Source organism: Eucalyptus grandis, chromosome 2, assembly GCF_016545825.1.
Source record: "Eucalyptus grandis isolate ANBG69807.140 chromosome 2, ASM1654582v1, whole genome shotgun sequence".
Classification (NCBI taxonomy): Eukaryota; Viridiplantae; Streptophyta; class Magnoliopsida; order Myrtales; family Myrtaceae; genus Eucalyptus; species Eucalyptus grandis.
Window position 1 is genome coordinate 34200972 of NC_052613.1, and position 72089 is coordinate 34273060.

Genomic DNA, 72089 nt, shown 5'->3' on the forward strand with positions numbered 1-72089 from the left:
GCGGCAGCGGCGACGACGACGAGGAAGCGAACGAAGACCCGAGCCTGAAAATCGTCGAGAAGGCGCTCTCGATGCGCGCCGCGGCTTCGCCTCCACGCCGCCGGGCGTCAACGTGTCGGAGGAGGACGACGATAGGCCTCGGTTCCGTAAGACCTCGAGGACCGAATCCGGCCACCTCCTCGCGCCGAGCTGGCGAGGCTCGCCCTCGCCGGATCCGGCGGGCGAGCCTCGCCACCCAGCCTCGAGGGCGGCCTCGCGCCGGGCGAGCGAGGCTCTCTCCCCTCGCCGCCCTCGCCGGCCGTCGCCTCTGGCCGGTCGCCGAGGTCCGGCGACCGGCTGGAGGAAGAAGATGAGAAGACAAAGAGAATTTTTTAAAAAAAAAAAAAATAAAAAAAATAAAAAATAAAAAAATTGAAAAATATTTAAATATTATTAAAAATAGTCTACGTCGGCGGCTGATCGGGCCACGTCAGCCGGCTGACGTCTAGTCAGCAAATTCCGGCCAATTTTGGCCGGAAAGGACTGAATTAGCACAACGTAAAAAGGTTTAGGACTAAATCGGCACAAAGACAAAATGTTTAGGATTTTTTTGGCACTTTTCCCCGCAACATGGTGATAGCAGACCGTCCATGTTTTGAATGAGGGAGATTCAAGAGGATCGATTTTCTCATTGCTGGACTTGCAAAGAGATTGTACCAAGTGAAAATTGAACTTGAACCTCCCAGATTCAAGATTATGATATGATTTATTTTCCCTTGGTCTAGGATTCCAGATTTTTCGGGTAAATTATCTTAGAGATTCAAGAAATTTTATTTCCTTTCATTGGTTCTGTATGGGCTAAGAGATTTTGTTCACTTTATTGAATAGTTATCTAATTATCTTTTATTAGGATATCAACATAATTATTATCGGGCTATTTATATCCTCATTAGTCTCTTCACTAACCAACTTTCTGAATTAAAAATAATATCGGGACCTTTTATTTGTTGTGCTTCGTGCGTGCACAGCTTTCGTGCTCCGCAATTGTTCATTCGTGTTTGCAAATTACGGTTCGAGTTATCCTCGTTTCCATTGCGTTGCTCGAGCAACCTCCAGAAGTTCGAGAGGAGATGCTGTGCTAGGCAATGTTCCTCCAATGTGAACTCCAGGTCTATTATCTTTAAACTCATATTGCGAAAGTCATTTGGTAAAAAGTAATCTCATGAAACTTAGAGGGTTATTAATTAATTGAGTAGATTACTTAGTTGCCATTACGTTCAATATGTTAACCTAATTCTTTGCTTGGCGGTGACATTATTACTTGCTACTTGTGTAGTCATCTCATGAAATCTCATATTATTGAGATATAAGTGCGTAACTTGCGGTTTGAATGTGAATTTCAGGTAAAAGTGATTGAATGTAAGTAGGTAATATGCGGGAGAAGTGCCAAAAAAGTCCTAAACTTTTTGGCTTTGTACCGATTTAGTCCTAAACCTTTTTTGGTGCCGATTTAGTCCTAAACCTTTTTACGTTGTGCCAATTCAGTCCTTTCCGGCCACTTTTGGCCGGAGTTTTGCTACTGGGACGCCGGCCGGGCTGACGTGGCATGATCGGCGGCGCGTGTACAATTTTTAATAATATTTTTAATATTTTTTAATATTTTTTTAATATTTTAAATATTTTTCTCTTTTAATTTTTATTCTTTTCTTTTTTTCTAGCTCATCTTCTTCCTCCGGCCGGTCGCCGGAGCTCGGCGACCGGCGAGGCGGCTTGGTGGCGAGGTCGAGGTCGACCTCGCCGGCCACCTCGCCGTGGCCGCTAGGGTGGCATCGCGCCGGGCGGGCGGGGCTCGCCCTCGCGCGAGGCCGCCCTCGAGGCTGGGCGGCGAGGGCGAGCCCCGCCAGCTCCTCCTCGCGCCGGATCCGGCGAGGTCGAGCCTCGCCGGCTCGACCCTCGCCCAATCCGGCGAGGGCGAGCCTCGCCCGCCCTGGTGCGAGCCTCGCCCGCACTGGTGCGAGGCCGCCCTCGAGACTTGGCGGCGAGGCTCGCCCTCGCCGGATCCGGCGAGGGTCAAGCCTCGCCCACGGCCGGCGGGCGACCCCGCCGGCTCCTCCTCGCGCCGGATGCAGGCGGGTCGAGCCTCGCCCGCCCGGCACGAGGCCGCCCTCGAGGCTCGGGCGGCGAGGCTCGCCCTCGCCGGCCGTCGCCTCGGCCGGTTGCCAAGCTCGGCGACCGGGCTGGAGGAAGAGGATGAGCAGAAAAAATTAAAAAAAAAAAGAATAAAGAAAAGAATAAAAATAAAAAGAGAAAAAATAAAAATAAAAATAAAAAAAAAAAAAATATTAAAATATTATTAAAAATTGTACACGTCAACGCCGATCGGCCACGTCAGCCCGGCCGGGCGTCCGATCAGCAAAATCCAGTCAAAATTGGCCGGAAAGGACTGAATTGGCACAACATAAAAAGGTTTAGGACTAAATCGGCACCAAAAAAATGTTTAGGACTTTTTCGGGCACTTTTCCTATATATATATATATATATATATATATATATTTTTTTTGGTTGTTTGGATTGATTAGGAAAATGATTTATTAAAAAGATATTTCTTTGATTAAAGAAGAAGATTCTTTATTTATCAAAACCTAAATTTAGAAAAATGATTTTTTTGAAATCAAAGATTATTTTCCAAAAATGAATGAATAGACAAAAAACAAATCCTAATGCTTGTCTCAAATTCTCGACATAGTGGGGCGAGGTCCCTTGTGCTTAAGCCCAGGCCAAGCTAGGCTAGGTCCATCTAGGCCATACCTTGATTCTTGGCGCCCCTGCAAGGGTCCATCAAGGCCGAGCTGTGGACCTTGATGCTAATGCTTGGGTCCTCGACTTTTGAGCTTGGGTTCATTAAGTATGGCCCAACACTCCTATGCGCAAGCCTAAGTCCCCTACACCAGCACCATGGTCCATTGATGTTAGGGTTGGGCCCAGGCGGTAGGGATTGGGACCTAGCCTCAATGGACTTAGGTATGGGCACTAAGGTCCCCAACCCAACCTCCATAGACCTAGATTTGAGCACAGAGGACCGGATCGTGGGCGCTAGGTTCGGGGCCTAGCTTGATGGACTAGGGCGCAGACACCAATATAGAAGTCCCGAGCCCAACTTCGATTGACCTAGGCTTGGGCGTCGAGGTCCCCATCCTGGGCACTGGGGTTCGAGGCTTGGCTTTGATGGCCCAGGCCTAGGTGTGGGGAACCTAGCCTAGACCTTGTAGACCTTGGTCGAGGTGTGAAGGAGTTAGGCATGGGCACCGAGTTCTCAAGTTTGGTTTTGATGACCCAAGATTAGTGCCCGTGCCAATGCTTGAGAGTCAATATCCGGGCTTAAGACTCTCATACTCATGTCGGGTTCCTTATCTATCCACGTGCAAACCATTGGCGCTCGAATAATGTATGTCTACATGGAAAAATCAAATAAGATTTTCCTCCAAACAATGGGAATATTTTCCATTTTATTTTTTTAGGTATTAGTCATCGAAAATTATTATAATTATTCTAAATAATGATTTCCCAAAAAATATTTTCCGAAAAAATCACATTTTTACTTCCCTATGAAATATATAGGAGTTGATGTTATACTAAAAGATTGTTAACTATAAATAAATAAAAAAATTAGATCACTGTTTCGTGTCATGTCATCCACAATCTCTAATACGTAAGAGTAAAGTGTTTTTCTTGATGCTTTACTTGGATTTCTAATTAACCCACCGTAAACTGATTAGTGAAGACTTCAAATGAAAATGATTTGCATGCTAGCTCGAAACTAAGTTGTAAATTGGCATGAGTTTGGGAGATCCTGAATTAAGTTTAGGCTTAATAATCCATTTGCTGAACCATAGGTGAATCACTATCAAAGGTAGGTTGTGACAAAGATGGCTCATGCATATAAACAGAAACAAAAGTCTCGATAATGCTTATCTGTGAAGATTGTGAGCAATTGATGCAACCACTGTCCCCATCTCCATAAAAAAAAAAAAATAATAATCCTTTAAGATTACTTGGAAAATTTGAATGTTGATGAAATAGAGCAATAATTTATAGATCTTTGATGATTATTGTCCTTAATATATTATTTGCCCCTCACTATCATTGTAGTCGAGTTTAGAACAAATATACCTTCAATATATACACCAAACCAGTAGAGAAAAATTACTCAATTTTTTTTTTTTTGGAATTTCACCTTGAATATGTTTTCAAAGTTGTGTGTGTGAAAAGAGAAGAAGAGAGTTCTGAAGAAGAAATTGTTGTTTTAAAGAGTTGTAATGAATAACTATGTTTTGGTTTAATTTATATACAACCAATCAATACATCTCTTGGTAATAATTACTTTATCCCCACCATCATCATTTTTCATGATAAACTATCACCATTTTTTGTGTTAACAATTAACTCTTTTTCATAATTAAGAGTCATATTCTTTTGATTACCGAGAGTCACTCTTTTCATGATCAAAAGTTAATTTTTTTCATGATAACAAACTATTTTAACAATTGAGAAATTTGTCCAAAAAGTTATAACTTCTTGTACTTTTGTCAATTCAGTTCTAAATTTTTTAATTGTGTCAATTAAGTCATAAATGTTTTCGTGTTTTTCCAATTGATTTGGCCAATTTTGATCGAAAATCGCTAATATATATATTTTAATTATTTTATTAATTATTTTTCTTTTCTTTTCCTTCTTTACATTTTCTTCCTGCGGTAGGCAAGGGTCCCTAAAAAAGAAGGAAAAGAGAAGAAAAGAAAAAAGAAAAAAAGAAAAAAAGAAAAAAAAGAAAAAAATTGAAATAAATATTGAAGAATTAAACTTGTCCATCTCAATGCGCAACGTAAGAAGGCCGGTGTCCATATAAGCAATTTCCAGCCAAAATTGATCGAATAGACTCAATTGACAAAATGTAAAAATGGTTTATGACTTAGTTGGTATAATTAAAAAAATTAGGACTGAATTAACAAAACTACAATAAATTTAAGATTTTTTGGACATTTTCCTTACAAAGAATCTGGACATGATAACCTCGTGTACGAAGTATAGTTAACGTGCAGACGGAGGACTATCAAGCTCTATTGTGGTTGTTTCAAACTCACTACTCTTACCATTTCCCATTCTTTGGCTTCTTCCTTAACTGATCTCCACCGTCAAGGATTCTTTTAGTTTCGACAAAACACGGTTTTTAGTTGTGTTAATTAAGTCATAAACATTTTCATGTTTTTCCAATTGATTTGACCAATTTTGATCGAAAATCGATGATATATATATATATATATATATATATATATATATATATATATTTTATAAGGGTTAATACCCTGAAAAACCCCAAACTGGTACAATTGTGACAAATTTACCCCAAACTATTTTTTGACCACCAAAAACCCCAAACCGGTACACTTGTGACAAATTTACCATATGTTAATTTTTGTTAAATTTTATTGTCAAATTATTAAGTTAAATAACACGTGACAGTTAACTGGTATACCAATTTAGGATTTTACACTCCTTTTGTCACAGTTTACAATTTTTATGATTTTTTTGTGGTATTAATCCAATTTAGCATAGGGTATATTTGTTACAAATTTACCAGTTTATGGTTTTTTGTAGTCGAATAAATTAGTTTGGGGTAAATTTTGTCATAAATGTACAAATTTATGGTTTTTTATAGTCAGTCGGGGTAAATTTGTCACAAGTTTACCAGTTTAGGGTTTTTCATGGTCAAAAAAATAGTTTGGGGTAAATTTGTCACAAGCGTACCAGTTTGGGGTTCTTCAAGATATTAACCCATTTTATAATTATTTTATTAATTATTTTTTCTTTTCTTTTCCTTCTTTACATTTTTCTTTTTGCGGTAGGCGAGGGTCCAAAAAAAAAGAAGGAAAAGAGAAGAAAAGAAAAAAAAAAAAAAAAATTGAAATAAATATCAAAGAATTAAACTTGTCCATCTCAATGCTGGCTGTGCAACGTAGGAAGGCCGGTGTCCACGTTAGCAATTTCTAGTCAAAATTGATCAAATAGACTCAATTGACAAAATGTGAAAATGATTTATGACTTGGTATAATTAAAAAGTTTAGGTGTGAATTAACGAAAATACAATAAATTTAAGATTTTTTTAGACATTTTCCTTGCAAAGAATCTAGACATGATAACCCCATGTACGAAGTATAGTTAACGTGCAGACGGAGGACTATCAAGCTCTATTGCGGTTGTATCAAACTCACTACTCTTACTATTTCCCATTCTTTGGCTTCTTCCTGAACTGATCTCCACCGTCAAGCATTCTTTTAGTTCCGACAAAACACGGTTTATGTCTGCCCTTTGGACCACTTTCGTTGGTACACACGACATGGCTATTTCCACCGCTTTCTGTGCAGAACCGATGTTGAATTGGTCATTTAACCTCGGATCGACAATGCTTTGGATGTCCCCTCTTTCTATGAGTGGAGTTACCCACTGAAGTATGTGCATGCTGCCCTCCGGACTTTTTATAATGGCAGGGTGGCCTGTGATTAACTCAAATAAAACTATGCCGAAGCTGTATATGTCGCTCTTCTGGCTCGAGTGTCCAAGTATATGAAATCTGAGGATTCAAAAGGAATTTCTGCTTTGATTAGTACAACAATTGCCCAAGCTGCCTTCACTAAAATGTACTTAGACACGTCTATCCAACATAAACATGTATGAATAGATGTATGGGCCTCTCGTGCTGGTCAAAATTAGTACAGTTATTCTACTTCATAGGTGGAATGGAAAAGTCTTTGTATTCAGAAATTTTGAGTCACTTACTCCGGATCGAGATAACCAGGCGTCCCTGCTGGACAAGTCGAAATATAAGAATCCTGCTCCCTTACAAATGCTTTTGATAATCCAAAATCACAAATCTTTGCTTGCATGTTCTCGTTTAGTAAAATATTGGGGGTCTTTAGATCTCTATGGATAATAGGAGGTTTGCAGCCGTTATGCAGGTACTCCAACCCTGCACACCAGCAGGAAAAACTTGACGAAATGTATCGGGTAGCTTAACTTGTGGAAATGTGAACAAAGATGTCATCGATCTACTTTATGTACCTTGAGCTGCATCGATTGCGATTTGTAGTCTCTGGCTCCAACTCAAAACATTTGGGTTGTGTGCTGCTTGAAAGTAGAGAATTAAGGAGTATTCATGAAAGGTGTAAAGCTTGTTCGCTATTGTATTCGTTCGCTGAGAAAGTCAATTTCATTTCCATGGTGCTATTCTGAATATCTAAATTGACCAATTAATCCAAAAGTCTGAACTATCAAAGAACGGTATTGAGATAAAATTATCTCGACATATATCGTGCTATTGGAAAAGGGAATATCAGACAAACCTGACAAATGTTGCCGCACATTTCCGTTGGACATGAATTCGTAAATCAGCGCCATGTTTTCAAATTCTTCGCAATATCCAATTAGTGAAACCAGATTTCTATGGTGAACGACCATCAGGAGTTGGGCCTGCACGTCAAGATATCAGAACTTGCTATGAGTAGAACTGCCAAAAAATTGAAAAAATGACACATCGATTCTAGCTGCAGTAATGTTTCGAACCTCTGTGTGAAACTGCTTGTAGCCTTGCTTTGATGATTGGGATAACATTTTTACTGCGACTTCAGTGCCATTGTCAAGCCTGCCAAAGTAAACTTTCCCAAATCCTCCCTCTCCAATTACTGTTCTAAAGTTATCAGTAATTCTTGCAACCTCAGTGGATGTAAAATGTTGATTTTTTGACAACCTTAGTGTCCCGGTAGATCCTCCAAAAGTGGTGGTAGTAGTAATAGCAGCACCCTCTGGAGAAAAAAGTTATCAGGTCATGATCTTCACTTTGATATCATATCTCTTCACTGCAAACAGAGCCTTTTTGAAAAAAATATGTAATGACTTATTCTAAGAAGAGACTGTGTCGTGAAAAACAAACCAGAGAGAGCAAACCGAGTAACCTCAACCAAATGAAGCATACCTTGAAATGCCTTTATTTACGTGAATTGTGAGTAAGCGGTGTTGCAATTATGATATCATTAACCAATAACATGTGCATAGTTTTTGAACATAAAACAGTGATGACATAGAAACATGATTACGTGAGTGAGGTCAAGTCGGTGTGCCATGTTTACTTTTTCCAGGCCCAATTGTGCAAAGGGCCACGAGCAATTGGACTAGCTAACCAGTTTGGGGTTCAAAACCCGACTCGGACTGACAAAATCACATGTGAAACTTTTGATTTTCCTTGCACATGCAATATGCAAAAGAGTTACTTTGGATTTGTCTTCTTTTGATTATCCACAATACTGCAAGAGCTCCCAATGAAATCAACACCAGAACAGCTGTGACCGATGCAATGATTGGAGCAACAGATATGCCCTTTTTCTTTGGCTGCACATTGTTGGTTGGACAATTGTCTGATTGGCAAAGATTTGGATTTCCATCTAAGCTGTCGAAGAATGTCGATAGTACATGTCAATGCCAGAAGATTAGGGCATGAATTCATGGATATCCCACCCTGTGTGTATTACATACACAAGTTGACAAAATAAAAAACTAAAAATAGGCAAGTATCACTTTCATCTTTTTCATTCTTCATTGTGAGCAGCAACGTACAGAACGAAGATGCAGATTGTATTGACAATAATAAGCGATTAAGGTTGTGTTACATTAGTGTGGCAATGAGCGAACCTTAGTAGCAACGATCGATCTGCCTTCTTCTTCAAGAGAGTTCTAGGAAGAGAGCCATTCAAGTTGTTTCCACTTAAATTCCTGCAAATATCCATGATTAGAAGTTGACAGCCATTTACTCGAGCTAGATAACCACACATAATAGTTCCATCAAAAGCTCAGTGACTCACAGAACTCTCAAGCTCGGCATTTGTGCTAAAAAGTCTGGCACGGACCCAGTTAATGAATTGTTGGATAAATCCCTGAACATAAGCCAAAAAAGTACTAAGAAACTTCATTTGCATGTACTTATTGAAATGTATAGAACAGGATAAGATAGATAATGAACATTGTGCTAATGATAAAGAAGTATGCTGCTTTTTTGGGGCTTAGTGTTGTCCATTCTCTTTCTGTTCAAATTAAGTAAAATGAAAGAAAAACTGCTAATGCATACAGGGATACAACTGCTGTCAAATTGGAGATCGATGTAGCTATAAGTCCATTCAGTCCACTAGAGCTCAGGTTCCTGCACATCAGCAGCTAACTCGATTAGAGTAAAATCCCACCGCTTAAAACGTTCAACATGGAAGGCATCAATTTAGAGTCTTAAATTTCAAAATCTTCCTTTTTCACATGATGTATTACCAATCTGTACTATAGTTATTGTCAAGTAAACTTATCTTTCGAGACTTGTGCAGTTCTAATGCAGCATTGTGTCACAGAAAATATGTTTTTGTAGACTTACAATGAGATGATTCTTGGAGAACTATCATAGCTACAATTCAGACCATTCCATGAGTACTGTGTAGGAACGCATGGATCACCCTGCCAACTTGCTCTCATCACCCCATATGCTTTCTTGATGTCATACACGGCATTAACTAAACCACCACATACATAGCTAAAATCATAAGGAAATCAAAGATTATCAAAAAAAAAAAAAAATTAAGTGGAAGCATAGATAATATACAATCATCAAGAAAAGTCGGTGAATTTGGAAGCTGCGCCACAGTGAAAAACTCGATGGCATTGAGGAGCGGTGGCAGACTAGAGCGGGCCGTCGCACTAATAGTGAAGTTCAAATTATTTCCACTTATGGGCAATGAGGCTACGGTGACTGGCTTTAGGTTCTCGAGCATGACAGTTTCCACGAATTCGTCTTGTACATATACGGTGAGTTCTTTGAATTGACCCTTTTGCAATTGCAATTCCATGAAGTGGAAGTATATATACCAGACAGTGGTAGAGTTCTTTGAGGTCCAATTCAGACTCAGAGGATCGGTGACATTTTGTACTTGTGTGGCGGTCATCAAATTCGGTCGGAACTTTATAGGCATCATTGCTTGTACTTGTCACGATGGCTGTCGTGTTGCTGACTGACGACCAACCTCTACTATAAGTCTCATTGTCCCAGATGCGATCGTATACATCTTGCGGATGCCTATAAATGCCGAAGCCAGTCAAATAATCATAGTAGTAAGTGCAACATGATGAACAAACCGACACAAATTGATTTGGGAATAACAGCTCGTTTTCTATTGTTCATGCCGTTGCATAATGTGAAAACACATGTTTAGTAAATGTGTATATACTAACACGTCATTTATAGACTGATGAATGTGGTCGACATCCAAAATTGAAGGGCAATAACAAAGAAAATCACCTGTATGTGTTTTGGCTCCCCAAATTATATCTCTGGTCGGTTACAAGTGCACCGGAATTGATCTGGTAAGTCGAGTTATCTAGCAACCGCAACTCAAGAGTTGATATGAATGGAACTCCCGAGCCGGTATTCACCAAGCAAACTTGTATATAATCTCTTGGAGGAGTGTAAATAATCTCTTCGTATGACCAAGTCGAATAGTTCACCGTGATCCAATAGTTAACATCAATATGGAGGTCAAATGTCGGGCTTTGTTTCTTGCCATCATAATCACCATAACAAAATGAAGCCCTGACCAAATATGTGTTGCCCCTTCCTTCATCTGGCGTTAATGTGTAACAATTCCTTGTTCCATTGGGGAACATCCTGAGATTCTTCAATTGTTGTCCGATATTTTCGTAGATGAACTTGGTGGACACCTGCATGTTTATTCCGGAATCTACAAACCCAGCATCGGCCTTGTAGTATATGTCAAGGTCATTGTCAAGGTAATCATTAGGTGCCCCGCAATCGATGCTTATGAAACCTAAATTGAGGGGAAACCAGAGATTGTCACTTACTCTTCACTATTCATTAATTCGAAATATAAACAATGTTCTAATTTTTTTTTATTCTTTGTGATGTCCCTTAAACTTGCTTATCTAAGTTTTTTGCAACCGTATCAACTAGATAGATATTTCAGCAATGGAAATTACATCGGTAATAATTGGGTTGAGAATTGTAAGTTGAAAAGAAGCTTTGATGGATGGTCGGATGGTAAAGGCATCTGTGAAAAGCTTGTAAATAGAGATGTCATTTGCAAAAATAAAGTGAGCTAAAGGGTGATACACTAGGGATGCGTTTGTTTTGCATAAAATAAATTATTTCGAAAATATTCTTTTAAAAATAATCGCTTATATTATTTATAAAAATGAATGAACAAAAAATATTTTCATCTTTATGAAAATATTTACACAGTACTATTGTCGATAATGAAAATATTTTTTATTGATTAATTATTTCAAGTGATACAAGAGACCATTTTTAGGAAAATATTTTTCATATCATCTATTTTCGAAAAAATAAACGGAGCCTAGGATTTGTAAATGTTTCCTAGAGAATCTCGAAACGGCCTTAACTTTGCTAAATTGCTACATTTTAGTTCAAAAGATTTCTCTATGTAGCTCTAAAACCGTTAAAACTTCTTGAGCTCCATCCTGACTAAATAGTAGGCGCTCATTTTTTAAATCAAATTGGAGCATGACTACATTTTGTCTTCTGCTTGAAAAAGAAGGATCGCTAACGGAAAGAAAGGCAGACGCTGATTCATCACATTGCCCTATTCTATAGTCCTCTTTCCTCATGTCTCAACACTTCGCAATTCAATCATCACTATGCGACAGAGAGAGAGAGAGAGAGAGAGAGAACCTGGATTTTGTTGCCCGCGAGCAATTACTCCTAGAGCTAGACAACCAATCAAGACATGCAATATCTCCAGGATCTTCATGGCATATCAAACCATCGCCGTTTCACAGAGAGAGAGAGAGAGAGAGAGAGAGAGAGAGAGAGAGACCTGGATTTTGTTGGGCTAGAGCCAGCAGCTTCAATCCCGGAGCTAATGAAGAAGCAATGGAAACACACCAGAGGAGGAGCAACGCGGATCTTCCCATTTTCGGTGTCCAGAAGACAGAGAAAGGTCTCTTGCCAATATACATAAGTGCATGCAACCCATATTAATAAAAGAACAATGCTTAGCTAACCGTACTTGGAAAACGGAGGGTCAATCATCAGCCGCACATTTTGAATGAGAGAGAGGGAGACTTGTGTCTTGCTTGGAAACTTCCCGGTGCTTGTGTTTGAGGAAGGAAAATTGTTGTCGACATTCTTTGACTGTCACACCGTGACACGGTGATGCTAGCCCCTCTCTAAATAAAAGCTGTGAGGTAGTGGGAATAGGAAAAATCCACAATGGACATACAATAATACATCAAAGTTCACTCTTCAGTTAAATTTGATCTGGTTAAGTATAAATGACAGGTTTAGACTTTGGGCTATCTCTTGTTGTTCCACTAGCTTCATGTATACCATGACTCTATTACAATATTTAAATATTAAACAATGTCTTACAACAACAGTTGAAAGTTTTTAAGAGTTAACGTTGATTTCACAAACTTTTTATATGCAATATTTCCATGTTATCATAATCAAATCAAATCGCCTGTCGATTTATATTTGTTTACCCAAGATATAATTAAGTCTTTGAGTGAAATAAAGTATAATTAATTAGGTGAGACGAGTACTTATTTTGAAATTTGGGGAATGATGTATTTTGGAGTGCACTTGAAAGCTTCTACGTTCACATTATTAATGATCACTTGTAAAAGTTTGGTAGATATTTCATTTGCTTAATGATCACTGGTTCAATGACTTAAGTTAATTATATCCTCTGCATTTTAAAACCAAGTTTGGTAGATATTTAATTTGCTTAATGCAGAGGATAGAATGAAGTTTTAATGCAAAGGATAGAATGAAGTTTTAGAACAGCAAGCACTTTTATGTGCCCAGTTTCATTGGACTAAACCAAAATCAGTGGTCTGGTCAGATTTCTAGTCCTAAGACTAGCCAATCTAGTCCGCGGTTCCTAGTTTTGGAAACCGGTCCTCCCAGTGCGGTTCTCGATTCCTGAGTGGGACCAGATTGGACTAGGAACTGATCACTCATAATCCAAACTCATTTTAAGCAATTTCAAAACACAACTCGTGACAACTCAACAGAGTTTTTTAGAGCTGTTATCCAAGAGAGTTGACAGCGAAAGAAAAACTCCTTTCTTATGATTGTTCCTTGGGGAATGGTATCTAAGATTGGGAACACTTGAGAGTTGAGTGTTTAAGCAATTGTAATATTCTTTTTGCTAAAAATTATGGAGCCATCTCGATCCAATGTAGTTAGGTTTTATTTTTGCAATTTATTTCGCATTTAAATTGTTCACATTAGTTGCAAGAATTTATCATTGATTGATTATTCCAGAAATTTTGTTTGTATGCAATTATTGTTATGGATTTTATTAAATTCAAGTTGGAGAAATTTACTAGCAGGAACGATTTCAATTTTTGGTGCATTAAGATGTGTGTGATGTTAAAGCCATAGTGTTTGGATTTAGCATTGGAGGGAGATTGATAAATTTCCTCAAACTATGAAAGCAGAAGAGAAAGTTGATATTTTGAAAATGGCTAGGTGTATAATACTGCTGAATTTGGGGGATGATGTTTTGGTTGAAGAGATAAATCATATTTGTGTAGATGCAGCTCGGGCGAAACTTGAAGCATTGTACATATTAAAATCTCTTTTGAATGAACTTTTTTTGATTAGACGGTGCTTCACTCCAAGATGAAAGAGGAAGAATGTCAATCCAGGATGACTATAATATCACTTTATTCTTCATCCAGTTCTGATGAGTGATTTCGTGGTTATCTAACGAGAGTTAGTGAATTCTGCACCGTTTTCCAAAAGAATGATAGAAGAAATTGTAGGGCAACGAACGCAAAAGTGGCGCTATGGCTTGTCGATCAAAGGCAAAAACCCAAAGATGAGTTCTTATAAAAGACGTAAGTTTAGATTAAAGTTTAGAATAATGAAAAAGCCGTTAAGATGTTACGGCTATCAAAAAGAGGGGCACATTGCAGGTGGATTGTCCATAGCTAAAGTAAGTAGAGAGATCGAAGAGTGACGTGAATGTCAGACGGGCTAGAGGGGAGGAGTCATACGTTTTGAGTGGGACTACCGGTTCGACTAGAGAAGAGTGGATCATGAATTCTGGATTCACATCACATGACATCACATAGGGATTGATTTTCAGATTATTAATCTATTGACGTCGATTTATTTTAGAGTCTCAAACTTTGAAGGTTATCATAGTTACGCTTATGGTCATGAAGGGGAAGCGGGCAAACGATCTCTACTACCTTCAGGGACAGACAATTATAGGCTCAACTCCTACAATTTCCTCCACATGTCTGAGAGAGGTATGAACGTTTCGAGTGAGCAGAGTTTTCTGTGTGGGCATGAAATTTGGAAGATGGACTTTTGCAAACATGCGTGTTTGACAAGCAGCACAGAATACAGCTCAGCACAACAATTCACAGGACGAAGGCACAATAGATTACATTTATTCAAACTTGTTGGGCCCTTCAGTTGAAAGTAGGTACCTCGAGTATGTACTAACCTTCATTTATGAGGTCCACTGACGACTTATTGATGATAGTAATAAAGAACGTTGCCCTTTTTTTATTTTTAAAATTAACAAAATCTGATATTCGACAATTAATAGGAATGGACAAGAATGTTTACCCCAGGTATGAAAAATCTTTGCAATGGAGATGGAATCTACATTTGCTGCCAAAGTGTACGATCCCGTGTAAAGAAAGCAATCCATTTGTCAAGATTTTTCAAGCTTAAATGATGGAGGAGACTTAACTTGCACTAGAATTGATGGAATAACACGGAATGTAGACCCCATGGTGAATCGCCTTATTTATGAGAACAGAAACTGTGTGGTCCCATCACATTATTAAAGTTGTTTGTACATATATTTTCCAATCAAAAACATGGTTTCGGTGGGGCCCCCGGCTGCGGGTAAAATCTTACTATTTGTTTTGAATAATCTTCACACTAAGTCCGGCATGATGTGAATTCATCAGAATAGATTTCGTTTCCTATAGTGAGGGCGGTCAAGTCACGATAAAAATCTCAAATTAACTTCTACTACCATGCCGCAAATCAAGGGGTGCGTATCGATCTTGAGGTGGCTAAAGAAAGGATTGACTTCTACTACCATGCCGGAATCAAATGTCCATAATTTCTCGTGCTTTGTATTAAAAAAAACGTGAAAAAAAATTCAAATTAAGTTTATTACGACACATTTATTTTAAACTTCTTTTTTGACATAAAAAACCTCAAGGTATACCCACTAAGGTATACCCACTATGACTATTGCGACCTACTCATCGGTAGAGAGAGAGAGAGAGAGAGAGAGAGAGAGAGAGAGATTTAGAGGTATTACCTAAAAAATAAGCCTACGGCCCTAATTTTATATGCGAACTCTCCCAAACCCATACCCAACATGACATTGGACATTCGATTTTGATTTAATTAATCCCATGTGAATTTCTACATAAGGAGGAGTCGCCACTAGTATATTGAAGTTGGTTAAAAATCAAGTAAGGCATTGGAGTGTACTTTACTTTCTATGCAATTAGAGAATCTAGGGTCGGAAACTTGGAGGAAAAGTGTCTAAAAAAGTCCTAAATCTTTTGCATTTGTGCTAATTTAGTTACAAACATTTTGATTCGATGTTAATTTAGTCCTAAACTTTTTAATGGTGCCATTTTAGTCCTAAATCTTTTGAACTAATGCTAATTTAATCATAAACCTTTAAGTTTGGAGCCAATTTAGTCTTTTTAGCTAATTTTAGTTGGATTTTGCTAACATTAACACCGGTCCACTGACGTGGATAATTTTTAATAATATTTTTAATATTTTTATGATTTTTTTTCCTTTCTTACCTTTTTTTTTTCTCTCTCTCCTCCCCCTTTCTTCTTCCTCTCTTGGTGGTAGCCAGTTGGCAAGCGATGGCCGGGTGGGTTGGCCTCACCTAACTAGGACAAGGCTAAGCCTTGGTGAGGGCTAGCCTCACCGGATCTCGCTCGGTTGAGGCCAACTCACGCCTGGGCGAAGGTAGCCTTGGTGAGGGCTCCTCTCGCCAAATCTGGTGAGGTTGGCCCTCGCTTAGGCTAGGGTAGCCTCACTGGGCAACACCCCGTGAGAACGCCCTAGCCTAGGCAAGGGCCGCTCTCACTGGATATAGCTTGGGTAAGGGCAGCCCTAACGAGGGCTCCCCTCGCCAACTCCAGCGAGGCTGCCTTGGCCTCGGCAAGGGCCGACATCCTTGGGCCTGCCTTCGCCTTGGCCAAGCGAGGCTAGTTCGCTTGGCCACGGCCGGTGGCCAATCATTGCCTGTCGACCAGCCACCACCAAAAGGAATAAGAAAGGGAGGAGAGAGAAAAAAGAAGGAAATACAAAGAAGAAAGAAATCAGAAAATTATTAAAAATTATCCAAGTTAGTGTCGGTGATGCCATGCTAATGAGACCATGTTCATGCTAGTATAATCCGACTAAAATAAATCGAAGGGACTAAATTGGCACAAAACTAAAATGTTTATGATTAAATTGGCACTAATTTAAAAGGTTTATGACTAAATTGACACTATTAAAATATTTAGGAGTGAATTGATACCAAGTTAAAAGGTTTATGACTAAATTGGCACTATTAAAAGGTTTAGGACAAAATTGACACAAATACAAAAAGTTCATAACCTTTCCAACACTTTTCCCGAGACTTGGTTATACTAATTGATCAACTAGTGCTACATAATCATGTTCATTTTTAAAAAAAAAAAAAGATTTGTTAGATAGTTTAGATTTATTTTAAACCTATCCAGTAACATGTGAAGTAATAATGCGGGTACATAATTATTAAGGTAACAATCGGTAATTAAGGAAGTATTAAATATGTTACAAGAAAAACAAGAATCTAATGCTACAAAATAACGAACATGCCATTCCTGATTAGGCTAAAGGAAAACCTTAATCAACATACTAAAAATGTGGAATCAAGAGCATTGGTCTAAAAAAGGAACATTCAAACCCTATTGTAAAGCCTTAAGAATTTGTTCAATTTTGAGCACAATTTTTTTTAGAGGATTTTCATACATTTTAATAGAAAACTACTCAAAAGCTAATTTTTAAGCTTTTTAATGACTTTTAGAAGAAAAAAAGAATTTCCGGAAATTTTTAAATTTTTTAGCTATTTATTTTTTAATTTCTAATACGAAAATAGGGACGGGGTCAGAACATGAGCTATTCAAGAACATGCTTTAAATTGGGTTACTACTTACGCCAATTTTAATTGACACTTCAAAAGCCCACTCTCCCTAAAGCAACACAAAGCCCATTACTCAAGCCCTTTTTTCTTTCATGACTATTTTAGCCCAAGATTCATTAAGCCTAAACGAGCCTAAAGTCCACTATGCCTAGCTAGGCCCACAACACTCACTCCTCTTGACCACCCCTTCTCTGTTCTATTTCAACATAAACGTGAGAAGACTGACCACGCCCAAGCATGACCGAACGCCAAGCTTCACACTGAATGAATTAATATGCGCCCATCACCGGACTTCAATCACCAGACCGATTTACCATCAATTTTCACTTCTAACACCAGACGGTTAACACCCATACACCCATAGTCAAGATGAAGCAATCAATATCAGTACTCTTAAATATTGGGTAAAGTTGCTTGGTTAACCAATAGAATTTTTCAGAAAAGCTCATTTAAATATGTGATGACGACCACAGGCCAGTGATACCGGTCACTCTCACGAGAGAAGTGAAAAAACTTTAGGCAAGAGAACTTGTGGCAACACGAGATCACATAACAAATTAGAGTGCCCTAAACTCAATCACCAATCTCCTGAATTCAGATCCAATTTTGCCTCTTGCAAGGGGGTAGATTGCAAAGATGTTACCTGCGAGAGACCTCCAGCACTTCCAACCACACCTTTTAGATAAACTGTCTGAATTGAATCGACAATCAAAGCTCGAGGTGAAAGAGCTTGAATTTTTTCTTGTATGTCCTGCAGAACAAAACGCATGTCAGGCCTCACACAAAGCAGATGCATAATCAGCACCTTTGAATTTGTAACAGACCTGGACTCTCTATATCCAAACATAGAGAAATTTTTTAATGTAGACAACCCATAAAAAGGTTCCTTTAACAAACACATGTTTCAATTGTTTTCTGAGGAATTATCATCCCCATTGAACTTTGGGTCTATGAGGTTATTAATGGCAGTTCAAGGATCCAAACCAATTTACACATGAAAAATCAGGACAAAATTGTAAAAGCAATTTGAGAGGTATGAATAGCTGCTCAGTGCAAACTTCTTGAGTTTGCACTCACCTCAATATCAGTCCTTGAGTACAAATACAGTTCTTCAGTTCCAATGCTTAGATGGTCAGCTCTGCTTCCAATTTGCTCCACACTCTAATACAAAATAAAAGAGAGTCCTCAGAAGGGGAAAAGGTAGATTCTAAGTGTGATAGGACAATGACACATACAGGTTGGCCAGAAAAAAAGATAAGCAACACATACAGCACATGCCTATCAGAGAAAATCTATATCCTCATTTCTATCAAGACTCCCGAGTAAAATTGTCTCATGGCTAATTCTTAAGGTACAAGCCAGAGAAATCCTAAGACAGAAAATGCTCAAGAGCCTATGTTTACAAACAAGAAAAACTGTCCAAAAGCAATAACAAATTTGATCTGGCAACAAGAATGAATATGCATGACAGCAAAGACCAGCAGAAGGCTAACATGGAAAATCCATTTACCTCTTCCCCAGAGACATATACTACTGGAGCTGATCTCCCAAGATCATGCCCTTCAGCAATCATTGCAGCCATCTTCCAGTATTTTATGAATATTTAATGTATCATCTAAGTACATTACCTGCAGCAACAGGGTACTCTTGCCAACACCAGGATCACCTCCCACCAAAATTAAGGAACCTTTAGAGCCACAATGCAGCAAAATCAATAGCTTTGATAAAATTAAGATCTTTGTGCGGACCATACAACCAAAAAGTAGGTCAAACCTGGCACAAGACCACTGCCTATCACTCTCGAAACCTCCTCTCCAAAGGGTCCATACCACATCAAGCACCCCAAGAGATCATTTACTTTAAGGAATTAGGGTGACATGCACGTTTCTTTCAAAATAAATTAACAGAAGTACTAATGTGTTAGAATAACCAGCATATGGTTTCATCGAGGTGGACAACAGATTGTCATCAGGACCAAAGGTCATATCATCACTCTCGTATTACTAAAGAAAAGGAAATATACTATCATTCCAGCAAAATTTCATCAGAATCACAAGATACGCTCTATGATCCAACTCCTGGAAAGATGTTTCCAAGTAAATTATGCCAAATGTAGATAAGACAATAAAATCAACTCGACAACAACTTTCTTCAACTATTTATCTTTCTGTAGCAGCTGCATATAGGGTCCAAAGCTGACCAGTTACTAATTTCCCAGAACAGAACAAACTTACAGAGGAATCCGCCACTTTCAACCCCCTATTTACATCTGTCAACCGCAGCGGCCGCACCTCGCCCGCCCGCCGCGGCAGCCACGTCCTCACCGCATTCTCCGACACCTCGGAAGCCCCTCACTTTCTCGCTCCCGCCGCCGTTCTCCTCCACCGTGAACTGCTTCATCGTCCCGGCGCTATGGCACGACCTGCACGAACCCCACCACTGTCCATCCGTGTACCCACATTCCGAACAAACCCAGCAACTCCTCTTCTTCCCCTTCTTACCGCTCCCACCATACGATCTCCTACCACCTCCAAAATACTTCCTTTCTTCGGGGATTTCGCCATTCTTGCTCCTTGCTTCGCTCTCGGGACCCGACCCAGCTTCCCCGCCGCTGCTTCTGACCCAGCGGGCAGAAGGGTCGTAGACGTTGCCGACAGCGGGGGCGGCGTCGCTGGCCTCCGACTCGGAGCCCGAGGGCAAGGGCGCGAGGCCGGGGTCTCGAGAGAGGAGGCGGCGATTCGTGGAGTAGATGCCGCGGTAGAGACTGGGGTTCTGGAGGGGCTTGAAGGAGGCGAGGTATGTGGGTTTGGAGGTGGGATGGAGGAGGTGATTGTGGGTGCAGAGCGTTCTCAAGGCTCTCATTTCCGATGCTTGCATGACATGGAAAGAGGGAGGGGGCGAGAGAATCTAAGAAAGATGGAATCTTTAGGGCTTACTTGCAGAGTTCAGTGCGAGGGGAGGACGACGAAGTCAGCGCAAAACCCCGCGAAGTTCAAAAGTCAAGGGCCCTTCGGACGGGGAAGGATACAGAGGATCGCAGGTTAAGGGCTCAAGTTTGCAAGGCAGAAGAATTTTTGCCCTTCAAATTATTTAGGAAGCTGATTTATTAAGGAATATTTCTTTAATTAAAGAAATTTTTTTTTTATCCGAACTTAAATTTAGAATTTTTTTTTTCAAAAATCAAAGATTATTATTTTTTTCAAAATTTGAGTAGATAGATTAAAAAAAAAAAAAACCATATCCTGAAGACCCTTGATAGCAAGGTGGGGTCCCCTACTTGAGCCCAAGTCCATTAAGGCTAGGACACGCCAGCTCCATGTCCATTTGGCATTTAGGCTATGCCTCAGTCTTTAGTGCACCTGTAAGAGTTCGTCAAGGCTAGGTGTACGTGCCTTGCATCGTGTCCATGGACCGTGCGCATCGATCCTGCCCATTTGAGAATCGTTCTCGTGGTCGAGTTGATTGATCTGGCCGAGTGTCTAGATTGACCCTAGTTGAGTGCATCGAGTTCATGGACTGTGTGGATGGGCCTCTGACCCTCATGCCCAAGCTCGGGTCCTTGGCTTTTGAGCTTAGGTTCATTGAGGTTGGCCTAGGATTCCCGTGTGCAAGCCTAAGTCCCCTGAGCTTTATGCCATGGTCCATTGATGTTGGGGACTTGGCCTAGCCTTTGTAGACTCTAGTCAAGGTGTGAGGTAGTTGAGCACAGGCATCGAGTTTTCGACTTTGGTTTTGATGACCCAAGACTACTACCCATGCTTGTGCTTGGGAATCTATATCCGGGCTTAACACCTTTGGGCGCGTTTGGTAACATTTCTGTTTAAAAATTGTTCCAGGAAATAGAAATAGAAAAAAGTGTTTCTGTTCTGAAGAACAATTTTTGAATTAAAAAAAGTGTTTGGTAAACTTCTTCCGGAATAAAAATGAACATAAACACATTTGGTAAATTTGTGTTTTTTTTTGTTTCTTTTAATTTTTTTTAATTTTTTTCTTTCTTTTTCTTTTTTTCTTCTTTTGGCCGGTCGCCGGCCTCGCCATGGGCGGCGATCGGCCGACGAGGGCCGGCGGCCTCGCCCGGCCACGACGAGGCTCGCCGGCCCCAAGCGAAGCCGAGCCTCGCCATGGTTGGGCGAGGCTCGATCTCGCCTTGGTCGGGCGAGCTCGGGCTCACCCAAATCTGGCGAGCCCGAGCCTCGCCCAGCCTTGCCCCGGGCCGGCGAGGCTCCGGCGAGGTCATTGGCCCTCGACGGCGTCGCGGGCCATGGCCGAGGCCGCGATCGGCCAAAGAAAAAGAAAAAGAAAAGAAGAAAAAAAGAGAAGAAAAAGAGGGAGAGAGAAAATTTGTTCTTAAAAATTGTTCCTTAAACAATAAACACGTTTTTCTTGTTTCTTGTTTTCGTGCCAAATGTGTTCCTAGGAACAAAATAATAGATTTGGAACAAAAACACAAACAAACGCGTTTCTATTCTTTTTTGTTCCTTGAAACAAAAAAACAGAAATTTTGTTCATAAACAGAAACAAAGAACATTAACAAACAGGCCATTTGTATCCATGCTAGGTTCCTTATGTACCCACACACAAATCATTAGCACCCAGATAGCATATGTCTACTTAGAAAAATCAAATAAGATTTTCCTCCAAACAATAGAAAATATTTTACAATTTATTTTCAAGTCTCAACCACCGAAAAATAGTCTTTTCTGGAAAAATTAATTTCCAAAAACTATTTTCCATAAATAGCACATTGTTACCTCCTTGTGAAATATATAGGATTCAACATTATACTACAAAATTGTTAATTGTTAATAAAATAATTAAATTACCATGTCATGTCGTGTCATCCGCAATTTCTAGTTTGTAAGGTAAAGTGTTTTTAATGCATTTCTTGAGTTTTTTATTGACTTACTATAAATTGATTAGTGAAGACTCCAAATAAAATTGATTTGCATACTAATAACTTGAATTTAAGTTGCAAATTGGTATAGCTTGGGAAAGCTTGAAATAAGTTTAAGCTTAATAATCCATTAGTCGAACTTTAGGTGAATCGGTTCGAGGGTAGGTTATGACAAACATGACTTAAGCATGTAAACAGAAACAAAATTTCAGTAATGCTTATTTGTGAAGATTGTGAATAGTTGATGCAACCACTATCTCCATCTCCGTGAAAAATAATAATACCTCAGGATTATTAGGAAAATTTGAATGTCGATGAAGACAGAGCAATAATTTATAGATCTTTGATATTTTGATGTGTGATGACGATTATGGGTCTTTAGGCAATATTTACCCCTCACTATTATTCTTGCTTGGCTTAAAACAATTATACCTTCAAGATATACATTAAAGCGGTAGAGAAACAAGTTTAGCAATTCCCCAATTTTTCTCTTGAAATTTTTACCTTGAATGTGTTATCAAAGTTGTTCATATAAAAAGAGAATGAGAGAGTTACGAGAAGAAATTGTTATTTTGAATAGTTGTAATGAACATAAATGCTTTGTTTTTTATTTTTATTTTTTATAGACAACCGATTAGTACATTTCTTGGCAATAAGTACTTTGGCCCCGTTTGGTTCAACTTTTGCAATTAGTGTTGGGCCTCCAAAGCCTCTTGGAGAAAATGCAAAGCATTTGGCAAGTGTTTTTGAGACTTCCGTGGCTAAATGTTAGCATTCAGAATGCTAAAAGCCCAATGCAGATCTGAAAGCCTAATAGCACAATGCAGGTCTGAAAGCCTAATGTAGGTAGGGACCTGCTTTGGGCTTTTAGCATTATGAAAATGCAAACTCTACTATTCATGGGTCACTATTCATTCATTACTATTAATCTTCTTCCTCATTCATCCACAACCATTCAGCTTCCTTGATCTGCCGTCGAAGATCAGGCTTCTCCGGCAACCGCCATCGCTGCTTGGGGGTTGTGCCTTCTCATTGACCACCCCCTAAGGTGGCATGACCCGCGAATTGGGTGGTGTCACCTGAGGTCGCCAGATTTGGCTGACCTAGGCGACGCCTAATCTAACCACCGACAGTTGGCCCGTGGCAACCAACCAGTAGCACCCTCTGCCGAATTTAATTTTCAAGTTTTTTTAAAAAGAAGAAGAAGAAGAAGAAAAAGTCATTTATAAATGTGGATTTTACCAAACGGTATTTATGCCAAAACTATTTTTCAATGCTATTTGAAGTTACAATTTACCAAATGGTATATCATTTTGAAAAAAACTCTTTTATCCAAAGTTATTTGCATTTTCCTAAACCCATTTCCCTAGAGCCAAACCAAACGGCCCTTTATCCACACCATCGTCATTTTTCATGATTAACTATGACCACTTTTCATGTTAACTATTACCTTTTTTATAGCTAAGAGTCATATTTTTTCATCACAAGGCGTCACTCTTTTCATGACCAAGGGTTACATTTTTTTATGATAACAAACTATTTTAACAATTGGAAAAATTATCCAAAAAGTTATAATTTATTGCACTTTTGTCAATTTAGTCTTAAATCTTTTAATTATGCTAATTGAGTTGTAAACTTTTCATGTTTTTCCAATTGATTCAGCTTGGTCGGAAATCACTAACATATATTTTTTCAATTTTTATTATTTATTTTATTTTATTTTGTTTTCCTTCTTTACTTTTTTTATTGTGGCGGGTAAGGGTCATGAAAAAAAAGAATGAAAAGATAATGGAAGAAAAGAAAAAAATAAAAATGAACAAGAAAAGAATAAAAAACAAAAAAATATTAAAAAATGAAAATTGTCCACTTTAATATCAGTCATATCATGTAGGATAATTGATATCTATGTTAATGATTTTTGACTAAAATTGGCCTGATTGTACTCAATTGACAAAACGTAAAAGCGTTTATGACTCAATTGACATAATTAAAAGATTTAGAACTAAATTAACAAAAATACAATAAGTTTAGGACTTTTTGGGCAATTTTCCTTATGGAGAATCCGGACATGATAATCTAAACAAAAAATAAAAATAAAAATTGGACATGACAAACTTAAGTATGAAGTATAGTTAACGGGCATACGGAGGACTATCAAGCTCCATTGTGGTTGTATCAAACTCACTTCTTCTCTCACTATTTCCCATTCTTTGGCTTCTTCCTGAACTGATCTCTACTGTCAAGCACTCTTTTAGTTCCGATAGAACATGGTTCATGTCTGCCCTTTCAACCGCGTTCGTTGGTACACATGCCATGGCTATTTCCACCGCTTTCCACGCAGAACCGATGCTGAATTGGCCATTTAACCTCGGATCGGCAATGCTTTGAATGTCCCCTCTTTCTATGAGTGGAGTTACCCACCGAAGTATGTGCATGATGCCCTTCGGACTTCTTATAATGGCAGGGTGGCCTGTGATTAACTCGAACAAAACTATGCCAAAGCTGTATATGTCACTCTTTTGGCTCGAGTGTCCAAGTATATGAAACCTGAGGATTCGAAAGGAATTGCTGCTTTGGTTAGTACAACAATTGCCCAAGCTGCCTTCACAAAAATGTACTTACTAGTCAAAATTAGTACAATTATGTCTATCCAACATAAACATGTATGAATAGATGTATGGGCCTCTCGTGCTAGTCAAAATTAGTACAATTATTCTGCATCATAGGTGGAATGGAAATGTCTTCGTACTCAAAAATTTTGAGTCACTTACTCTGGATCGAGATAACCAGGTGTCCCCGCAGGACAAGTCGAAATATAAGAATCCTGCTCTCTTACATATGCTTTCGATAATCCAAAATCACAAATCTTTGCTTGCATGTTCTCATTTAGTAAAATATTGGGCGTCTTTAGATCTCTATGGATAATAGGAGGTTTGCAGCCGTTATGTAGGTACTCCAAACCTGCACACCAGCAGGAAAAACTTGACGAAATTTATCAGGTAGCTTAACTTTTGGAAACGTGAACAAAGATGTCATCGATCTACTTTATGTACCTTGAGCTGCATCGACTGCGATTTGTAGTCTCTGGCTCCAACTCAAAACATTTGGGCTGTGTGCTGCTTGAAAGTAGAGAATTAAGGAGTATTCATGAAAGATGTAAAGCTTGTTCGCTATTGTATTGGTTCGCTGAGAAAGTCAATTTCATTCCATGGTGCTATTCTGAATATCTAAATTGACCAATTAATCCAAAAGTCTGAACTATCAAAGAACGGTATTCAGATAAAATTAGCTTGACATATGTCGTGCTATTGGAAAAGGGAGTATCAGACAAACCTGACAAATGTTGCTGCACATTTCCGTTGGACATGAATTCGTAAATCAACGCCATGTTTTCAAATTCTTCGCAATATCCGATAAGTGAAACCAAATTTCTATGGTGAACGACCGTCAGGAGTTGGGCCTGCATGTCAAGGTATCAGAGCTTGCTATGAGTAGAACTCCCAAAAAATTGAAAACATGACACATCGATTCTAGTTGGAGTAATGTTTCGAACCTCTGTGTGAAACTCCTTGTAGCCTTGCTTTGATGATCGAGATAACATTTTTACTGCGACTTGAGGGCCATTGTCAAGTCTGCCAGAGTAGACTTTCCCAAATCCTCCCTCTCCAATTACGGTTCTAAAGTTATCGGTAATTCTTGCAACCTCAGTAGATGTAAAATGTCGATTTTTTGACAACTTTAATGTCCCGGTATATCCTCCAAAAGTGGCGGTAGTAGTAATAGCAGCAACATCTGGAGAAAAAAGTTATCTGGTCATGATCTTCACTTTGATATCATATGTCTTCACTGCAAACAAAGCCTTTTTGAAGAAATATGTAATGACTTATTCTTGTGATCTCACCATAATTGAAAGATGTTAATCTCACCATTCCTTCAATAAATAACCAATATATTACCAATGAGTAATAGACTCAACCTTTCGAAGATTTCCAAGTAGACTACAAAGGAAAATCTCCCTAAGATAACTCCAATCGGTACGAAAAGGGTCAACCTATGAGAAGTGAAAATCCAGGCAAGGATTGAAATTTTGGCACCTAGCTCTCCATAAGCTAAGATACAATCACTTTGATGGTCATCAATCCTTGGGGAGCATTAGACAAATTAGAGACAATTGTATTTTCATGTAACTATGCTGTGGACGAGAAGTTGAAAAATAAGTTACCTCTTATCTGTTTCCTTCTGATCAACCAAATTGTGACCAGACAGGTAACTACGACTACGCCTGAAACCGATGCAACAATTGGGACCAAGATGGAGCTTTTATCCTTTGGGTAAGGACTTGCCTGGTGAAGATCGGGATTGTCGTTAAGACTGCAACAAAAGGTAAGTAGGTAAAGTTACGTTTCTCAAACTGCTTTGCCCACATGTTGATCACAAGCGGCCTTCTTACTTGCTTTGAATCACAATAAAACATGTTAAAATGCTCTAAGAAAGAGAGAGAGAGGGAGAGAAACCTCAAGTCCAATATCATGTCCATAACCCTCCTTTCAAGAGCCTTAGGAACTGAACCATTTAGCTTGTTTCCGCTTAGATTCCTGCAAAGCATAGCCATGTATAAAGACTCATGCTCTGTCAATTCTTCAGGGTGCCACTAAGGCACATTTACTTACAGAATTCTCAACTTCGGCAAATTTGCCAATGTTTCCGGTATGGCTCCTGTAAGTTCATTGTTGGACAGATCTCTGAAACAAAAGCAAGTTTGTCTAGTTAACAATTCAATAGATCTCATCTGAAATTTTGAAATTATGAATAAGAAAAACAACAAACTTTTTGAGCCAAAGAGGCCAAAAATATCGTTGCACTACTTTAAAATCAATGCTCCACATAAACTTCCTCCAGCAAAGGCTCTCTCTTGAAGCCTTCAAAGTAACTTTTTCTTTAGAATAAGTAAAAACGAGCTCTCTAGCAAAAACTAGGATGACCCAACACATTCAAACATAAATTATAAAATCTGCGCCATTAAGACACTACCTAAATCCTCCCAACAAAAGTTGACCACCATGGACATTTAAAGTTGAAAACACTACTTAAATCACCATTGTGATACTTTTTTTTTTCAATTTTATCCTAGGTAGACATTTAAACGCAAGATTGATACAACGAAGGTCTAAAGTCACTCAATCCTAAAACATTATCACCTCAATAAGGGCCTCACTGGGCTAATACTTACAAGGCCTTCAATTCCAATAGACTTGATAGTGAAGAATGGATGTTGCCCCTCAAATTGCTAGAGCTCAAGTTCCTACCCATAATCAATCACATAAGAGGAAGCTGTGTCATTGCTGTGTTCACAAAGGCAGTAATGTTGGTTCGATACATAAATGTTTGTGCACTCAACTGTAAAGAACACAATGTTGCCTAATAGTAAAATTGAGAAGCACACAACTGATAAATGAGTTTTTATAGATTAATGTAGTCATATAGAGGAATGAACTTCCAATTTTTCAAGAAGAATGAGGAAAAGCCTTCAATTCTTCGACTCCATTCGTTTCGCGGAAAATGTGGCCTTTTTGGAAAATATTTTCCAAGAAGTCATTTTCCAAGAAAATGTAGTTATTTTCCAATGTTCGGATGAAACCTGAAAATAAAGTGGAAAATATTTTTTGCTGTTCGGTATGGAAAATGTTTTCTACCATATACTCTTTTTCATTTATTTATTTTATTTTTTAAAATCGACTTTTAATTATTTTTATTTTTTAAAATCAATCATTCAATTATTATTTCATTTTTATTTTCTTTTTGCCTTTTCTTTTCTATGTTTTCCATCTTCTTCTTTCTTGGCCGTTGTCGGCCATGATGATGGCTAGTGACCGGCCAAAGGCGAGCCTCGAGCTCGCCGACCACCACAGGGCTCGTCAATTTGGTGACGCCCGAGTTCAGTGAGGTTGAGGCTCACCAGATTGACAAGCGTGAGCTTGTGGCCGATGAGTAGTGAGCCTGAGCTCACTAGAGATAGGTGAGCCTCATGCTTGTCAGCGAGCTCAAGGGTTGCCTGTGGGTAGTCACAAGCCGTTGCCGTGGTGGCGATTGACCAAGAAAGAAAAAGTTGGGAAACAAAGAAAAGAAAAATAAAAAAAAAATAAAATCAAGAAATAATTTGAATTGAAAAAGAAAAAGAAAATAAAAATAATTCGAATTAAAAAAAAAAAGAAAAGAAGAAGAAGGGGGAAGAGGAAGTGAGCATTTGTAGATGTGTGAGATAAGAGAGATAAAGTGAGGAAAATGTTTTCCATTTTTCAAAAGTGAAAAACATTTTTCCCTAAGTTGGAAGACTTTTTTCCTTTCATGGAAATTTTTTTCTCTAAGGAATTCATTTTCCGTGAAACAAACGTAGGAAAATCTGAAAAATGTTTCCTGAAAATTATTTTCCGCGAAACGAATGAAGCCTTTAAGAAGAAAAGAGAATTCTTTTGAAGTTTCATCGGCTGCACTAGCATCATCCTACAAGAAATAGTGCAAGGAGACTTACAGTGAAATAACCCTCGGATCTACTTACAGACTTTGGAAGTGTAGGCTCTTATGCAAAGACAATGTGGTCATGCAGGGGAGTAAACTTTCAACTTTTTGGGGAGAATGAGAACAAAACTTCACTTCTTCACATAGAGAGAGAGAGAGAGAGAGAGAGAGAGAGAGAGAGAGAGAGAGAGAGAGAGAGAGAGAGAGAGAGAGAGAGAGAGAGTTCTTTTAGAATTTCATTGATGGATGATACTTCAAGAAATAGTTCAAAGGCACTCACAACGAGATAATCCTTGGAAGTTTTCCATAACTGCAATTCAAACCATCCCATGTATAGTTGCTAGGGACGCACGGATCACCTTGCCAACTCTCTTTATTCACTCCATACGTTGCCTTGGTATCATTGATAGCTTTCACTGTAGCGTATACCACAACAATATCATTTCTTTTTAAAGAATTGTAACGTTGTGAAAATTGAGAAAATGCTATATGTTGAATTTGAAGTGATTTCCAGCAATGAAGTATGCCAAGCAAAATGTAGCCTTTTACTTTCAGGATAAACCTAGTTTAAGAGAAGCCTATTAACCATTAAAATTGCATCTTCTAGAGATAAATTAAGAAAACTCTTATCTTATTCTTCTTAGATTTTTCAAATTAAGCTTATTGAAGCTCAATTTCACTTTACATTTTTGTAAACTTAGCTTACAACCTTTCCGTTGCTACAATCTTTACCTACCAAACCTCACCACCAATAATTACTTAACCAATCCAACATCAATTCTCTTCTGATGGAGCAACCAAGGCAAGTGAATCTAAATTATTTCCTTGTAAGAGCAAATGAGGTTTCTAAGGAAGAGTAAGCATTAAGATCTCCCAGGTTATTGAAAGAGTACTCTTTATCCAATAGAGTCATCAATTTGATCAACAAATCCTTATTTTTTTAATCACGTTTTACTTTCATTAGCCATGCAAAACGAAACTAGTCAAGTTAGATTATGCAAGAAGCATCTCTTAAAATTGAGTTAGATGAACAGAAATCAATGCAACAGTTAATCGCTAAAATCATCTAGCATATGTGTTGACACCTTTAAGAATATGAGACCACACGGAGTGGAGGTTGACCAGTTTATGTGGCAGTACTTTTTACTGAATTCAACCTATATGATCAGAAGTGTAATGAGTCGCTTTTTAACCATTTTGTTGTTCATATCCACTATAGAAGACTTCAGGTAGCACAACATTCGAATTGGCACTAGAAAAACATGTGGAAGTAGCGGAAATACCATCATCTTCGGCTGTTTGTACATTGGGGAGTCCAACAATGTTATAGACCTCGATGGCATTGAGGCCACGACCATACAACCATTGCGCATCATCACGCATAACTTCTAAGCATATCACAAAGCAACCACATCACCAAATAGGCATGGTTTAGCAAGCATAAAATCAAGAACAATCACCAAAACTACTATCGGTCTAATTGGCGAAAAAAGCGGTCCACTTGCGCGTCTCTGAGTTTAGAATCCAGAGATCTAATCAAACAAGTTTGAAAAATTCCCAAATTTGAATATATTGTAAATGACACATAAATGAACATTTTCATGAGACATAACCTAGATCCTTCTAGTTAAGCCTAGTAAATCGCTCAATCCCATTGCAAAAAACTGAGTGTTGTTTCTAGAAAGTCTATTTTTTAAAATCAGTTTGGTTGAGGGTTCAAAAACTTGTTCATTTGATCTGAAATTTGATTATGTTGAACGAAAAGATGTGAAAAACAACTTTTTGTGAAGAAACCATTTCAAAATTCGAACCCTAAGAGTTAATAAAAATTCCGAATCCCAAAAGATCACTAGTTCAGCTTAAAAAGCAGAGGTTGTTTTCAAATAATAATAGATATCTCATTCTTTTAAATCCCTAAAAATCTTGGTAAGATGTCTAAAACATTTCTCAAGAAGAAATGGAATTCAAAATCTTAACACATTTGATCCTAAAGAAATTGCAAGCGGCTAGGGTCTAGAAGTAGGCGAAGAAAGTCCCTTTGAATTGGACTAATCCACCTTATTAGTTCTAATCTTGCAATTAGATCAACACTAATACATATTAAGGCTAATCTAAACATTTCTAGATTAGCATTAATCCATCTTAAAGGCTAATTTCATAGTACTAATCTAACTAAGATAATTAACACTAAACTAACCTCTAAAGTGCAATTAATATCACGCCACGATCCTCGGTGCGCGCCCATCCCTCCTTAGTTGATTAATAGCAACATCCTAGACCGCGTCGCCGACCATTCTTTTTAAAGTGCATGCAAGAAATAGATAATAATCCACAGACAACAATCAAATGGGATAGAAAAGTAGAGCCTCAAATTTTCAAGCCAAACAAACCCTCTTATAAACAAGCGGGTTCATATACAAAGGTCGGGTTGTTATAAAAATCAGCTTAACAAAAAGGAACACCCTAACACCCACTAGTCGAGACCCGTTTGCGATTCTTGAGCCTCCACCTTCTAAACCCTAGGCTTCCAATCCTCCTGACCGCCATCTAGGAACCTGAAATTGTTATCCCTGACGGGGTGAGACGAGCGTCTCGGCAAGTTCTACTCCTTAAGACTCGATTAGGAAGAAAATACGGTCCAAGGAGCTGCCTAAGTACAATCACGAGTGGAAGGGCTTACCTTGGCATCGGTTTCTTTACGTAAGTCAGTTTAATTCATAATTATTGACAAACCACATAATCCAATCAATTCAGATCATTACGGTGATCAATCGACCGTCGATTACATCACTCGAGACCATTACATGGTCATTCAAACTATTCATTCTCGACTCTTGATCCACGGCCCTAGGCATAATCTGGGTTAAGTGGTCATCACGCCCACTGGCATAATTTATCTTAGTGAAATCACGACCCCACTCGACAAATTTACTTAGTGGTAATCATGGCCCCACTGCAGTAGAGATTTAGCTTGGTGGTAATCACGGTTCCACTCGGCAATTTGGACTTAGTGGAATCACGGTTCACTCGGCAATTTCAGACTTAGTGGAATCACAGCCCCACTCGGCGATTTTAGACTTAGTGGAATCACGGCCCCCCGGCCCCACTCGCATAACCATACTCCGGTGGTTCTCTTGATTTTGTTCATGATCTCACACGGCAATTTTCAATCAATTGTACAATCCGGCATTTAGTTGCATAATCCAACTAATTTACAACTACCACGCAATTACACAAATCATCACTTGGTTTCACAAAACAACAATCAATTACAAAAACTAAACACATCATTGCGATCAGCTCGAAATTCTATCGAGCAACTCTTTCAATATAATTTTCGGAAAATATTAATTAATTAATAATTAAATAAATTCGAAAATTATTTTAATTTAAATAATAAAAATAATATAATTTAAATAATATTTAATTTAAATAAATAATTAAGTAATTAAAATAATTAATTAAAGTCTAAGCATGATTAACATTAATCTAATTACATAATTAGACTAATTAATCCAACCATTAATCTAATCATGCACATAATCTAACTAACATTTAACTAAGCTAATCTAACCACATAAATATACTTAGACTATCTAAACACCCCTTAAGCATAATTAACCTTCTAAGCGAGGATTAGTGAGGTAAACTCATCGGTTTAGCGTTACGGAGTGAGTCACACGGCAACAATGCCAAGGCGACGATAAACACTCAAGGCGCAGGAAACACCAAACAAGGCCGGGAAGGGCTTGGCCAGAGCCACAGAGTCTCAAAACCTTGCTTTGTTGCTGCCTGTTCTTGGTTGAATCGGAAAGAAAGCAATGGCTAAATAGCGTGAAGCAGGGCGATCGAAAGGCTGGCGAGCGGGTGGTTGGCAACCGCGGCTCTTGGTAGTCTTGGGGGTGTAGAGTGGATAGGACGGGCAAGGGAAAGGGTTGGAATGGGAGGAAAATGAAGAAAAAAAGCAAAATAGTGCAGGCAGGTAGGGGACCAACGGACCGGCGACGGCGGCTTGCGGTGGCTGTACTAGGACGACGACGGCGGCTGGTGGGGGGCGGAGGTCGGGCTAGTTGGGCTGACTTTCAGATGTCCTCTTCACGGCGATGGGTGGCTCGTTCACTGATTCATCCGGAAAGTCGACATTTACTCAGATGTTGTGGCGAAGGTCGGCTTGAGCAAAGAAAACTGGAACTAGGAAGCAGGAGGAAAATGGTCCGACGGTGGTTGTGTGGGCGTCGACGGCCAAGGGGGATGAGCTGCGGTTTCCTCTGGTTTCTCAAGGTCTCATGGCTCCTCAACCATGGAAAGCCACAAAACAAGGAAGAAGTTGCTGAAGGGCTCCCTTGGTGGCCTCCATGCTTGCTACCTGTCAAAACCTCCTCACTCTTGCCCTCACCATGACTTCATGACCTCAGCCATTCTCTCTCCTCAAACTTCCTCCCACAACCTTGCCAAACCGGTACCAAAATGTCCCCTCCCCCATGGCATACAATTTTAGACATTTGTACATCCAATCCTTGATCCTCTTCCAAATAAATCCAATTGAGTGCAAATTGAAGTCATAAATCCACCAATGTAACCACACTTAAATCCACTTTTTCTTGACCATAGAACCGTTTTGGATCCCAAAAAGTGCGACCAAAACAAGTCTACCAATTTTCCCAGACAAATTAACCATACTTTGATTTTTTGCGAAAAACTCGGTTTGTAGAAAAATCTTAGAAGATGAGTCGATGTTCTAAAATGGTGTGACTTGACAAAACTTCTAATTTTTGTAATTGGGTTCAATTTCAGTTAATTTCAATCAGCGCGATTTTAGCGTGTCTTAATCTCTTAGGGTAACTTTTAGGAACTTTTCGTGCAATTGACACGTAATTTTCGATTTTTTTAAACCTGAGTGTATCTTGACATTGGTGACTCTCAGTTGTTGCAGAAATCTCGAGTTTTCAAATATGGACACGGTACCAAAACAACAAGGGAATCGATCTAGTACCAATCGACAAGAATTTTGCAATTAGGTGGAATCACCCACACTAAGTACTTGCCTTTGTCGGGATTGACCTATCTCCAGTCTCTTAGTGGTGCGCCATGTGAGCCCTTACGAATCGTGCACGGTCAACCGGTCGTTTCTGAGTCGAATTTTCAAGTCTATTGCGTTTAGATTCTTTAACGGCTTTACGATAGACTAGTTATCTCGTGAGTAACCAACTCGGAGAAGAAAAGCTATATGCGAAGATGAAATGCAAACTTATTCAATTAGAAAACAGAGGTGGAAAATCAGGATGTTACAATTAACAACTTAATCGAAGGATTAGGGAGTTAACTCACTAGATTTGCGAACGATGAGTTCATGGCGATGGTGGCGCAGAGGCAAGGAAGACTCAGGCAGAGCGAGGCTAAGGGGAGGCTAGGAAAGGCTCGAGAAGCAGCCCACAAGGCTCTCGGCCCAAAAAATGAGATTTAGCCTTGTTTTTGGTGGTGCAGAGCTATGGTGGTTGGAACGGGCTAAGCTTGGGGCTGGTTGGTGCAGGCGAGGGAGCTGGGAAGCGGTGGACAAGCGGCTTGGTTGGCGAGCTATGGCGGTAGGCGCGAGAGGCTCGGGATGGTGGAGGCACGGTTGACGGCGTGCGAGAGCAGGGCACGGGGCGTGGTCGGCGGCTTCGGTTGGCTCGGGTGGTGCTTGGACAAGCGGGAATGGCGGCATGGCGGCGCTGCGGCGTGGCTGGTCTTCTTTGCTAGTCTTGAGCTCTCAAACAATAACAATGGAGAAAGAGTGAGGCAAGGAAGAGAAGAAGAAGAAGGTCTTCTAGTTGAAGGGGGCAACAACCCTCTCAAAGTCTTCACAAATATCCTAAATACTCAAGTTCAAGACCCCATGAAGCCCTTAGCCTTGACAACAGCCCTTTCCCTCCAAATCTTCCTCCACAAGCTTCAAAAGGATGCTCCAAATGTTGCACCCCACCATGGCTACGAATTTTGAGGCATTTTCCCTTCCATTTCAACTTCATTTCTTCTTCAAAGCCATAATGCCAAGGAGAAACCCCCTCAATTCCACCATTTTCCTCACCAAATAATCCAACTTGGATGCCAAGTGCACTAAAAAAATGGGCCTCCAGGCCCCGGTCCAATTTATAAACTTTGATTTTTAAGCCAAAATTTCGGATTCACGAAAATTTTTTAGAGGATGAGTTGACGTTCTAAAATAAATTGTGACATGACAGAACTTTCAATTTTCACAGAAATGGGGTTCAATTTAAGTGGTTAATTTCAGCTTGAATACGATTTTAGCGTGACTAACCCCACCATGTGGCTTTTAGGAATTCTTGGCGCATTTGACCCGTGGTCGATTATTTTCGATCCACATTGAATGTCACATCCTGAAAGTTGAGCCATTTGAGGGATAAATGAACATGAATTTCGTCAATGCATTGTTGGTTGATCTCACTCGGAATTGATCCTCTGGGAATGCGCTTTTGACCTTGAGAAGGAAAGGCTAATGAGGGCACATAACACGTGCAGTTTGACTTGGGGAAAACGCTTGATCATGAGATTTGCGTAGGGACGATTATTGTAGATAGGCATGTCGATTTTCAGGGACGGCTAAGAAGTCGATTGGCGGACGAGAACATAATGGGACAAGCTGGTGATTTCATTTACTATTGCTCGAATCAGCGAACGACCCTATGTCGATTCTCAGAAATAGTGTACTTTGAAATAAGAATCTATTCTCACGCAATTTCATGTAGTCAGGCGTCCATGTTGAGATGTCTTGAACGTGGTTTGGCACGAGTCGATTTACGCGCGAATCCTCGAAGCCACATGTCAGTACGAGTTGTACCAAATGGCATCCAGGCGAAATTGACATAGCATGAGAATCCAAGAATGGACTTCGAACTTTCAGGAATGTCCGAGACGGACTTTTGGAAGATGCTACTTCGACAGCCATCGGTCTTAGGTTAAGATGAGTTTTGGAAAAGGGATTTACTGGTGATGAAGCGAGCCTATGAGGACGGGGGCCGAGCAAGGCTAGTGTGTGGGTCTCATGCCCAATATGGGACGGCCACCATGGAAGGCCCGAGACAAGCAAGTGAGCTCATTGGACCCAACCAACCTATTTACCCTTCCAAGCCCATTGTCCAATCTTAGCCATTTCAAGCCCAACCAATTCCCGAGCCCATTCCTATTCATTTCCAAGCCCATTTCTTAGGTCCACCCATCATTTTCAGTCCAAGGACAGAGTGGGAATTGTGCAAGGTAAAATGACCATTTTGCCCTTAAGCCAGGTGGATAAGGGCAAAGGAAGGAGAGAAAGTGATGTCACTTTGCTTGGGGACTTGAAGAATGTGAGGGCCTTAATGAGGCTTGACAACCAGCCCTCACATCACTCTCTTCCCCTCTTTAGCCCCAAACCGTCAACCTCTCTCTCCCCTTGTTTCTTCTTCTTCGTTTCTCGCTCCAAATGGACCTTCTTGTGAAAACCTCGAGTTGTTCGTTGCCTTCCGATGAGAATCAGCCCTCGTGCCACCCACCACCGTGCTCAGGACATCCAGTCCATACGGATGGTGGTGGATGCTGTTGGAATGGAGCCGTCGAGTGACTCGCCGGGCCAACCTGTGGAGTAGCCGGTCACCGTTAAATCGATTCGCCTGCCCTTTGCATTGTTTTGTGATTTCAACCATTTTCCTCTCATTTTGACCCTTCCTCCGCCCATCCCAACCACCAAAAAGTCCCCCTTGACCCTTAGGTGCCGCCGATTCACCATCCACTCACGCAGCTTCGACCCGCCCGTTCAACTTTCTATTTCTCCTCGGCAGCCCAGTTTTTAGTGTTTCGAGGGAAGCGGAGGTTGTGGTTGTTTCAGTCCTGGGACCACCTTGGATCGCCATCGGTGAGGTCCCCATGCGTCGCCTTCGTCGTCGCCGCCACGTCTATGTCTCCGACTACGCTTAACGGGTGAGTTTAGCTCTAAACCACCATTTGGTACTAAACTTGCTTATGGTTGATTTAGTTAGCTTTAATTCTAGTTTAAGAGGTTTAATTAAGTTTGATTAGCCCTAAGATAGGTGGTTAGAAAGATGGTTAAAATTAGTTTAGGCTAATCTTGCTTTTTACTAATTAATTGTGGTTTGTGTTTAATTAAGCATGTTTTGCCTTAATTAGTTGTTTATTTGTTTTAATTAATGTTTTGTTTAATTTCTGAATCTAATTTATTAAATATTGAATTTGGAAATTACACTGTTCATAGTGCATTGTTCACGTACACTTTATTTCATGCGGTACTATTCACTTTGCTTGTTCGAGAGTGAAAAGTTGTCTAATTTCATGTGCTTTGATCTTGAGATGTGAATGGGATGTGTCATTGCATGGACATCCGCATGAATTGTATGATTTTCATAAAAAAAGAAAAATGATTTGTCCGAGGACATCGAAAATGGACCGCTTTTATGAGAAAAGGGTTTGAGGTTGTATATGCAAGCATGTGTGCATTGACTAATGCAAAGATAATAAGTGAGTTATGATGGTGTGCTTGTGTGATCACTAAATTGAACCTACCGCCCGACAGAGTTTGGGGTGATAGTGTAATACCCGCCGCCCGGCGGGCGAGTCCCGAAGGTGATAGTGAAACACTCGCCGCCCCGCAAGAGTTCGGGGGTGACAGTCCATTTATTGGAGACACCGCGAGGTTCGGTTGTGGCAATACCTATCGCCCCGCGGAGTCCGAGGGGTGATGAGTTGAAATACCCGCCGCCCGACAGGAGTTTGGGGGGAGGGGTGGTGATAGTGCAATACCCGCCGCCTCGGCGGGAGTCCAAGGGGCGATAGTTGGCCCGCTGCCCGGCGGGAGTCCAGGGGGTGATAGTTGAAATACCCGCCACCCTAGCGGAGTCCAGGGGTGATAGTAATAATCGGACCACGTGTGGATGCAAGTGCATATGAGAAGCATTGCATCATTGGTTCCGATTATGCATGAGATGATCACATTGTTTATGGCATGCACGCATGAATCGATAATGTTCAGAGTGTGGCAATGGTTAGGTGAGATTGCTTGTGATGCGACTCGTGTGATTGATGAATTGCATCATCTAATGGCCATGTGCATTGCGTGCATTGTGCTGAGATATAACGTATAGGGTATGGCATATTGGGTAGGTTGCATGCGAACTAACTATTTGATTGTTGGTTGACCCGGCTATTTATCTTTTGTGGGTTGTTGGTTGTTGTTTGCTTGAGGGGTGGTTTTGAAGAGATACCCCGAGTTGAGTTGTTGTTCTAACCAAAGCTTAGGGGAGAACTCGCTGAGATTTTATTTCACTAGTTATTGTATAACTATTTTCAGGCCATTTAGAATGGTGCACCCGCCTCGATGCAGTGGAGAATCTTGCCCCCGCTCCACCGGTGATTGACCACGGAGCCGAGTTCAATGGGTCCAAGTAATAGGCGTGCCAAACCCGAGGGTTCCTTTTGTGTAGTTGGATTAGCCTAGCTTAGTTTCCTTTTGGTCTAGCTTAGAGGATGGATTAGCCCCTCCGGTGGGCTTGTAATTTTGGAAACAATCCTCTCAGCAGGTTAATCCATTAAAGTTGTATAGCGAGTAGTCGCTTTTGTTCTTTCTATTCATCCCTCTATCCCTGTTTGATTGTTTGATTGTCTCATTGGACTGGGGATGGCTCATCTTTTGCTTGCGCATAATGAAAGATTAAAATGAATGGTCGTTGTGAGTCTTGGGACGCGCTTTCTATTGACTGTGAGGTAGGGGTTGTTGAGCGCTCGGGGTTCGAGGCGTGACATTGTGCATCCTCGACTCACGAGGCGACTCTCGGTGTCGTGAAAATCTCGAGATTTCAAATACGTACAGGGTAAACGACAGAAAAATCGGTTTAGTGCTGTTTGACACAAAATTTTGCAATTAGATGGAATCACCCACAATTTAATTACATGCCTCTATCGAATCGACCTATCTTTGGTCTCTAGTCGATTTTAACGGTGTCGTATTGACCCTTGTAGATTAGCACGGTTGAGTAGTCGATTTTGATCGAATTCTCAAGTCTATTTCGTTTAGATTCCTTAACGGTTTCGTCGATAGGCTAGTTATAAAAGGCCATAGGCGCATCGATGAAAAGCCCATTTTATTTAGTTGAAAGTAGGGTTGAAAATCAGGATGTCGCATTGGTTGTTAGAAAACTTCAAATTTATGTTTTCTCAAAGTTGCAGAATTTGCATTTGGACTTTAACGTGGGAATTGAAAGGTGAGCGTGAAATTAGGGAAGAAGAAACTGGAGGTTTTCTTGTTGGTTTTTCGCGTGGAGGATGTCTGGTCTCCACTCAATACGCTCAATAGCCCGGAGTACTCACATCACGACTTGCTTTGCGAACTTCCAAAGGCTTGTTGGTCGTTTGCAACTTAACGTCATTGGAGGAAATGTCGGTAGTGGGGTAGTGCTTAAACTTTGAAGGGAAAGAAAGAAAGGAGGTAGATAAAAATTGCGAAGGACAAAATACGATCTATTCAACTTGCTTATTTATACGAATTTAAATCTACCGTCCCTATTTCTGCAATCTCTAATGAAAGAGAATTCTCTTTGACCAATCTCCGGTTGGTGTTGTGTACATGTAGGCCATATCTAATTAAACTCAGGTTCTTCAAACATATAAGAAAATGTAATCGAAAAATGGTAGCATACCGGGTCCACACCCTCTCCACTCCATCTCTTTCCCCCTCGCCGTCTCCACCATGTTGCTGCCGCATCGTAACCGCGGAGTCCTTGTTCTCGCAAGCTCAATTCTCCTCCGGTGGCTCGGTCTTCAAATTGAGATAAATCCGAGGTCATCGATGTCGGGGGATAATAGGGTGGTCAACCCCCTGGTCTAGACACCATAAAACAAAGTTCAACCTTATAACATTGAGGTCGATCCGAGGTTGACCTAATGGTACTCCTTCGGTGACTCAACTTCACTTGAGGTCAATCCAGGTTATCGATGTTTGGCATAAGAGGATCAATAGTGAAGTAGAAGCGATGAAGACATTGCATATGGTGGGCTAGCGATGGTGGCGGTGGTGAGGAAGGTGTAGTGGCATGGACGGATCGGCATTGACAGGAGACTTTCAGAGAAAAGAGAGAGCGTTTTTTTTCTTTTTTTTAATGAAAAGTTCAACACGTCGGCGATTTGTGAAGAGAATTTTCTATAAGCAGCCCTATTTACCCCTCGATTCGATGTGTTGGGAATAACAGGATCCCAAAAAACTAGATTCGACACCGAATCGAACCCCAAATCAATGCGGAAGACGAAGCCGGGAAAACACGCATCACCGATCATAAAGCACACCACGGATTCGAGCGTACCTTGTTAGCCACAGATTAAACACCACGCCGACAAGAGGAAGAGAAACGGTCTGTTCGATCCGATTAAGCAATGAAGGGAAGAACAAATTGCAGCCTTACTTGTTTCTTCTTTTTTTCTTTTTGAGAGAGAGAGTGAGTGGGAGAAAGGAAGCGTACGTACTGATTGTTCCAACAGGTGTTATGTCTCTCTCTCTCCTCCCTTTTATACCTATCTCCTTCCACGGGCCCTATTCCCGTGGGCCGGGCTTTCTGGGCCCAACTTGGGCGGATGGGCCTTAAGCCTAATACCAATAAAGCCTTCATCTCCACTCGCACATGGTGGGCCGAACAGTATTCTCTTTACCTCTTTTCAACATTCATACCGGTGAATAATCCGTGCGACCAGCATACTTTGAGAGCTCGTTGCTATACATCTGTTAGGAATATATAGCAGCTCATAATGGGCGTCACACTCCGCGTAGATTTAGTATGCAGTACCTTAGATCGATCGATCACATTTATATCTCTCTTGATCTCTTTCAAACAATGATATATTGTATTCACAATTATGATTATCATAAAAACAGTCATAATTGGTTAACCGGTGAATACAAAACTACAATGTGATTCTCCAAAATCGATCTTCCTTTCCCTTCAAACTCTCAATTTCAGTCCAGCTTGCTTTTCTAGAAATGCCCCATTAGATCGAATCACTCATGATCATTGGCAACATCCTAAGATAGCAAACACTAAATAGAAATCTGAGAATAAGTAAGAGTCATGAGGGGACTAATTGAGGAACTCTTTTCCTCAAGAGTCTCACACGACATAAAGTTGAGATCAAACTTTTGCCACTCTTATTGGTCGTCTCATGCATCGTAGTATGAAATACGTATTACGGTATTAACTCCTTTCCCATGGAGCGTATGTCTACATCTTTCAATACCGTACAGATGATAGTTCGGACATACCTAATGTCTAACTTGAGTTCACGTCTCTACTCATTCACAAAATTCATTCGAACTCACATCGGCATCATAGGCAGATAAAGTAAAATATGTGGGGTATTTTACTCTCGGACATAGTAAGTATTATGTCCTCATCTTAACACCTTAGTTAAGGCGACATACGTGTTTTTAAGCTTGAGCTCTCGATTATCACCTAGATAATAAGCTTAAAAACAGTCTCATCTCTATTTATCACACAGTAAATAGAGGCGATTACCCGTGTGAGTGGGCTAATCTCATATCTGTCCGACATACTTTCCCAACTAAATGTAATGCACTAAGCATTAAGATGCATAAAGATCAAACAAAGATTCATAGGCATTAATGATGAAAACACAAATTCATCAAATTGTGAACACTTAGGGAAATTACAATATTTAGTACATCAGTCTCTACGCAGTCCTAGAGATTTCATATAGCCACAAAACACATCTCTAGGTATTGGCTTTGTCATAGGATCTGCTACCATTCTATGCGTAGTATGTACTATAAGTTCACATCTTTTCGTGCAACCATATCTTTGACGAAATTATACTTGGTATCTATATGTTTGGTCTTGCCATGATATTTTGGATCTTTGGTGTACACTTTTGCTGCTTGGCTATCATAATTAACCAACAATGAATCGCAGCACTTCCAATAACACCTAAATGATCCAAAAATATCTTAAGCCAAACACCTTTTATATTGCTGGCGATAATGCCACGAACTCAATTACATCGTGAACAAGGCTATACACTTTTGTTTCTTACTGCTCCAACATATGGTGCCATTATTCGGTAAGAAAACAAACCCAGAGATAGATTTTCTTTCATCTAAATTTCCTTCCTAATCAGTATCAAAATAGCCTTTGAGTCGCAGATCCTTTCCTTAATAACTCAGCATATAATCAGCAGTTCCCTTTAGATACCATAGTATTCTTTTAACGGCTTTTCAACGTGCTTGACCTGGATTGGATTGGTATCTACTCACCATTCCAACTACATAACATATGTCGGGTCTTGTACACATTATAGCATACATCAAGCTCCCAACAGAACTAGCATAAGGAACATGTTTCATTTGTTCCTTCTCTTGTGGAGTCCTTGGACACTGTTTATGGCTCAATCCTTTACCTTTTGCAATAGGAGTGTCTATGGGTTTACAATCCCATATCACCCTTCAATTCAAAATTGGAAGACAACCAACTTTTGACGGTATTAACAAACTCCATATTACTTCCGGCAATTAGTATATCATCAACATATAATGATATGATCACAAATTGATCTTAGGATCTTTTGATATATACACAATGATCCTTATCTATCATTGTAAAGTCATATGCCATTATGGCATTATGAAAACGTAAATACCATTGTCTTGACGACTGCTTAAGGCCATATATCGACCCCCAAAGTCGACATACCTTTTCTTCTTGACCTTTCACTATGAAACCAACAGGTTGTTCCATATATATTTCTTCCTCTAATTCTCCATTGAGGAAAGCAGTCTTTACATCCATATGATGTAACTCAAGATCCATACTAACCATTATTGCCAGAATAATGCGAATCTAGAGTAAATCTTACTACATGAGAAAATGTATCTTAATAATCAATTCCTTCTTGTTGATTATACCTCTTCGCCACAAGGCGAGCCTTATGCCTTTCTATCGAGCCATAAACTTTTCGCTTTATTTTGAGAACCCACTTGTTCCCAATAGCTTTGTGTCCTTTTGCAAGATCAACCGGTTCCAGACTTTGTTTGATTTCATTGACTCCATTTCCTCTTTCATTGCATAAATCAATATTTCCTTATTAGGGCAATTCAGAGCCTCATTAATATTTCTTGGCTCATCCTCATCTTGTGGAGCAACCATAAAAGTTTCCCCTTCAATGTCAACGTCGACGGGGGGAATACTTTGGCGACTAGTTTGCCGTTTGGAAGATTGTACACTTAGCACATCATTTCCCATTATGCTCCCACTTGGATTAGATAATAATGATGTTGTCTCATCATGTGGTTGTAATTGAGAATGAGTTGAATTCAATTCATCACTTCTCATATTACTCCCACTTGGATGAACTCCATTAATATCATTATCTTGATCCAAGGTTTCAAATAGGAAGTAATATTCCCTTATTTCGCCCTTCTTAGGAAATTCATCCACTAAGAATGTGACATCCCGTGATTCAAAATTCAGTTATTCTCCCACTTTCCGCTCACCTATGAACACATACCCTTTCGAGTGTTGGAGTATCTCATTAAAATACTCTACTTTTATTGGGACTCAATTTCCCAAACTTGTGAGAGAACATATGAGTATAGGTAGCATAACCCCATGGCTTAAGTAAACTTAAGTCCGGTTTCTACCTATCCATAACTCATATGGAGTGGAACTAACTGATTTGGAAGGCACCCGGTTAAGTATTTAGGCAGCAGTTAACAACGCATCACTTAAAAAAAAAATGATATGTAAGTTAGCATACGCCATCATGGACCTAACCATTTCCAGTAGGGTTCTGTTTCTTCTCTCTGCAACACCATTTTGTTGAGGAGTATATGGAATAGACAATTGTATTTCTATTCCTTTTCACCACATAATTTTCTGAACTCATCGGATAAATATTATCGACCTCGATCGGATCTAAATACTTTTATTTTCTTGTCTAATTGATTTTTTCAACCAAGTTCATAAACCTTTTGAAACAACTTATGCTTCAGATTTATGAGAAATCAAATAGACACATTCGAATCGAGTATAATCATCTATTAAAAGTGATGAAGTAAACAGTCACATGCCTTTCTCTCACATTCATTGAACCACAAACGTCATAATGGATTAAATGCAGAGGAACGTTAGCTCTTTTACCTTTTCCAAATGGTTTCCTTGTCGTTTTCCCTTCTAGGCAATGCTTACATATAAGCAAATCGACTTTTTCAATATTGCCTAACAAGTCCTCTTTGGCTAGTCTTTTCATATGTTGTTGGCCCATATGACCAAGTCTAGCATGCCACCATATTCACATCATTATCATATAAAGTAGAAGACGTGAAATAAAGGAATAACATATTGACATCATCACAGTCAACATTTAGTACAATAAAACCATTCAGTAAGTGACCACAACCATAGTAGTTTGTATCTAAACACAAATCTACACATTTATTATGGAAGTTTATACCAAAACCAAGCTTAACCAACATCAAGACGGACACTAAATTTCGACGAATCTCAGAGCATGTAGAACATCAAGATCGTCCACCATGCATGTTCAATTGGCAGGTGCCAATCCCTTTAACTTCAGCTCTGGAGTTATTTCCAATATAGACCACTTAGTTCCATTTTGGTATCGTCGGAATTCCACGAAGGATCCTCTATCCTTTGCTACATGGTCGTCGCTCCGAATCTACATTCCACAAAGGATTGGATTCAGCCTATAATGCAGAACTTGACACATAAGCAAAGTTCTCAAATGTATAAGAGGTGTATAAGTACTTTGGCTCACGACAGTCGCGAGCATAGTGACCTCTCTTGTCACAATTGTAACATCTCATCCTTGACATTTTCTTCACTTGAGGACGTTTTCCTCTCTCTTGTGTTGGTTAACTTTTGATCTCTTGCAATAAGGACTTGATCCTTTGCATTCCCACATATTGAACGAATCAATACGCTTGCGCTTAGAGCTCAAAGCCCTTTCTAAGCTAGAACCAGCATTGCAAATGTCTGTTTTCGGCTCAAATGCCGTTAGGCTGTCTTCTGCTAGCTCAAGGTGGCGCACGACACCCTCAAGATCTTCCATAATATGGTCAAGAGCTTCTAGTGCTTCTTGCTTTTCCAGCACATATTGAATCTTCATATTCAATATTTCACAATTGTTGCCGTTCATATCAGCAATTACGTTCTTAGTTGCTTTGAAAACATCGATCCGAATACATCGGTATACATGCACGAATTATTAATGCCTATCATTTATGGATCCACTTTTACATAGACCCATCATATTAATGAATAATTTTAAGTAAGGCTTGAATCAAAAGGTCACTCGTTTCCAATCATCCTCCAAAAATCCTAACTTAAAACTATCATTAATATGATTATCATATGCAAAATCAATTCTATGAAGTTACAAAAACTTCTATAACTACCCACAGCTACTACCCCTGACAATCGGCGGTAATAGAAAGCAAATATTATCTAACATCCAATAAAATAACAGTGCTTTCACATAATACAACTATACATTACACTAAGCAATATATACAAAGAAAAATATCAACATGGAAAGAGATATTTACATCCATAAAAAATCTCACAATTAATCTAAGAAATAATTAGGGAATGTCCCTTCTAATTTATTAGTCAAAACATCTGAGAAAATTGAAGGCACATTTGCCAACCATGGAAAAACTTTTGGAGAGTTTTCATTCCGCCACCAAGGCGCATTCACTGCGCCATGTGGTGCTCAATCTAAGGGTTGAAGTTTTGGCCAGCTCAATCCTATAGTACTCTCTTACAAAAAAGCTTCCACTAGCTCCATGCATAATCCAGGGACCACGTTGACCTCCCATAGCCGATCTAACACTGCTTGCCATTCGGGTGGAAGAGTGTTCATCAAAGCTCGGCACCTTCTCAAAGTCCGGCATGAGATAACCGTTCGGATGATTTCTTGTATCATCCGATTGACCTTGACCATGTGTGATACTAAATCACCATCAAGCCACCGATAATCAGCTAACTCTTTCATCAGCCTTTTAGTCTAGCTCTTCCTTCGTCCCGTTCTTGGGATTGCGGGTATCCGTGCATCACACATCATAGTTCTGCAACAAATGCGGAACTAAAATGGATCACTTATAATCCATAATAAACAAAATGGAAAATACATAAATTTCCATGATTCATGCAACAAATGCAGAATAAAAATGGATTACCTACAACCCACACAGACATAATTGAAAAAAGAAACAATTTTTTTATTTTTTTTTTTTTATTTTTTTTTTCCGGGTCAACGGTCAACGGTCAAAGTTAACGGTCAACGGTCGGTCAACGGGTCAACTGTCGGTCAACGGTCAACGGGTCCCGGGTCAACGGCAGGCGCGGGTCGGAGGACCAATCGGACCGGACGGACGGTCGGGTGGCGTGCGCGCGTCGGCGGCACGTGCCTCGCGCGTGGCGTGCGACATCACGCGAGCGTCGGCCGCATGTGCGCGGCATGCGCTAGGCTGTCGGGTCGGGTTGGTCGCCGTCGGGTCGGGTCGCCGGGCGAGTGACCGGCCGGCCAACCGTCGTCGGCGGCGTCATCAATGGCGTCATCCCGATTATCGACCGTTGGTTGCACGGCCGTTGGTGACGTCGGCATGCGTCAGTTCGCCAACCCGGCGCGTGCCGTTTCGCCGGTCGCCGGCGCGCACGTGCGATTCGTCAGCGGCGTGTGGCGCACGCGGCCAGCCACCGTGCTTTGGGCACGTGGCGCCACGCAGCGGCTTGTGGCCGCGCGTGTGGCGCGTGCGCGCGTGCGCGTCATCCGCGACGCACGACATGTCGCCGGACTCGTCTCGATGTCGCCTTTCACCCAGTGCCTTCAGAATTTGATTCCGACTTACTGAAACTCAGAAAAATGGCCGAACAACGCTCGGGTGTCGGGATTTCTCGCCCCGATCCGTACGGCCGAAATTTTTTTGCGAAAAATCAATCAAAAAACATCAAATTGATCGGGAAAACGTGAACTAGGGCTCTGATACCAATGTTGGGAATAACGGATCCCCGAAAACCGGATTCGACACCGAATCGAACCCCTAAATCAATGCGGAAGACGAAGCCCGGGAAAACACGTATCACCGATCGTAAAGCACACCACGGATTTGGCGTACCTTGTTAGCCACGAGATTAAACACCAACGCCGACAAGAAGAGAGAAACGGTCTGTTCGATCCGATTAAGCAATGAAGGGAAGAAGAAATTGCCGAAGCCTTCTTGTGTCTTCTTTTTCTTTTTGAGAGAGAGAGTGCGCGGGAGAAAGGAAGCGTACGTGCGATTGTTCCAACGGGTGTTATGTCTCTCTCTCTCCTCCCTTTTATACCTATCTCCTTCCACGGGCCCTATTCCCATGGGCCGGGCTTCTGGGCCCAACTTGGGCGGATGGGCCTTAAACCCAATACCAATAAAGCCTTCACGATGGTTAGTGAAAATGAGTAGTTACAAACTTCAAATCAAGAATAAATAAGGCTGATTGTGGAAAGGTTTTTTGCGCTTATGGTGTACTTTATAGTTGCTCTTTTCCTAACGAGATTCTTGTTTCGAGTGTGTAAGAGGTAGCTATACCTAAAAAATTACAAAAGTACTGATAAGAGTTTGGGAAGAGGAAAAATTTCTTTCGATCAAAGGAGAAAAATATGGCCTTTTACCCTCTTTCGGCGAAGGACTTTTTTCCCGGCCAGTATTGTTGATCTCTCGAGCCTCATTGCTTATTGATTGATACCATAAACTCCAAGTATTCCAAATTCATCATATACTAACAAGATATTCGTGCGTTACTACGATCTAAGACTATATTCACTGATTTGATATTATTCACTTTTTATCATTATATGATATTCATTTATTTGCAAAACATGTTCTATTAACATTTTTTTTGATGATGGATAACGTTCTATTGAAAATTTATCACAAAATTAAATATATACTAAAAATTATATATGATTACGCATGTTAAGTATTGTGGCTATTATGCATTTAGTCTTACTTATTTTTAAAAGGTTAATAACACAAAAAAACCCAAAACTAGTATACCTATGACAAATTTGCCTTGCATTAGTTTCTATCAAATTTTACTATCAAATTATTGAGTTGAATGAGTGACAGGGTACCAATTTGGTAAGATCATTTTGTGGTTTTCGTGATATTAATCCAATTTAGTGAAAACTAATGGAGAGTAAATTTGTCACAAATGTACTAGTTTGAAGTTTTTGGTTGTCATAAAATTAGTTTTGGGTGAATTTGTTACCGGTGTACTAATTTGTGTTTTGAGGTAAATTTGCCATAAGTGTACCGGTTTGGAATTTTTATAGTATTAAACATTTTTAATATATTAAATATTGTGAAATATAGTAGATATATATATATATATATATATATCTTTCCCATTATAAAATACGGAAAATATTGCTTAGATCGAGCACCAGAGGTTACCGGGAAGTAGAAATTGTTTTTCAAATTCGTGAGTCTTTGTTAACACTTCTTGTCCACGTTCCCCATGTTACCTGGCTCTGGCTTTCCCTTAGATGAGACTTTTCTGCGCTTTTTCTTGTCTGTCTGTTCTGATTATTTCCTTGGGAGAGATCAATAACAATCACTTTTTCTCTAGTATGGAGTTATTTCAGGAGCTACCATTACTTTTGTGCAGGTAGCCTAGGAAATAGACAAAGAGGTGCAGTTCCAGAATGATATGCTCCATCAACTGGCATCCAGTTTACTTTGAACCGTTGGCCATCGTTTAACGTTTTTGCTTGAAATCTTTCTGTTGGGCTATTATTACTTTTTCTGAAAAATCATATTTTAGTAGGATAAATTACTAAATAATGCCGTCTCTTCTGCACGCTTAAGTTCTTCTATAGTGCAGAAATGAAACAGGCGGAGGATACTTCTAATCATGATTGTGTAATTGCCCTGTAATCACATTTCACAGCAACAGCAGGTCGGACAAGGTTATGTCGGTATTATTAAGAGATTGATATGAAAAGAAGGGCAAATCTTTCATATTCTCTTTGATCCACCCTTTTAAGAAAGTATAATGATGTTTACTATGCATTTTCTTTTTATTTAAATTTAAATATACAGAAGCCAAATGGGAGTGCATCAATATGTGTATTTGGCATAACCGAGCGACCACCATCGGTATTAAACTAATCTCTCACAACAAATAGAGCATCCGCATGATTCTACTGCTAAAACATGATGGTTTGAGATTGAGTTTCCTTTTGGAAAAACTGCGGGACTTCTAGTTTAAGCTGCTTGTTGCCTAATTGTTTATTCTTCATGCGAATGTGGAAAACATTTTGAGCTGCATTTGGTAACCTGCATATGCAGCTGAATAGTATAAAAGTTATCTAGTTTAAGCTGCTTGTTGCCTAATTGTTTATTCTTCATGCGAATGTGGAAAACATTTTGAGCTGCATTTGGTAACCTGCATATGCAGCTGAATGGTATAAAAGTTATACTCCCCGACATTTGAGGGCAATTCAAGTCTTGGATAGGGTAACCGTGAAGACCGACCTCAAAGGATGTTTAGTGTAACGCTTATCTATCAATAAATTAAAAAAAGTAAAAACCAGTCTTCTCACTTTTCCAATAAGTGAAATTTTCTGATGCAATTTCAATTGACAGTGAATTCCATATCCCTTTGAGGTGGTTGGTGTCACGGCCTACCCTCGGGAGGGAACAGGTTTAGGGGTATTGCCTAAAGGACGGACCTAAGGCCCATGATTAGGCACGGACTCTTCCAAGCCCATATCTTGCGTGATATTAGGGTATTTTAAAGAATTTTGCAATAAGGAGTCGCCACAAGTCTATTGGGGTCAGCTAGAAACCAAGTGAGGCATGGGAGTATACCTCACTTCCTATGCTACCAGAGAATCTAGGGTTAGGGACTTGATTACACTAATTAACTATTTAGTGCCCTTTCGGTACCTTATCTTGTTCATTTTAAAATAAAAGATTTTTGTCAAGCAATTTGGATTGATTTTACACCTATCCACTAACATGCGAGGTAATCATGCGGGTGCGCAATCATTAAAATAATAATTATATCTACCAATATCCTAATTGCAGTAAAATTGAGCACGTGTAGTTAAACATAATTAAATATACAAATTAAACATACGATATAACTAATATATGAGCATATAAAGGCCTAATTACACTAAAAGACAAGACATAGCAATTCCCAACCAAACCCTACATTTTTTAATTTTCGATTTTTTTTAAATTTTTTAAAAATATTATTTTAATATTATAAAATTATGATGTATTAAAAAGGACCTAGTTTGGATCCCGGGTTAGGTCTGACCCGGTTTGTTGAAAAGACATCCCGAGCTTGGATTGGATTGGGCCCCGCAACCCAGGCCGACGAAAACCTAACTAGGCCGGGCCTGATGTGCAAGCCTAGTCTAGTCTAATCTTTTTTCTTTTTCTTTTTTTAAATGAAGCCCACAAGCCTACGTGGTAAACCAGCCCAACCCGGCCCGGATTGTTCAAAAATTTATCCGGTTAGGTGACACTGCACACGACCCAGCTCTAAACCGCGACTCGATTCCTAAGAAAAACCCTACCTATATCCATGACCTGCGCCCAACCGGCTCCTAAATGCGACCTGATTCTAAGAAAAACCCTACCCGGACCCAACTCCGTCTAGGCTTCTTCTTCGCGCACCCAGATTTTGGAACCCTCGAGTTCGGCGATTCACGGTGCTGGGGATTGGCTGGAACGTCGCGGGGCAATGATTCGACGGCGGTGATGCGGCGGACGACGGCTAGGGTTCCTGGTGGGGAGAGTGGCGGCGACAACTCGTTTGGCGGGTGCTAGCTTCTTGGAAAAAGAGATGGCAACAGAGAGATTCTCACTTGATACAATAGCGATAAGAGTGTAGCGGCGGGGATGATAGAGATGGCGATGGTATTAGTGGCTGGGCTCTCGAGGAAACGGCGGTGATGGCGATTGTTGGGCGGCGGTAATGGTCTTGGGTGGAGAAGATGTTGGGGAGCACTAGCGGGTCTCGGTGCCGAGGTGGTGAGGATCTCGATGAGGACGGTAGTATGAATGGTCGATCCCTCGTCTCTCCCTCCTCTGGTCTTGCCTCCCGACTCTCTTTTCTCTCTTTCCTATCCTCTATTGTTGCTACCTCAAATTTTGCTTTTTTTTTGGCTGCCTTTTGCAAGTTGTGCATGGAGGATGGAAGGAGGAGGGATAAGGTGGGGCCAAGCCATGCGGGAAGGAAAGAAAAGGTGAGCCGGGCCAAAGGTCGGATCAGCCCAACTCGGCCCATTCCACGTTTTTAAATTAATTAATTAGTTAATTTTAAATTAATTTTTTTTTTTATATATTGAAAACACAAATTAAGTGTCAATAGCTGCCCCTCTTTAAATGTAGCCTCGAAGAAGTTGTATTCAAAGACAGAAGACACCTAAATTATTTCGACGGTAGAGAGACCACATTTTGCATAGGCTCGCACCGGGTCGAGCTATGAAGTGTGTCGTGTCAATAAGAGGAAGAGGGACTCGGGGCTACGAAGCACGCCGTGTCATAAGAAAGAAAAGAGACTTCGGGCTACAAAGGCCTTTGTGACATCATGGATTTTTCAATTCTGTTTTCAATTAAATTAATTGGACCTTCCATCGACACGCCTATAGGGCTGTTTTCAGAACTGATCACTTTTGAGATAATTAGACTATCGGGAAAGCCATTAAGGAATTTTAACGTAATAGACTTGAGAATTCGACCAGGAATCGGCTACGCGACTCCGTGCTCATCTGCCGAGGCCGTTACGGCGCGATTAAAAATCAATCGAGGATTGGAGATAGGTTAGTTCGATGAGATGTGTGATTAAATGTGGGTGATTCCACTAAATTGCAAAATTCTCATCGATTGGCACTAGGCGATTTTTCTGTTTTTGGTACCCTGTGTCCAATCGAAATCTCAAGATTTTCATGACCATAGAGTCGCCAATGTGTCGAATGGGTTCATTGTGGCTCGAAGAAAATGGATAATGGATCATTTGCACTAAAAATTTTGAAAACTATCCAGGTAGCCTAGGTAACGCTAAATTTGCGCAGTGAAATTAATTACGAATTTGAATCCGATTTCAGAAATTAAAAGTTACGTCATCTCACAAATCTTTTAGGAACGTTGACTTAGTCTCCGAAGATTTTTCTGCAAAGCCAGAGTTTTTGGCAGAAAAAGTCGTCATAGGAGCCGTTTTGGATCGGAAAATGCAGATGACCATTTTTTATGGTGAAATTGAGATGCAAGTGGGATCTATTGGTGATGAAAAATACCAATTTGATCGATGATATGTCGGTGGGATTTATGGAAGCCGAAATGAGTTGATTCAAGAAGGAATGAAGTCCAATTTGGGGGAAATTCACTCAAAATTCGTAGTACCCCCATGGGCACAACTTGTGGACCACCTCAAGGCTTCTAGAAGGAGCAAGTGGACTAGAAAAACAGTTGTGGAGGACAGCTGGGCTTGGTGGGCCAAGATGGGGAGACAAAGAGATGAGAAGAGACCATGGAGGGACCCTCCATAGCAGCCCGGTCCCTCTCCCCCTCTTACGCTCATCGACCACCTCCATTGAAGGCTAAGGAGCTTCAAAATTTCCAGAAAAATAAAGTAGCTCACCCTTCTTCTCCGTTCAAACCACCATGACCACTAGAGCTCTTGCCGCAACGCCGTTTGCTGCCCGTCGGCTCACGAGCCAAACCAGCGCCTCCTAGGCCGTCGTTCGCCTCAACCATGAGCCCAAGACACCCCTCGAGCCGTCGTAGCTCTTCCATCGTCGTCGGAGCCACCTGGCCACCCGTTCGCCGTTGTGAAGCTCCGCTGAAGCTTCGCTTGCCCGCCGCCGGTCCTTGCTCACCCAACCGGCCGCCGTCTAGCTCCTTCTTGGCCAAGATCAATGATCGAAGTTAGTGGGTCTCACAGCCGCTGTCGGGCCCATTTTCAAGGCTTTCCCGACCCCGTTTGGCGGTCTGCTTTGAGTTTGTCAAGCCTCGCCATGTCCCCGTCGTTTTGATCGGCGGATCATTAATCAAGTGAGTTTAACTCACTAATCATTGCTAGTAAGTTAATGACATTAGGGCCTAGACAAGCTCTGGTTGATTAGTTTAGACTAAGTATGTATTAGGTGGATAGTTAGAATAGATTAGCATTTTAATTAACCGTTATTGCATGTTAGGTGATTAGTTTAATGCAATTAGGGCCTAGACAAGCTCTAGTATTTATCTAGAGTGGTTCAAAAATTTTTCGAACCCGTCTCGGCTTTTAATTAGGCTTTATGGGCCTTAGTCCTATTTATTTGCATTTAATAATTATTTTCCGTAATTAATTAATTAATTAATTAATTTCCGAAAATTAGACCGGGATAGTCAGTGACCAGAATTTTATGTTGATTGCAGTGGTGTGATCTGTTTTTATTTAATTGAGTTTTAATTTGTGCTGATTGTGAGTGATTGTGATTTTGGGAATTTTCCCAAAATTTATTTAATTTCAGTAATTAATTAGAAAATCACCGGGCGTCTATTTACAACGCCAAAAATGTTTTCAACATTATATAAATAATGAGAATTTATAAAGTAAAGATATTATATTTTTGGCGGGCGTAGTGTGCCACGCACAATTATTTTTATCGGGTATTTTTAATATGAAGAAAATAGGCCAAGACACGATTCTAATTGAGTTTGGTTGTGAAATACCTTGGCCGTAGGTGAACAATTGTGTGAGGATTTGACTTAGGGTGAGATAACCACCTCATAGAGGTTGTGCCCATCGGGCCGTAATTAACCACCTCATAGAGGTTGTGCCTGTTGGGCCGTAATCAATCGCGGAAGTATGGTTGTACTCATTGAGCCGTAATTAACCACCTCATAGAGGTTGGGCCATAATCAACCGCCGAAGTATGGTTGTGCTCATTGAGCCATAATTAACTGCCAAAATATGGTTGTGCCCATTAGTCCATAATCTACCGCCTAACTTGGAATAGAATGTGCCCCGCAAGTCGTAATTTACCGCTGAACCTTTAGTAGGCCGTGCCCGTTGGGCCGTAATCAATAGTTGGAGCGAGTAATTGAAATGACTGTAGGTTGATCTTGATGACATGTAATTAACTCGAGTCGATTGATCGATGACTCGATTTGGCTTGATTAGTTTGTTGTGATTTGTGAGTGTTTGAATTATGCTGACTTGTAGGAAGGAGTGGGGCAAAGTAAGACCTCGACTTGTGCTTGTGCTTAGGCAGCCCTTGGGGCATATTTTCTTCCTAGTCGAGGCTTAGGGGGTTGAACTTGCTAAGACGTCGTCTCATCCCGTTGTGGGATAACATTTTCAGGTCCCTAGTTGACAGCGGTGGAGGACTTGAAGCCCGGAGTTTAGGAGGTGAAGCTGAAGAATCAGCGATCATGTTCGACTAGCTAGTCATAGGGACAGGTTCCCTTTTTGGTTGAGCCGATATTTTGTAAACTTCGTGTATGAACCGAGTGTGTTTATAAAAAGGTGTTTTGTGAATAGTTGGCCCTACTTTTATATCCCATCTTGTTGTTGTCTGGGGATTATATATTTGCTTCTGTATGTGCATATTAAAATGAATGGGTCGGTGATGCGTCCTAGGACGTCGTTATTATTTGATTGCGAGGGATGGGCACGTGCTCGGAGGATTGGGACGTGACAAGCACCGTGTCATAAGAAGAAGGAAGACCCGGGTCGCAGAAGCATCTGCGTGTCATAAGAAGAAAGAGAGACTCAGGGCTACAAAGTACGCCGTGTCATAAGAAGAAAAGAGACTCCGAACTACGAAGCACGCCTTGTCATAAGAAGAAGAAAAGACCCCAGACTATAGAAGCATCTGTGTCATAAGAAAGAAAAAGAGAGACTTTGGGCTACAAAAGCACATCGTGTCATAAGAAGAAAGAGAGACTTTGAGCTACAAAAGCACGCCATTTCCTAAGAAAAAAGAGACTCTAGGCTACGGAAGCACGTCGTGTCATAAAAAGAAGAAAAGACCCAGACTCTGAGAAGCATGCGTATGCAGGAAAAATAGAGACTCCGGGCTATAGAAGCGCACCGTGTCATAAGAAGAAGGAGAAGGACTCCAGGCTACAAAAAAACACCGTGTCATAAGAAGAAGGAGGGACTCCGGGCTACAAAAGCACGCCATGTCATAAGAAAAAGGAGAGGGACTTTGGGCTCTGAAGCACGCCATGTCATAAGAAGAAGGAGAGGACTGCAGGTTACAAAAGCACACCATGTCATAAGAAAAAGAGAGTGACTCGACTACGAGAACCTGTTGTGTCATGAGAAGAAAGAGAGGGACCGGCCTACGGAAGTACGCCGTGTTATAAGAAGAAGGGGAGGGACTCGAGTTATACAAGCACGCCGTGTCATAAGAAGAAAAGAAAAACTTTGGGCTACGAAGCATGCCGTGTCATGGGAAGAAAGAAAGATGAAGTCTCACCATGTAACAACAGGTTTCGACGGGGCTGAAAATACATGGTTTGAGGAAAACCCATGAACCTTTGTAGATGACATGATTTTAGGTTAACTATGAACCTTTGGAGATGACATGGTTTAAGGCTAACCATGAACCTTTGTGGTTTTAGGGAAGCATCCATCGATCCCTTGAAAATTGCATGGCTTCATCGGGAACTTGTCAAACTCAACTTGAGCAAATGTCATTAGGGACGTCATCAAGAGACGTATTGGCAATATTGTAGCATTAATTGAGCAAGCTAATTAAGCTAAGTCTGATCGCCTTGAGAAACATGTAAATTAGCATCATGCGGCGTAGAATTGTCATCTTGCTTGGGGATGTATCATTAATCACCAAATTCTCTAGGAGTCAAGTTCTTATCGGAACGATTCGACTCGTGAAAAAGGCTCATAAGCATGCCAAACTAGAGCTTCTTAGTCAGAAAGAGTTTCTCACCTACTCTAAATAAAATGGCTGCTTGATCCCATTCATTCATGTGGGAAGTAACTGATTGCTAAGGGTATCTCATATAACCTATATCAAATGCTTTCAGAAACATTTGCGATGAGCACAATTTGATTGATCAAGAAGGTCTTTTGAAAGGATCACAATATAGGTTTGGTCAAGGCTTACACAAAGGGATTATTGCTTTGAGGGCAATAAAGGAACATTTGTCACTATCTTCATCGAGTTTATAAGTCGGGAACTTAGAAGATAAGACAAGATAGAATTACTTCTACTCCTTCAAGCGTAGCTTCTTTGTGGCATTTTCATTTTCATTCAATCCATCCCAATCGGAAGAGGGTTGTAATGTTGGATCGGGAGAGGCTTGAAAGGCTTAAAATTTTTAAGAGGGTTTTTAGAGATGGTGATTATCATGGCATCGTGACCAGGTCACTTGATCTTTCGAAATCATTTGGCTTTTGAAACGCAGCACATCTCAAAAAGTCCCTTGACTAATCATTTCTTCATGGGAGCTTCTAATTTCCTTTGCATTTGCGATGATTTTTTTTTTTTTTTTTACGCAGGCACTTGGACTTTGATAATTTTCTTTCACATAAGATGCAACCTTTTGGTTCTTTTTCTTGACGGGCATTGGCCTTACTTCTACTAGGCACACTACTTTTTCATGCCCCCTAATTTGTTGAACTTTTTGTTCTTTGAACTTTAGGAGCTCTTATGACTTTTGAGATGCTTTTCACGTTTTCTCGTAACTGTCAATTGTATTTGGTCAATTCTTATGCATTGCCCCTAGTAAAGGAGATGATCACCGCTGGGGATTCAGAAATGAACAATCAGGCCAAATTGGTTAAAGTAACGGGTATCGGTGTTTGGGTAGAAAATGAAATACTCTTCTTCACCTTGGGATAAGTCTAGCTCTAATGGGAATTCCTCTGAAGCTATCACTAGAAGATTGCTGCTAGTGAAAGCAATAGATTTTTCTCAATCTTTCGCTCTACAACACAATCATAACCTCCTATGCTGCCCCAATGTAAAGTCGTTCTCGGCAAGGGTACTCAGAAGGATCATTTTTACTTGGCCCAAAGGGGTAGCAAGAGATTAGTGCAATGCTCGGGATTGCTGAAGGAAACACCTTTATTATTTCGATCTTTGCGCTCAATGCGAATGAATCATTCGTCTTAAGAGAAGGTAAGCTTTTCACTCAACTCTCAAAAGTGTTTGAGGGACATGTTTGGAAGTGACTTACCTTTCTTCATCCTAAGCACTTCTTGTTTGGCATGGTTAACATTTCACCTTTCACTTTGTTGAGATCATCGAGTAGATCAATCTCCATAGGGAAATTTGATTCAAAATGAATAACCCACAAAATGAGAAAACAATTTTGAGATAAAAATGATGTTCAAAAAGTTTGTAGAAAGTTTTTTTCTCAATTATTTATTTTTATACTTGTCTTTAGGAAAGTGCCAAAGGTTCCTTTTTTTTTTTTTTTTTTTTGTAATGGAAATTCTCCGTTTTTATTTATTTATTTAATTTTGAGAAGAAGTGTACTTACCTGCGGCATGGTGACTCGATAACCCTGTAAAGAATGTGAACAAAAATGTTAGTGCAAAAATCTTTAGGGATTGAAATGTTGGAAACGACACATTATTACTCTTCACTCGCTTTTATCCTTTGGGTGCTAACATTTCTTGGATTTACCGTCGTGGATATTTGGTAACTCGACATTATCCTTCACTTGCATTTACCTTTAAGTGTTTGATGTTTTCCTATCAAAGGTAAAAGGATCATGTTAGAGAGCTATCAAAATGAGCAAATGGAATCGACACAATTTACCCTTCATGTGTTTTGTTCTTCAGGTATAAACTTTGAAGTGGCTAGATTGATTGAAAGATGGCAATGTGGTCCTGATTTTATCCATGAAAAGCATTTCTTTATTGTATATAACAATTTACAAAGTTCAATTCTTGCCTTTTCAAATGTTCTTTTCAAAGAGACGTTTAATTGACAAGGAGCTTGAAAAATTTAAATATGGATCATTAGATGTGTTTTTCAAGATCTTGCTTTGAAAGGAGAGGGATCGCTTCTTGCTTCCACATTTAAGGATATTGTTCTTTAGATGCTTTGCCCATTTATTGCGTGCAAAGAAAAGATTTGACATGTTATTTCCTTGCTCGATTGGGAATCATTTAAGAACTATACACATCCCTTTACGCCCAAATGGACAGTCGGGTCTTAGCATGATTTCTTGACAGAAGGCGCTGCTTCTACGATCAAGGTGCAACATTTTCCCCATTTATCACCCTGTGAGAAGAGGAGATGAAACTGGTTATTTGCATACTTAATTAGGTTCAATTGAGGAATGATACATCATTTCTTGATGAATTTGACAAAGTTGTCCCAACAAACTTCATTGGTGGGGGAAGGAGAGATTTATTCTAAATCAAATGTTGCTCTCTCATTTTTTATTTGACAAACCTTTGTTCTGTTCAAGTCTATCCTATACTAAAGAAAATGATGTCATTTTTTATGCTAAAAGAGAATCAAGTTTAGGAACGAAATACATCTTTTTCCAAAGTCGGGCAATCAACATCCCAAGGTATCTCTTATGGAGGAAAGGATAATATTACCCCTTTGTTTCATTTGAATCTTTATTTATTTAAGATGAACATGACCTAATAATGCTCCATCGCGTTTGTTGGAACGTTACAAAACTTGGTACACTTGATGTCTCATTGACAATGAAAAGAAAGTCATGTCAGAAAATGCATAAAAATGGATAATTAAATTGATACAATTTACTCTTCCTTCGAAATCGCCTTTTTGATGCTTGGCAACTCCCTCTATTTGTCACATCATGCAAAGTGAACGAAATCGATGGGCTATTTTGGCACCTAAGGCATCTCCAAATAAAGAAACTTCCCAGAACGAAATTCAACTTTGTTCTACCTCTATTCATGAAGCCTCGACGCATGCTTTCTCCTCAAGTTCCATGAGCCTACACTTTTATCTTTTAGAAGGGACAGATGCTGATCTCAATTAAACTCCTCATCCTACCTGAGAAAGCGACCACGTGAAGAGAGGTCCTTAAGCAAAGCTTTCTTGAAATTCATTTTCAAAACATTTTGAAGGTAGAGGTAAAGGTTCGCTGGAAACACTTCTGAATTTGTTTTTAAAGGATGATTTTCATGAAACTGAATTCCATCATTAAAAAATGTGAGTCGCATGATTTACAAAAGCAACAATTGGATTCGCAATCAAAACCCAAAATGGAAAACATGATTCTTAACAAGAATAAGAACAATGATAAAATACAAGAAACTCTTGTATAGATAAGAGTAAAAATCAACTCTTGTCCTAACTCTAGAATTCACTTCTCTATGTGGTCAAACACAATAATGTCAAGGAGCATCACGCATAACTTGCAAAAAGACGATAATGTCAGTATATGAATGAGAAAATGTTCTCTCAATGAGGTCGCTTCTTACAACAAAATCAAGGCGACGGTACATGCCCCCATAGTCCTTATTACGGGGTTTTAGTATTTCGCCAAGATTTTATCATAAGAAAGACATCATTAAAAAAAAAAAACCGATCTGTTGCCATCAATCAAACGTCCACTCTTATTCTAAAAGTTTCATATGCAAAAGTGGCATTGATTTTTTTTTTTTAAAGATTGATTTATGAAGTGACTTTTTTTGAGAAATCTATATACAAAACATTATCTAAATTTCAATCCTAGAATGTGATAAAGAAAGAATTTGATCGAAAATATGATCTTAATTTTTTTTGTGCCCCAAAATAAAATCTTGATTTGAAAGAATTTCTAAACAAAAGTGGTTTCGAGCCCATGATTGAAAATTTAGACAAAGTCATATGTTGGTGAGGCTAGATCAAAGTGTTTAGAACTTGCATTCAATGTTCACTTATCAAGAGTGATGACCAATTTTTTCAATTATAAACCTACACAAGCGAGGACATTTGATTGGTCTCCGCGAATTTCTAAATGAAAATTCAATATAAAAAAAAAGCGAATAAAAAGAAGAATGATACTTACAATGGGGGCCACTTTTCTCTCTTTTTTTTTTTATAAATTACATAGAGATGCACATGGGATGTGGTTCGATTTCTACTCTATGCGGCTTAAAATGGAGCCATAGGATCACCGGATTGAACCAACAAGATCGCGGCTAGGTCGTGTTACCCATGACTCTGGCTTTGTCAAAGAGCCAACCCCGTGTCGCATGGTTGCAGACCAAGGTGGGGACCTTTGACATCGGGGAAGGAAATTTTGGAATTGAGATGTGCGACTCATACTACATGGTTGTAGTTGGAGCGATATCCACCTCAATACCATCCTAGGCAATCCTATGTAGTCTGGTTGTAGGTGTCATGGTGTAGTGCAATGTAGGGAATACATGCATGATAGTTTATAAGCAAGCAGCACTTCATAATTTCAAAATATAAAGATTCATTCCCAACTCCACACTTGCAAGACAATGGGTTAACAGTCACTCCTCTTCTTATAACTCCTCACTGCAAAGACATTTAACACTTGCATTAGGGACGTATCTAATATCCTCGCTGTCAAACAAAAATATTTTTTTTGAACAAGATAAATTTCAGCCTAAGTTCTCTAAGGTCTAAAACCGGTCCTTAGTGGAGTCGCCAAGTTTGCAACCTATCCTTGGGGAGGGAACAAGTTTATGGATATTGCTTAAAGGATGAACCTAAGGCCCATGATTAGGTGCGGACTCTCCCAAGCCCATATCTCGCGTGACATTGGGGTATTTTTAAGAATTTTACAATAAGGAGTCGCCACTAGCCTATTGGGGTCGGCTAGAAACTAAGTGAGGCATGGGAGTATACCTCACTTGTGACAACCCAGACTGGGGGCAGTATGGAGGGATGGACTAAGATCGCCTTGGCAGTACGCGGGCGACGCTAAGGGCATATCTCCCATCTCACATCGCTTAGGGAGTCTGGGCTAGCTTATAAGGCTTGGGTCCCTCTAGCTGTACATACGCATTCTAAGCTGGTGGGTAGAAGAAACAAAACCTTGAGGAAGGCTGCGCAGCTCGATGAGGGTGTATGTACCCAAAGAGGACAATATATTGGCTTGGGAGAGGGATGGTGGTGCATTCGCTCCTCTGCCCTGTCTGGGTTTTCTTGGGGTAGTATGGGCTGCCCCAAGAAGAACAAAACTGTGAGGACTTAGTGTCAAAAGTGGACAATATGTGTATAGTGGAGACCCGGGTCTTTACGGGTGGTATCAAAGCCGACTCTCGCGCGTGTGGGGCCATAGTGAGGGCGCTATGCCTTAAGGGGGAGAATGTGACGACTTAGACCCAGGGTAGTATGAAGGACGGACTAAGATCACTTGGTGAGTACGCGGGCAAGGCTAAGGGCATGTCTCCAGTCCCACATCGCTTAGGGGGAGTCTTGGGCTAGCTTATAAGGCTTGGGTCCCTCTAATTGTACATATGCGTTCTGAGCCTGTGGGCGGAGTAAACAAAACGTTGAGGAAGGCTGTGTAGCTCGATGAGGCGTATGTACCTAGAGAGGACAATATATTCGCTTGGGAGAGGATGGCGGTGCGTCCGCGCCGCCCCCGCAATATGCGTTCGAGCCTATGGACGGAGGAAACAAAACCTTGAGGAAGGCTGCGCAGCTCTGATGAGGGCGTATGTACCTAGAGAGGACAATATATTGGCTTGGGAGAGGGATGGCGGTGCGTTTGTGCCTTTGCCCCTGCAATACGCGTTTTCTTAGGGTAGTATGGGCTGTCCTGAGAAGAACAAAACTATGAGGACTTAGTGTCCAAAGCGGACAATATGTGTACAGTGGAGACCCGGGTCTTTACATCACTTCCTATGCAACCAAAGAATCTAGGGTTAGGGACTTGATTACACTAATTAACCAATTAGTACCATTTCGGTACCTTATCTTGTTCATTTTAAAAGAAAAGATTTGTCAGGCAGTTTGAATTGATTTTACACCTATCTACTAACATGCGAGGTGATCATGTGGGTGCGCAATCATTAAAATAATAATTATAGCTACCAATATCCTAATTGCAGTAAAATTGAGCACGTGCAATTAAACATAATTAAATATACAAATTAAACATGTGATATAACTAATATACAAGCAAATAAAGACCTAATTACACTAAAAAGGCAAGAGATGACAATTCCCAACCAAACCCTACATTTTTTTAATTTTTGATATTTTAATTTTTAAAAATATTTTTTAATATTATAAAATTATAATGTATTAAAACGACCCGGGTCGGATCCTCAGGTTGGGTCCGACCTGATTCGTTGAAAAGACGGCCTGAGCCTGGACCAGACTAAGGTTGCGCAACCTAGGCCGGCAGAAACCTAGCCGGGCTGGGCCTAATGTGCAGGCCTAGTTTGGTCTAATATATGTATTTTTTAAATGAAGCCCACAAGCCTGCTTGGTAAACTAGCCTAAACCCAGCCTAGATTGTTCAAACCCTACTCGGTTCATGACTGCTTTGACCCGACTCCTAAACCGCGACCTAATTCCTAAGAAAAACCCTACTCGGATTCGTGACCCGTGCACGACCGGCTCCTAAACCACAACCCGATTCCTAAGAAAAACCTTACCGGACCCAACCCCGACCCGACTTCTTCTTGCGGGCCAGTTCTAGAACCCTCGAGTTCAGCGATCCACGACACTGGGGGATTGGCACGAATGTCACGAGGCAGTGATTCGATAGCGGTGACGCATCGGATGATGGCTAGGGTTCTGGGTGGGGAGAGCGGCGATGACAACTCGTTTGGTGGCTGCTAGCTTCTCGGAAAAAGAGACGGCGACAGAGAGATTCTCACCTGATACAGTAGCGACGAGTGTGCGGTGGTGGGGGACGATAGCAATGGCGGTGGTAGTAATGGCTTTGGGCTCTAGAGGAAACGGCGGTGATGGCGGTGGTCGGGCAACGGTAGCAGTCTGGGTGGAGAAGATGCTGCGGGAGCACCAGCGGGCCTCGGCACCAAGGGCGGTGAGGATCTTGATGAGGATAGCTTGGTCGAATGGTCGATCCTCTGTCTCTCCCTCCTCTGGTCTCGCCTCCAACTCTCTCTTTTCTCTCATCTGTCCTCTACCGTTGCTACCTTCTCACTTTTTGCTTTTTTTTTTTTTTTGCTGTCTTTTGCAGGTTGCGCGTGGAGGATGGAAGGAGGAGGGATAAGGCTGGGGCTGGGCTGCGCGTGGAAGGAAAGAAAAAAGGTGGGCTGGGCCAAGGCCGAGATCCGGCCCGACACGGCCCTGCCATGTTTTTAAATTAATTAATTACTTAATTTTTAATTTTTTTCTTTTTATATACTTGAAAACAAAAATTAAGTGTTAACAGTTGGTGATGGTCATTGTCTTCATTGATGTTAGTTTTCGTCTTTGAAGGCCATAAGTTTGTCATTTGTCTGCTCTCTTTCCCTCTCTTGCTAATGACATATATCGTCCATACGCTTCAAGAAACTTGTTAAGCTGGACAATTGAAGTGAGTAAACTATATGTGCCATATAAAACATGCTAATGCCTAAAACCACCCTCACCTTGGGCTTGACAATGCAGCCCGTTAAAGAATGAACAACTAAAGAAGTAAGACAAGGGTTTGTGAAAATAGCATCATGAATCTGATTCAAGTTTCCGCTTGAGGTTCCAGCAATCGCCAAGCTATTATGCCATTGTTATATGTTCTCAATGATTGGTGTTCTTAATGAAGCTTCATTGTTAGCTTTAGCATGTGGCCATTCTTATAGGTTATATTGTCAGATTGCGGTGTCATAAATGATTGATAGTCACCGGTTTAGAGATATTAAAAAGGTCCTTCGTTTCCTTGCTCAAGTTATTTGATGTCTTACGGCGGTTGACTCACGATCAAAGCTCGAGCGGGGGGAAGAACAATGTCATGAGACTAAACAAGAGCATTGTCCAGTGTGGCTCAAACAATGTCATCCGTGTCATCGCATTCGTATTGATTTGTATCTTCTTGGCCTACATCTAATACAAAATCTCCGGACAGTAAGGAGTTGGCAATTTGCTTCAACGTTTTTGTTAGACGTATTCCTAGGTTTCGGTAGGGATCATTCTTGTAGTATTTTATTAGTACATCTATGATGGGGTGCGATGAGAATGCACCGTTTCGTCTTGATATGCTACGATGGAATGAAACCCTTTGAAAGGGTGTGAGTGAGTCATATAAAAGACTCCTAAAGACAATTGTTGAGGGGTTAGCAGAATGTATGCTAAAAAATTCCTCTCTATTTCTTGTCCCCTTTTCCATCAAAGAGAAAGAAGGTGTTCCATTTCTCCTTTACAAGAACAATTGGCATTTACTTTGTGAAAATTGGATGTTTTCCTCGTGATTACATTCAGACCATTGTGAGATAATATTGTTAAGTAATTCATCCACAATTCAACGATCATTCCGGGTAAATTGTAGACTGCGTATTGAAAACAGGTAAGTCATCTTCTGCCGACTTTTTTCCAACATTGGTATCGAGTCCGATTCGTGATTTCTGCCTTGTTTTTCATTGAATTTTCTCCTTTACCATTTGATATTGAGATCAAGAGTATGAAATTTACATTGTTTGGATTTTCTTCCTTGGAAATGCAATCGAATCGTTGAAAACGAATTGAAGTGAAGAACAGGTTCGGGGTTGCGTTCATCCATATGGTTTTGGCCATTTTCGGAATATTTGTTCGGCAAAAATGAATTTCTAAATATATAGGCTGAAAGTACTCGTTGAGGCGAGTCCAACGATTGGTTGAGCGTCGCCGGAGGATGCCGGACGCGTCCATATGCGCGGCCGAAGCCGTGGCGCGTGGGTGCCACGCGCTCAACGTGCTAGGAACGCCGGTGCGTGAGCGTCACGTGTGCGTCGGTGAATCGACACGTGCTAACGTCACGGATGACGTCATCCAACCGTCGGATGACGTCATCAATGACATCACCGCCAGTGGCAGTTGGCAACCTGACCCAAGGTTGACCCGTGAACCGACCTGGACTTGACTCAACCGTTGACCGGTCAATAGGTCCGACCAATCAACTGGTCTGGCTGTCAAACCAGTTAGACCGATCACTAGTTGGACCGATCAGACAGGCCAGGAGCTGTTTGGCTCGCTGGCGCGTGTGCCACAAGCGTCGCACATTCAGATGGCCCATGTGGGTGCGTGGAAGCTCCAATTAGAGCATGGTTGGCGGCATTTGGTTCGTATGGATATGCTCTACACTTGTGGTATGTTTATTTTACATTTTCGAGTTTTATAAATGTATGAAAATGTGTAGGAAACCCTAAGTACGCATATTTTGGGGTTTAATACATAGTTTATTCATTTTTAGCTTGTATTTTCTTATTTTTTTAGTAAATACAGTAGCTAGCCTATATGAAAATGGTATCATATATGTTGTGTAGAGCTTGGTTCGATGATAGTATGTATATAATTTAATATACTTGCAATTTTCTAATTCCAAGAAAATTCGAACAATGGTAATAAATCCTTATTTTCCGTTACATGTTGAATTGCGGTTTTGATTGTAGTTGCAGCATGATTGTTTTTGTACGTTGGTTCAAATCATGCTATATTTTTGTGTTAATGAAAAAATGTAGAAATTACATGAGGTCATGAAAATTTTTTTCTAGTGGGAGTTCGTAGGTTGGTAGAATTCGAAGGAGTTCTCACCTAGAACTTAAAATTTACACAAATTAAACTAATTAATGATAATAGAACAGTTGTACATAAGAGCTGATTGGGGACATAATGAACTTTTGTTTCTGTGTCTTTTGTTTAATTATCATTAATTTAGTTTGTCTTTGCTGCAAATTAAATATGTGTTACTCTAAAAAGTGTGCTAGTATTGATTATGCATTTATTATGTCAATGTGTTATAGCAATTGATTATGTCATCAACATCCAAGACCATTGTGGTTGACCTCAATAAAGGTGAGAAACTAAATGGTGACAATTATGATATTTGGCACCGAAATGTTCAGTACATCCTTGAGGAGCAAGAGGTTTTGGAAACCCTCAACCACACCATGGATAAACCTGAGCATAGAACTTCAGCTCAATACAGGAGAGATCTAAAAGCTTATCAAGCTTGGAAAAAGAAGAATAGCATTGCTCGCATCACGTTGCTGAGCTGTATGCAAGATGATCTCATGTGTGAATTTAAAAGTTATAATAAAGGTCAAGCTATGTGGGTTGCCTTAAAAGATAAGTTTATGGGTACATCTGCTACCAAGTTGAGGATAATCATCATCAAGTTTGACACATACCGAAAGTGCCCAAATGTAATGATGAGGCAGCATCTTTGGGAGATGTCAAACATCATTCGTGAGCTAAAGTCGGCAGGTCACTCCCTTGCGGATGAAAAGTAAGTTCAGGCTATTATAAGGTCTCTTTCTAATAATTGGGAGCATATGAAGATCAATATAACGTATAATGAGAATATTGTTACTTTTGATGATATAACGCGTCATTTGGAATTAGAGGATGAGCGTCTAGAGGCTGCGAAATCCTCTGCCCATGCTTATGTTGCTTAATTGAGTTTGTGCAAAGCTTCGGACTTCAAGCGCAAAAGGAATCATCAATTCAACAACAAAGGGAAGAAGACTGATCAAGCACCTAAGAGGGCTAAGACCTTCCAACGCAAGAAGCATGGTGGGAAGAAGGATAAGGCCAAGATGAAGTGCTAAAATTGTGGCAAGATGGGTCACTTTGCTCGTGAATGCTTGAGTCGAAAGAGGTACCTTATTACTCCATTACTTTAAGTAATGCTTTTGTTTTTAGCATTGTAATGCTTGCTGAATCTCATCCAATGTGGACTATAGACTCAGGAGCAACAGACCATGTAGCTAGAGACCGAGAAATATTTGTAGAGTATCATCAGATATAGCTTAGAAGAAGATAGATATTTGTTGAGAATAATTCAAGAATTGAAGTGAAAGGTATTGACACATGTAAATTAATTTTATGTGGTGGTCGAAGCCTATTCCTACATGATGTCCTCTATGCTCTAGATATTCGACAGAACTTGATTTCCGTAGTTGTTCTTCTTAGCTTAGGTTATGTATTGAATTTTTATGGTGTTTTCGTTGACATTTTGTTTGGAATAGTTTATTATGGTTCAGGTCATGTATTGAATGATTTTATGGTGTTAGACATTGACTATGATTGATACAATATTAATGTCGATAGTTGTTTTCTTTAATTGCATCTTTTAGTAATGTTGAGATTATTGCAAGTACTTGGCATACTAGATTATATCACATTGGGTTGCAAAGAATGCAAAGATTAGTTAGAGAATGCCTTTTAGGGTCACTCACTAATGTTAATCTACCTGTATGTAAACATTGTCTAGCGAGAAAAAACAACTAGAAAACCATTCGGTAAAGGGACTAAAGCTGAATTTCCATTGCAACTTATACATTCGACATTTGTGGTCCTTTAAATGTGAGGGCGAGGTATAGAGCCTCATATTTCATCACTTTCATAAATGACTTCACGCGTTTCGGTTATGTCTTTCTGATCTCCCATAAGTCAGAAGCATTAGACTACTTTAGATGATATATATCGATAGTAGAGAATCAGTTGAACAAAAAAATAAAGGTATTGAGAACCGATCGTGGACGTAAGTATCTATTGGAGCAATTCAAGGTTTTTTGTGATGAAAAAAGAATTGTACGGCAATTAACTATTCCTGGTATTCCACAACGAAATGGGGTAGCTAAGAGAATGAATAGAACCCTATTGGAAATGGTTAGGTCTATGATGGTGCAAGCAGATTTACCTATCTCATATTGGGGAGATGTGTTATTGACTACTGCCTATATACTTAATCGAGTGCCCTCAAAATCGGTCACTTCCACCCCTTATGAATTATGGACTGATAGAAAACCAGACTTAAGTAGTCTACGTCCATGGGGATGTGTAGCTTACGTTCATGATTCTTCCTACAAATATGGTAAATTAGGTCCTAGAAGGAAGAAATATATCTTTATAAAATATTCTGAACACTCCAAAGGGTATGTGTTTATAGGTAAATAAGCAGATGGAAGTATGACCAAAATGGAGTCACAAGATGTCATGTTCTTAGAGAACGATTTTCTTAGTAGAGGTAAAATTGATAAGAACTTCAAATTATATAAGATGGAAGATCCTAAGAACACACCCACTAAAGTTGTAGAGAGAAATGAAGATTTACCTCAACACACAAGACCTAGTGGGAGTGTTGCATCATCTGACGAATTGAATTCAAAAGAAATTCAATTGCGTAAAAGTAATCGTAAAAGTATTCCCCATCGTCGTTTTGAGATTGACGGGGAAGCATTTAGGATTGCTTAGAAAGATGATGCCAAGCCTAAGACTGTTCAAGAGGCTCTCTCATCCTCTGATAAGGAAGAATGGAGAAAAGCTTTGAAAGATGAAATGGAGTCAATGAGGGCAAATTATGTCTAGGACTTGGTTGATCTACCACCCAATCATAAGGCCATTGGAAACAAATGGATCTTTAAGATTAAGCGAATAGTGGATGGATCCATTGAAAAGTATAAGGCTTGCCTTGTGACAAAAAGTTATATTCAACAAGAGGGTATAGACTATGAGGAAACCTTTTCACCAATTGTAACGTTTGCCTCAATACGCCTTATCTAACCATCGTTACACATTTGGATCTTGAATTACATCAAATGGATGTAAAGACGACATTTCTCAATGGAGAACTAGATGAGGAAATCTATATAAAACAACCAATAGGTTTCATAGCTAAAGGTTAAGAGTATAAGTTTTGTAAACTTCATCACTCAATATATGGCCTTAAGCAATCATCTAGACAGTGGTATCTTCATTTTCATCGAGCCATAACAAATTTTGGTTTCATGATGATCGAAGAATATCACTGTGTATATATCAAGCGGTTCAAAGATAAATTTATGATTTTATCACTTTATGTGGACGATATTCTATTAGCTGGAAATGACAAGGTTTTGGTTATCATCATAAAAGAATGGTTGTCCTCCAATTTTGAAATGAATGACATGGGAGAAGTTGCTTATATATATTAGGAGTTAAGATCGAAAGAGATCGATCAAGGAAACTCCTTACTTTATCACAAGAGTTTTATATTATGAAGATTCTTAAACATTTTAATATGCAACATTGTAATCCCATTGATACCCTTGTCATGCAAGGTGAAGGTTAAGTACTGAAATGCGTCCTAAGACTCCAGAAGAAATTAAAGTGATGGAAACTGTTCCTTACACTAGTGTGATCGGAAGTTTGATGTATGCTATGATGTGTATTAGACCCGACATATGTTATGATGTGGGATTGGTGAGCCGATATCAATCAAATCCCGATCAAGCATATTGGAAAGTAGTGAAGAGGGTCCTGAGATACTTGAAGGGCACCATGGACTATTGACTTTGTTTCCAAAGGGAATGATTTACGTCTATTAAGCCATTTTGATGCTGATTGGGGTGGAGACCTAGATGAGCGTAAATCGACTTTTGAATATGCATTCTTACTCAATGGAGGTGTAATTTCTTGGAATAGCAAGAAACAGACATGCACGGCCTTGTCTACAATGGAGGCATAATTTATTACATGTTCTATTGCAGTGCAAGAAGCAATATGGCTAAAACGTTTCTTGGAAAATTTAGCCACTGTCACTGAGGTTCCAAGACTAGTGATAGTTTATTATGATAGTCAAGCAGTCATTGCCCATGTGAAGGATTCCAAGTATCATAGAAGGACGAAGTACATTGACATAAAGAACAACTTCATAAGAGATATAATAGCGCAGAAAGAAGTGATCTTACAATACATTATAACCAATAGAATGGTTGCTGATCCATTTACGAAGGCTATTCCTAAAAACATATTCTTGACCCATAGGATGTCACTAGGATTGCGAAGAATGTGATATGTGTTATCGTAGAGGATCATTGGTTTATGTATTTGTGGACATATGTATTGTACTTGTTTGTTTATTAGTGACTTGATGTTTTATTAATACGTACAATTATATTATGAGACTAGCACATACACACATATATTATTGAAAAGTATGTCAGCAGGCATTGATTGACTCACTCACACGAGCAATCACCTCAAAAGTACTATAGTTAGCACGTTGAGATGAGACGTTATGTACAAATGAATGTTGAAGAGCAAGTTTAGTACATAAAATAAGATGTCGCCTTGATTGGGGTCAAGATGAGGTCTGCGATTTGTTTATAATAAGACTGAACATGATAGTCTCACAATCATGTATGCCCTGAAAGATGTCGGATGTGAGTACTTAATTGTTCTAAAATGGAGAGAGACATGAGTGCGAAGGAAGACTATTGTTGTTTTACATCTATTAAATGTATTTACTGGTCGACCAATTATATGGCCTCCTATGGTTACAAATATAATTGTAAATACATGGTGTTTTGAGAATAGTCAAGTATAGCCTTTAAGGGATAGGTATAGTTGGACTGATATAACAAAATATGTCTGGGACATTGTGATACATCAATTGTTTATTTCTTTTTAGGGTTGTAGCCATTATGTCATTTCTAACAGGTGCATAATTTGAGTTCCCAAGTGCAGGTGTATTCACTGGTCGCATGGTTTATTTGATAGTATGAATTGTTTTGTAAAGTTGATAAATGTTGAATGCCTTATATTCTTAATAGAGTGCTATCAAGCCCATCATGTCCGAGTGGGAGATGTAGTATTTTATTAGTACGTCAATGATGGGGTGCGATGAGAACGCACCGTTTCGTCTTGATATGCTACGATGGAATGACACCCTTTGAAAGAGTGTGAGTGAGTCATATAAAAGACTTCTGAAGACAACCGTTGAGGGGGTTGGCAGAACGTACGCTAAAAAATTTCTCTCCATTTCTTCTCCCCTTTCCATCAAAGAGAAAGAAGGTGTTCAATTTCTCGTTTGCAAGAACAATTGACATTTACACTGTGAAAATCGGATGTTTTCCTCGTGATTACATTCGGACCAACGTGAAGTAAAATTGTTCGTGATTCATTCGTGCTGGAGAAAACTTTCTTGTGTGTTTTGAAGTTGACAAAACGTTTCTATCAGTCTAGTCTAAAGACTTGCAGACTCTTTAGTCAAAGTCTGAAGATCGCCAAACCACTAAACTCAAGATTCAGAGTCTATCCTCATTGACAGTTTCTAGACCGTCGAAGAAGACTTATCCAGAACTGAGTATCTTATTAAGGATTTGATTCTATCGACTGAAGAAGATCTCTCGGCTGGAGATAGCATCTTGGAATCTATTATTTGTTTTAATTTCAATTCGGATAATTTAGATCCGTTGATTGACGAAGCATACTTGGAAGGTTCTACTTATGGAAACTTAGATCCTGATTGTATGGGTGAGCAGGATTGATGGGCTATCGTCATATTCCTTAAATAACTCGAAATCTTCCTAATTGATTATGTCCAACGGGTAGATTAGAAGAACTCCTTTGGAAAGTGCCAATAGGTATGAAGGCATGGAGGAGTATATAAGGGAGTCATTCCAGTTATTCGAGTGTGTGCGCGATAGAAGAATTCCAAAGTCTGAAGCTCCTTGTTCTTTGTCAAATTCAATTGTTGAGCGAAAACTTGTATTCGAAAGAGCGTTTATATTTCTGTGAGACCTTGAGGAAGTGTAGCAGAGTCTCTATACTATGGAATCAAGGAAGAGCTATTCTGTAACAACTCTTTTGATTCTTAGTGAAATCCAGCCGGTGGGCTGTTAGTGCGGAAGAATGGACGTAGGCTTAGATCAAGCCGAACCACTATAAACCCTGTGTTCTTATTCTCTTCCCTAAGCTCTTTACTTTGATCGTAACATTACTTGTTCGAGTCTAATTTCCTTTTCATAATCTATTGTAAAATAGAGTCGGTTTAAAAGTAAAATTATAATCTTTACTCTACAAAATTTGTTTTCGCACCTATTAACCCCTTCTAGGTGCTCGTACTAGCTTCCACAATTGGTATTAGAGCTCGTGTACTCACTTAAATTGAAGTGTTTTTTACTTCAGAGTTAACGATCCATGGCTAGTATGTTGGCTCCAGGTTTAGTTGAAGGGTAGAGCAATACCAAACCGCCTTATTTTGATGGAAAGGAATACAACATATGGAAAAACAAGATGAAGGCATTCCTAAGATCAAAGGATCCTCTGGAATGAGATGTGGTAGACAAAGGAATTATTCCTAAAGCTGCAACAGTCTCAGAAAGAGGAAAAGAAGTTGTTGAGTCCAGTGAAATGACTCAAGCAGAGATAACCAAGAGACAAGCTTTTGATGCAAAAGTAATTTATTCTTTATATTGTGCATTATCTCCTACTGAATATAACAGAATATCTTCTTGTGA

At 39.9% G+C, this 72089-nt stretch overlaps 3 protein-coding genes across 3 annotated transcripts; all 3 read right to left on the reverse strand.

Moving 5' to 3' along the window:
- Nucleotides 1-6169: 6169 nt before the first annotated feature.
- Nucleotides 6170-9574, reverse strand: LOC104423767 (receptor-like protein kinase At3g21340). Its single transcript, XM_039307801.1, has 10 exons — nt 9440-9574; nt 9149-9220; nt 8886-8957; nt 8716-8796; nt 8298-8473; nt 7594-7832; nt 7374-7500; nt 7093-7155; nt 6811-7000; nt 6170-6604 (listed from the first exon to the last, which is right to left on the reverse strand). Exons 1-10 carry the CDS (start codon nt 9535-9537, stop codon nt 6193-6195), a joined length of 1530 nt encoding a protein of 509 aa, XP_039163735.1. The 5' UTR covers nt 9538-9574; the 3' UTR covers nt 6170-6192.
- An 8199-nt stretch (nt 9575-17773) lies between these two features.
- On the reverse strand, nt 17774-19175 carry LOC120290931 (DNA repair protein RadA-like). Its single transcript, XM_039307802.1, has 5 exons — nt 19050-19175; nt 18905-18963; nt 18787-18858; nt 18354-18437; nt 17774-18027 (listed from the first exon to the last, which is right to left on the reverse strand). Exons 1-5 carry the CDS (start codon nt 19108-19110, stop codon nt 17854-17856), a joined length of 450 nt encoding a protein of 149 aa, XP_039163736.1. The 5' UTR covers nt 19111-19175; the 3' UTR covers nt 17774-17853.
- A 5124-nt stretch (nt 19176-24299) lies between these two features.
- On the reverse strand, nt 24300-25558 carry LOC120290662 (probable LRR receptor-like serine/threonine-protein kinase At4g29180). The gene is made up of 4 exons (XM_039307017.1): nt 25504-25558; nt 25224-25286; nt 24942-25131; nt 24300-24717 (listed from the first exon to the last, which is right to left on the reverse strand). Exons 1-4 carry the CDS (start codon nt 25556-25558, stop codon nt 24303-24305), a joined length of 723 nt encoding a protein of 240 aa, XP_039162951.1. The 3' UTR covers nt 24300-24302.
- Nucleotides 25559-72089: the final 46531 nt, after the last annotated feature.

Coding starts and splice junctions, on each gene's coding strand:
- LOC104423767 (XM_039307801.1), bottom strand. CDS start 9,537: ATGAGAGCAAGTTGGCAGGGTGATCCATGCGTTCCTACACAGTACTCA. Junction 7,833..8,297: donor CAAAAGAAGACAAATCCAAA/GTAACTCTTTTG, acceptor TTTTTTCTCCAG/AGGGTGCTGCTATTACTACT. Junction 6,605..6,810: donor CCTGGTTATCTCGATCCGGA/GTAAGTGACTCA, acceptor TTGAATCCTCAG/ATTTCATATACTTGGACACT.
- LOC120290931 (XM_039307802.1), bottom strand. CDS start 19,110: ATGTGGTATGGACCCTTTGGAGAGGAGGTTTCGAGAGTGATAGGCAGT. Junction 18,964..19,049: donor AGGCAGTGGTCTTGTGCCAG/GTTTGACCTACT, acceptor GTGGCTCTAAAG/GTTCCTTAATTTTGGTGGGA. Junction 18,028..18,353: donor ACTCAAGGACTGATATTGAG/GTGAGTGCAAAC, acceptor TTTGTTCTGCAG/GACATACAAGAAAAAATTCA.
- LOC120290662 (XM_039307017.1), bottom strand. CDS start 25,558: ATGGCGTTGATTTACGAATTCATGTCCAACGGAAATGTGCAGCAACAT. Junction 25,287..25,503: donor TGTGCAGCAACATTTGTCAG/GTTTGTCTGATA, acceptor ACTTTCAAGCAG/CACACAGCCCAAATGTTTTG. Junction 24,718..24,941: donor CCTGGTTATCTCGATCCAGA/GTAAGTGACTCA, acceptor TCGAATCCTCAG/GTTTCATATACTTGGACACT.